The following is a 72,089-nucleotide window of genomic DNA, read 5'->3' as shown; positions in this document are numbered from 1 at the left end:
TCTCTCTCGCTCTGTCTCCCTCTTGTTGCCTTTCCTGCACTCTTTCTCCTTCTACTGCTTTAACTGCATCTCTCTCTCTCTCTTTCTCTATCTCTCTCCCTCTATTTCTCTCTCTCTCTCTCTCTCTCTGAACTTCAAATTCATTTTTTTCACACATTCTTTAAGCAAGTCTCTCCAATTTTCTTCTCTGTCTCTTCTTCTCATCTCTCTGCTCTTCTCCTCTCACCGTTTTTCTTCTCTTTCTAATCATCTCCGTCTTGTACTCTTCATTACTTTCTACTTGCGTCCTCTTCTTTCTCCACTCTTCTCCCCCTTCTACTCTTCTTCTCCATTCCACTTAACTCCTCTTCCACTCTTCTATCCTTTCTACTCTTCTCTCTCCACTCATCTCCTCTCTCCACTCTCTCTCCACAGAGGAGAATTTCTACTCTTCCCATTTCTTCTACTCTTCTCTTCTTTCCACTCTCCTCTTCTCTCCACTCCTCTCCTCTCTCCACTCATCTCCTCTCTCCACTCTTCTCCTCTCTCCACTCATCTCCTCTCTCCAGTCTTCTCCTCTTTCTACTCTTCTCCTCTTTCTACTCTTCCATTTCTTCTGCTTTTCTCTTCTTTCTACTCTCCTCTGTCTACTCCTCTTCTCTCTCCACTCTTCTCCTCTCTACACTCCTCTCCTCTCTCCACTCATCTCCTCTCTCCACTCTTCTCCTCTTTCTACTCTTCCATTTCTTCTACTCTCCTCCTCTTTCTACTCTCTTCTTCTCTCCACTCCTCTTCTCTCTCCACTCATCTCCTCTCTCCACTCCTCTCCTCTCTCCACTCATCTCCTCTCTCCAGTCTTCTCCTCTTTCTACTCTTCTCCTCTTTCTACTCTTCCATTTCTTCTACTCTCCTCCTCTTTCTACTCTCCTCTTCTCTCCACTCCTCTTCTCTCTCCATTCATCTCCTCTCTCCACTCCTCTTCTCTCTCCACTCTTCCCCTCTCTGCTCTTCTCTAGCTTTTCGTTAGGGCATTCGCACTGCAACTGCCTTCAATTCGAGGTTTTTCGTACGCTCAAGACTTTCCCATTTTGCAGCTGCCATTTTCTGGCTGTCTTTCATTTCAGACGCTGAGCTTTTCATTTGTCTGGCTATTGACTTTGTTGCCATTGGCGTGTCTGGCGGTGCTTTAGCTGAATGCCAGCCTCTGCCCTCGCCCCGCCTTGAAGGTGTCTGCCTGCCTCAGTATGAGCTGCCCTGGTTAATCGAAATCAGAAGCGGGAGTAAACGTCAGATTTGTTGCGTGTTTGTAGCGCATCGGTTTTCGGGCTCATTTCGTGCCGCCTTTGGCTGTCTTTGATTTTGTTGGAGCTCGGAAATTTTCCCACAGTTTGGGCCGAGCATTTCCGCTTATTAAACGGAAACTTTCGTTGCCTTATCACACAGCTGCGCTTTCCAGTTTTCCATTTCCACTTGCAAGTGCAACTACACACACACACACACACACACACACACACACACACACACAGACTTATATATCTATATAGTCATATATATTTGTACACGATTTCCTAAGTGGAGCCTCAAGTGCTTAATTTATGGCGTAAAATATGGAAAACGTCGCAAAACACAAATGCCGACAATGAGGCAACATTTCTCATTTGCTGCACTCAAATATTTTTATCCATTTTCATCTTGAACTTGGCTGCCGCATGATGCATGATGCGAGCGATCCATCTGATCTGCCGCACACGCGCGTTTTTATTGATTTTCATGTAGCAACAACACTCGAAAATCTGTGGCAACTAGTTGCCGTTGCCGTTGCCGTTGCCGTTGTTGTTGTTGTTGTTGTCGCTGCATTATGCATGTTCCGCTAATGGAAGGGCGCGGAGGGCGTATGTGTTGCAGTAGGCGCTACCGTTGCCCCGTTGCCAGCCACACGACGCTAATGGAAAGATGACGCGACGTCTTGCACTCCATCAGCTTCAGCTACAGATCTCTGGCTGCCAGCATCCATGCCGCCCCCTCCTCACAGCCTGCCACTGACTCTCTGTCTGCGACTATTTCCCTGTCTGTCTCCCTGCCTGTCACTCACTCTTCACTCTTTTGCTCTCAGCACTCTCTGATCACTTCCACTCTCTCTCTCTCTCATTCTCTTTCTTTCTCACTCTCTCCCTCTCTCCCCCTGCTAAGCTATTATACTTGATATCCATCATTTTATCACCATCCTTGAGCCCTGAGCATTTATCTGCCTGCCTTTTGCCCCTTTTAGAGTTTCTCTTGCTCTCTCTCTCTCTCTCTCTGTCTCTCTCTTACTCACACTCTTATTCCCTTCTTTCGTCTGTCTTTCAATCTCATTTTCTTCCACTTTCTATCATCCTTTTTCCTTACATCTCATTCGTCTCTCTCTCTCCATCTCTGACCCTCGACCGCCCTCTTTAGCTTTCTCTATGCATTTCTCTGCCTTTTCTCCTGGTTTCGCTGTGTTTCTCTCTCTTTTACTCTATTCCCTTCTATCTAATTATCTTTCTTTTTCAGTCTACTCTCTCTTCCTTTATTCCTGCCTGACTTTCGCAATATCCTCTATCTCTCTCTCCCCCTCATTTTCTTTCTCTTCGACTCTTCCTGTCTTTCTTCCCGGCTATCTCTCAATCTGTGTTTATCTTTTCTTTCCTTTATTTCTCATTTTCTAACTGATTTCCGCTCTCCCCCCTCTCTCTCTCTCTGTTTCTTTCTCTATCTATCTATCTATCTTTGACACTCTCTCTCATTCTTTTCTCTCTGCTCTCACCGTCTCACTCTCTCTCCCTCTCTCTCTCCCTCTCTCTCTCTCTCCCCCCCTCTCTCTCTCTCTCTCTCTCTCTCTCTCTCTCTCTCTCTCTCTCATGTCATCATTATCTGTGGCAACTGTTTGGCCTCACCTTGGGGCTGGGGCTGTGGCTGCGTCTGCGATCCGCCGCCTAATTTATGCCCCGACTGCGCCTTCGTCTCCTTTGAAGTTTCAATTATGCGCCTCATATGTCATTTTGTGCAACTCGCCGCTGCTGCTCTTGAGAGAGTGGCAGTGGCAGTGGCAGAGCCAGTCGCTGGCTGCTAAAAGCCGCGACATGTTAATTGTGCCGCTTGGCCCATAAACACGCCAACTTGATGGCGAGCGCCAGGCTCAGGAAAAAAAAAAAAAAACCCCGACAACCAGTTGCCAAGTTGCAAGTTGCTAGTTGCTAGTTGCTGGTTGCAAGTTGACATTGGACAAGGCAGACAAGCAGCAGAGGCAGCTGACGGCAACACTTGGCATTTGAAATGGATAATGGAATGCACAACTGACTCAGAGAGCGAGGGAGAACTACTTAAGAGCTGCTGCTGCAGCAGCCAAAAGGGGCAGACACCAGCGCCAGAATGAGAAGTTCTATTTAAAAATCCCCAGTAACTTAGGTCAGCATTGGGTTATACTTATTAGAAGTATTTGATATAAATATAAATAAAATATATATACAATTATATATATATAAGATTAAATTAAAATTTAATCAACAGAAAAATAAATAAATATTAAATATTTTAAGCTAATATAAAATAAAAAATAAATATAGAAAAAATCAATACAAAATAAATATTTTAATCTGTTAAATTTTTGTAAAATATAAACAATATATATAAAAAAAAAAAATAAAAAATATATTTTTAAAATAAATTAATTTCTTTATAGAATAAAAAAAATTTTATAAAATATTGTAAACATTTTAAGCAGCAAAAAAAAGTAATTGTTTCTCATTACGAAATTGTTTTGTGCTTTTCGAGCTGAGGTCAAGTGGCACGCACAGTGGAGTTGTGCCGCGTCTCTGGAGCTGGCCAGAGCACTTTAATCCAGGTCGTGTGCGCTGGACAGTTGATCGGGGGCGCTCAAGCGTAAAGAACAAAGGTGTGAAAATTAAACAGGCAGCGTTCAAGGATTACAAATTATGACACGCCGATGCCATCAGCCAAATGAGCCGAGCACAAGGTGGAGCAGGACGGACACTGGTCAGCTGGTCAAGTGTCAAAAGGGGATTTGCATTCAAAGCGCTGACAGCTGAAGAGCGGCTTCCGACTGGATTCCAGTTGGGTTTTCAGCTGGACGTTGCTTGGACATTTGAAATGCACCGCAAAATTGCGCGAGAAAGCAAATCGCTTAAGCCTCAACGTATAACTGATTAAAATGGCTTTGGCTTTGCTGCCCCAGCCAGGCGGCACGGCTTATGGGCCTACTATGTGTATGTGTGTGCATGTATGCATAAGTGTGTGTTTTTTTGTTTTCCAAATGGATTTGCTGTTGGCATTATTTATGCATTTCGCAGCTGCAACATCGTCAATTTTGTTACTCTGTGTGTTGCATATTTAATGTTAATGTTGCCCAAAAAACACACGGAAATGCAACAAAAGTAATGCATATATCAACTTATTGTTGTAATAATAGCTAAAAGCTGGCAACAAGGCCTAAAAGAAGTTGCCACAAAGAGAAGAAAGCAAAATGCGAATTTTGCAACCGCGAACTCTGCTGGCCAAACAATGATGCCGCCGCCGACGCCACTGCCGCCTGCTACCAACAATAATATAAATATAGTACTTTTGCCCATTTTCCGCAGCTTTTCCACAGTTTCCACTTCGGCCCACACACACACACACACACACACACTCAACGCTTCAGTTGGCCACAAAATGCAAATAGCCAACGCAACGCAATGCCACACGCCACACCACAGCGCCTACCCTTTTGGACAGCCACTGCCACGCCCACACCGCCAGCTCTACGCCATGGCCAATAACAATGCAAAATGCAAATATGCAATAAAAGCAAATGGCAACAGCAGAAAACAACAACAAAAGCAAAAACTGAGAAGTAAATTCTATGATTTTTTTGCTAGCTGACTTGGAAATGCTTTATGAATAAATATATAAAAAATAATAATATATTAAATAAAATTACTTTTTATAATCTATTTAATATGCAATATTTTATAATATATAAAAACATATATTCGTAAAGATTAACATTTTTTTAAATTACTTATAAACTAAATACACATAAACTTTTTCTGGAAGTGATTTTCTGTACTGTTTTATAAAAAATTAAATTAATCTTTAAAAGAATTGTGTTTATTATTAAAATAACAAATAGAAATAAAAATATATTTTGATAAAAAAAATTGGTATGTTTTCATTACATATTAAAATATAATTTGAAAATCTATATATGATTAAAGAAATATTAAATAAAAAAATTAAATCAGATAAATATAATTAAAGTAGAGAAAAAAATAAAATAAAAGAAAAATAAAATAAATAAAATTTATATATTTAAATTAATGAATAAATGTGAAATAAAATTTAATTTTTAACCAACATTTTTTATTTTTCAAAACTTGTCAAAAAAATATATAAAAAAAAATATTAAAAAAATAAATTAATAAATAATACGAAATAAAATTAAAATAGATAAAAAAAATTAATAAGAAAATAAATTGATGAAGCCATTTGCTAGTTTTTATAAATCATCAAATAAATATATGCAATAAATAAAAATATATGTAAAAGAAATAAAATTTAAAGATGTTAATGCAATGAAAATAGTTTTTATAAAAATATATTTCTCAAAATATCTATACATAAAAAATAAAAAGGAATGTTATACTAAATCAGTTTCGAATATATATATAATATAAGCCAATTTATTATCAAATAAATCATCTGGCTTGGATGGCATATAAAATGCTGAGGGCTTATCTAAAAATGTTTTGGGAAGAGCTGTAAGAAGTTTTCAAGCAACAAGCGAGGCTGCAGAAACTTCAAATTTTTATCAAATTAAAACACAACAAATAAAGCAACTAAATATTAGTTAAATATTTTACAACAAATTCAAATATTATATAACTTTTTTAAAAACCTTTTTAGCAGATTGTGACAGAGTCTTGACAAAGCGACATATACCCTATATTAAATAGTGTATGAAAAAGAACTGTGAAAATGCGAATGTGTATTCAAATGCAGCATGCGTTCGCGCTGCAAGCAGCAGCAGCAGCAGCAGCAGCAGCAGTAGCAGCAACAACAACAATGGACATCAACAATGCGGCAACATTGTAAAAGCCAAGTTTAATCAAAATATAGCCCGGACTTCGCTGTTTTGGCCATGTGGGCATGGGCGTGGCCTGGCCCGTGTACAGTCGAGAGCTATATATATATATCAATATACACACACACACATATATATATATATGATAGATATTTTTAAATTTTTTATAAACACGCAAATTCGTCGCAATTTGTCAGGACATGGAGAGAAATTGTGGTAAATCTGTTTGGCTGTCACACAAACAATTGCCGATGCCATGACTGATTATTCAAACTGTTTTTCGGTCAGCATATTTGATTAGCAGCCCGTCGAACTATCACCTGCATTTAACTGTATGTCAAATGGTTACCCTCGGCCTAATCAGCTGGCGCGCAACTGGCCTGAAATTAAATCAAAATCCAAATCAAAATCCAAATCGAAATATGCTGACAACGAACATGATAACTAATTGACAGAGCTGTTGTTGCTGTTGTAGTTGTTAGCAACAGCTGCAACTGTTGCCAGTCAATCGCTCAATATGATTATTGATGGCAGCTTTGGCCCACTTGCCCCACTTGGCCAACTTGGCCAACTTGGCCTGGCCCAGCCAGCTGATAAGCTCCATAATTGGCCTGACATCTGGAGCAGAAGCAATCGGACGAGCAATCTGTTTGACAAATCCACAAAAACTGTTGTTTGCACAATTAAATCAGTTGACATTCACATTTGACAGCAACATTTCCAAATTAAACCTCTGGCAGTTTGTATGACCAGAAATTCCAATTATTTCAGCATATTTCAAACTTTTTTAACAATATTAAGGCAAAACAAATATGAAATTTAATATAGTTTATATATGTATATATTTAGTATATATATATATGTATAGTATTAATTAAAGTTTAAATTTACACAACTCAAATTTAACTTGATTTTTTAAATAACATCTAATATAACATTTTTAATTCAAAGGAAATTAAATTTTAAGCCTGAGAAATGCCTAAAGTTTTAATAGGGAATCAGCTGTGGCTATTATCATTAAGATTTCTGAGTTTGTAAGAAATTTATGAGTGTTACGAATCAGGATTTTATATTAATCCTTTCTGCTATCATCTATCTAACTATCCATTAAGTCATGTATCTTCTAAGCTTTCTACTTATGGCTTCTGTATATCGAGCTATGGCCATTCAAATTTTCATAATTTTCTAACTTATCATCTTATCTATATATCACTTATTGTTATCAATATCAATTTATAGTTCTATATAACGATATCTTGTTATTATATATCTATCTATGCACCTTTCTATATATATATACATTCATACATAGATATCAATCTAGATTCTATATATTAATCTATCAATCCTAGGTTCTATGCATCTATCTTTCTTTTCTTCTACCAATCTATATTGTATATATCTTTTATCTATGTATTTATCTATTTATCTATCTATCTACATACCTATCTATCTATGCCTCTATTTATCGCTCTATTCCTCTAAATATCTATATACCTCTTTATCTATCTATCCTTTTATATATATATCAATCCCTTTATCTATCTATCTACATATATATTGTGATCTACCTTTAAGTCTATCCAACATCTTTTTATCTATCTATCTCTCATCTATTGTCTGTATATCTCTCATCTATTTAGCTGCCCGTCTTATCTATCTACATCTAGATCTATATCTTTATCTAAACAGCTAACTATGAATGCTTACATCTATGTTTCTATCTATTTAAATGTCTATCTTTCTCTCCCCAAACTTTCTATCTACTTATATATTAATCTACCTATATCTGCTTCTATCTATTTATAAAGCTATATTTTTAGCTCTCTTTCTAACTCTATTCATCAATATATTCCTCAATTTCAAGCTGAATCTGCAGTTCTTAAACAATGTTTTCATAGTGATATTAACAACTGCAAAAAATGCATTCAGCAAATGCATATGCTCAGCTTAAAGATACCCTTTAAATGCATATTTGCGTGTGCATGGCAGAAAAAATGGAGAAAAAATATAGATAAAGGAAAACTTGATGCAAATGCAAATAATGCCCCGACTGTGGTTGCTCTGGCGGAGGCGCGGCGGTAGGTGGGGCGGGACAACCACTGCGTGGGCGTGGCAGTGAAGCTTCTGCAACATTTTCGATGATTAAATGCAAACACGCAAATATGACGAGCGACGAACTCGCCTGCCAGTCGAGTATATCTATATCCTCCTCTGCCCGTCCTCCCTCCCTGCGTCCCTCCCTCTCTGCGTGTGTATTTGTATTTGTATTTGTCGACTGCCAACTGTCTTCAAAATATGTAAAAAAAATAAAAGTTGGCATTAATAATTTATGCAATATGCACACACACACACACACACACACCCGCACACTTGCAGAGAGCCAAGGAAAATATTTGCATGAGAGATACCGAAAAACTGTTCAGCAGACAAAAATGAAAATTGAATGCCTTAAAACGTGGATATAAGTAAGTAGATGATTTGAATATGTACTCACATATTCGCACGAGTACTCAAATAAATGCAAACGATTCTTATGGCTTTTCGCTCGTTTTCGTGAAATTGCGAACAAAAAGCTGTCAACGCTGTTTGCCCTTCGGCCAGAGAACATGAACGACTAGGGAGCTACCCTGTGCATAGTTTTTTCTAGAGTGAAACTAAATTTATTTTTAATATATTTTATTAAAATTAAAACTTGAGATGAAAAGAGTTTTTTATATTTTATTTTACCATTTTTTTAAATATTTTCTTTTTGCTATTTCATATAATTTTTAAACGAATCTACGCAGAAGAAGTTTTCTATAAGTTCAAAACACTTCTACAACTCTTACAAACCTTTTCCCAGTTCTAAACTACCCACTCAGCAAATGCTGTTAATTACAGGGTATGCAAGTACACAAAATAAATAAAAGAAAATGAAATGTTTAAAAATGAAAATGTTGAAATATATCTGTGTATGTGTTAGCCTTCTGCATATTTCATGATGCATTTGGCTGCAGAGCAGTCGAAATCGAACTGAATAACAAAATGCCCTTTGGCCAGGCAATGCTGCCGCAGAGATATCTTATCTTCGGGCGAGGCAAGCCAGCTGGGTGGAGTGAGGCGCTAGAACATATGCTATTATTTAGTATCTGGTTGGCAATGAGTTTAATTAACCACTTACATGGCTTTAATTCAACTGCAAATTTCATCGAGTGCATGATTCGGCGATAAATGCGACCAGAGACAACGTTCGCCTGGCTGCCACCGGGGGCTGTAGTCAGCGCTGTGACTGCCTCCGTTATCATCCTTATCGCGTCAGCAATTTGTCTGATAGATAAACAGCAGCGCGGACCAACTCCCATTGGCATTGATTTATGTGTAGAAAACCCCAAATACAGCGAATACGTATGCGGATCCCCGTGCCTTAGGCACCAGCCAGCTGTTTAGCTAGTTAGTCAGTTTCTTTTGGCTAACGCTTGCCCATAAATATTTTCCAGCTGAACATTATACCCTGTCTCAATAATCCAAGTGGGCATTTGGGCTGAGATCAGTCAATATGCATTTAGATGCTTAAAAGTAAGGAAGACACTCTAACTCTTTCTCTCTACTGTTGTTGAATGTCTATATAGCAAAATGTTATCGATATACGATAATTGGTTGGCAAGATGGATTTGTGGTTATCTTAACTATATATACATCATAAATATACAACTTGTAGTATATATATTGTGGATATTCAATAATCATATATATACGAAAATGTTATCGATATTCGATAATTGGTTGGCAAGATCGATTTATGGTTATCTTAACTATATATACATCATAAATATACAACTTGTATATTCAATATTCATATATATACGAAAATGTTATCGATATTCGATAATTGGTTGGAAAGATCGATTTATGGTTATCTTAACTATATATACATCATAAATATACAACTTGTAGAATATATATTGTGGATATTCAATAATCATATATATACGAAAATGTTATCGATATTCGATAATTGGTTGGCAAGATCGATTTATGGTTATCTTAACTATATATACATCATAAATATACAACTTGTATATTCAATATTCATATATATACGAAAATGTTATCGATATTCGATAATTGGTTGGAAAGATCGATTTATGGTTATCTTAACTATATATACATCATAAATATACAACTTGTAGTATATATATTGTGGATATTCAATAATCATATATATACAAAAATGTTATCGATATTCGATAATTGGTTGGCAAGATCGATTTATGGTTATCTTAACTATATATACATCATAAATATACAACTTGTAGTATATATATTGTGGATATTCAATAATCATATATATACAAAAATGTTATCGATATTCGATAATTGGTTTACAAGATCGATTTATGGTTATCTTAACTATATATACATCAGAAATATACAACTTGTATTATATATATTGTGAATATTAAATATTCATATACATACGAAAATGTTATCGATATTCGATAATTGGTTTACAAGATCGATTTATGGTTACTTATCAATATATACATCATAAATATACAACTTGTAGTATATATATTGTTGATATTCAATATTCATATATATACAAAAATGTTATCGATATTCGATAATTGGTTGGCAAGATCGATTTATGGCTGTCTTATCAATATATACATCATAAATATACAACTTGTAGTATATATAATATGGATATTCAATATTCATATATATACGAAAATGTTATCGATATTCGATAATCCTTAAATTACAGCGAATATTTTTGTATAGTATATCATATAACCTAGTTATAGCTGACATGCAAATATATAAACAAATTTACAGTGTGACATAGTTAAATAAGTCTTCAGCCGACATTACAGGGTATTTCACTATCGACCACATCATAGCTTGCTATGCTCCAAATACCATAACTAAGCCGAACGACAATGCTATGCAAATAAAAACTATTTACAATAGATAGGAAAGCTATCAGGTACAATTACAGGGTATCAGTTCATCTACTACTTAAGCACTGACTAGTTATTTATGCATATTTAATATCTTTGAAATGAACAAATGAAAGCTTTGGGGACCCGAACTGGCCGCTCTTTTTCGGCGCGACCCAGCTCAGGCTCTGAATAGTTATTATTAAAACAAAGAGCGTGCCCAAATTTATAGCCATATTATTTGTTATTTATTTAAGCTATAAATATGCATATGAAATAAAGAAATGGCAGCAGGTTTTTTACGACCCCAAATACCCTGCAGAAATTTTAGACTAGTTTCCTACACGATTAGTGTGTGCTAGGCGTTGTAATCTGAAAATTAGAGCTAGTTAATATATGTAAATAAATTTGTTTAGTAATATTAATTAGTGCTTAAAATAAATTCTGAAGGATACAATTTATGAATCTTTTTCTTTTTTATTTTTAATTAATTAAAATCGAAACTATTTGATTAAACTTATTTAAAAAAATTATTATAAATTTGTATGATATAAAAATATTTTATAAATTATAATATAAATATTATGCTTCAAAATAATTATTATGAAAAATACGAATTTTTTAAATATTATTTTAATTTGATAAATATTTATATATATTATTTTAATATCTAATATCTAATTAAAAGAATATTTTTAAAAAATGCAATAAATAAATTTAGTGTTATGTATGTAATGTAATTAATAAAAATAATTATAAAAGTGCATTTTTCATGTATAAAATATATTTCATAATTTTAATTTAAATTCATTTCTATTTTCTATAGAAGAATTTGTGGCAATCATACATATTCTATTTTTACTAACAAACAAAATAATTTTTTTAAGGAACAAAATTTTTTTATAATATTATTGTAATATACAAAAAATAGAATTTAAATATTAAATATTTATTATAAGTATATAAAAAAATATTGATTTAAAAATATACAAATATTTGTCAATTTAAATAACAAAACAAGACATAAGCATTATAACATTTTTAAAATTGTATAAACACCTTGTCCTTTTTTATTTCATACTAAAATAAAATATTTAAATAAAATTAAACATTTTAATGTTTTTAATTACACATATCTTTAGTTTATACCCTATAATAAACAAAAAAAAACTAATCAAAGGAAACTTTTTGATAACAACTTTAAAAAAAGCTCTAATCTCCTGAGTGCACCTCCTACATAGAGCATCACTGTATTCGTAGAGCTGCCTTATATTTTGCTGTTTTTTTTAACATTGACTTTGTTGTTTTTTTGGTGCTGCGGCTGCTGCCACTGGTTTACGCTGTTGCGTTATTTATGTGGCCATAAATTTGCAGCTGAAAGCAAAGCCCCGCGACTGCGCCTGGCCACAAATAGTTGCACATAGCTCGAACAGCCCTCGTAGTGCGTATGCCATTGTCCCATTGTCCCATAGTCCATAGTCCGTAGTCCATAAGCCTTGACGCTTCGCTGCAAATGAGCAGCAGCAGCAAAGGAATCGAGCCAAAGCCGCTTAAGGACTTCGACATGGACATGCCAGCGGCTTAGCCCAATGCGGTTCGCTGATTTTCAATGAGGCCAGTTTCAGTTCCAGTTCGAGTTCCAGTTCCAGTTGCAGTACCACTTCGAGTGGCCATTCGCTGCCTCGTGTGTTAGTTACATAATTTAACGTTTGCTGCGAAACATTTCCGCTGAATTTGCTGCTCGCACGCAAGCCCAAAGGATACGACTATTTCTCTATAATCAGCTGGGTGTCATCGTAAGGTCATCAGCGCCGGCCGCACGCAATGCCGAAGCCCATTTTTACAACGTCACAAAGTCACTTGCCCAAAATGCTGGAGTTGGAGTTGGAGTCGAAGTGTCCGGCCAACCCTCCAGAACTTGTGTCCAGCTGCTTATCAGAGGCCGTGCATCGCGCATAATGTGCGCCGAGCACGTCAACGGCCGTCGCTTGTAAACAAATTAGAAGCGTATCCTGGCCGGAAGTCCTGCGCACACACACACAGGACAATAAAGAATAGGACTTGCCCACACAGTTTTGGGCCAAGCGCAGCGCAGCAAACAAAACTGTAAAAAATGTGGCAAAGCAGCCAAATGAACCGTCAACTTTCCCTTTCGCAGTGTCCTGCCAATGAGCACATTCACTTTAACAGAGCCACATTAACTGGGCCTAAATCAGGGCTGCCAACAAGCTCTGACTTCCAATCAGATTTTCACTATGAACTGAACATAAAAAAGCTAAATTTGAGCTCAAAATAGATTTTTGATATTTTCGTATATCTAAAAAAATGCTATACAAAATCCAGCTATAAAACGGCTAAATTACGCGCTAACTTATCTAATGAAAGTTGTCAGGTAGCGCTTTGACTGAAGAGCAAATGAAGCTCTACTGGAACTGCAAAATATCTTAAAAAATACTTAACTTTGAGTTTATCAAGCTTAAAGCTGAAATAAAAAACTTTTCATTTAAGAAAGCAGTTGAAGCTTATTTTAATTATTATATTATTATATAATTATTATATTATTATATTATTATTTAAAAAAAATATACATATATATTTTTATTATTTATATGCATATAAATTCTATATAAAAATTTATGAAATTTATTAAAACGCAAAATACGCAACAAAAAATGTAACTCAAAGCAAATATGAAATTCGCAGTTTAATATCTCTATATATAATATATATATATATATATATATATATATATATATATATATATATATATATATATATATATATATATATATATATATATTATTTAATTTTTGACATATATTTTTTTAGGACAACCTTTCAAAGTTTCCCAACGGCAATTTTCAGTCAAGTTGTAAGTGTTAATATTTTTTTAAATTTTTATTATTTATATTGTTATTTTTATTAATATTGTCAAGCTGAGCTGTGGCTTTAGGCCTTAAGCTCGTCTTTTCATTTCTTAATTTTACAAATAGCTTAATAAAAACTTTGCAAATTGTATCCAAAGTAACTTGAAAGTAAATATAGAAAATTCATTTCAGGAAATATTTTTCAGCTGAAAACTGTTATAACATATACAGACTTAACTAACAGAAACTGTTATATAGTATAAGAAAGTGACTAAAGGAATTGGTTTGATATATGCTTAGAAGGGCTAAATATTTATTTTTAAATTTATTCTTAGGTATTTATTATATTGGTATTTATTATATTAGGTATTTATTCTATTTCACTCAAAGTATTATTAAGTAAAGTTAAATTTATGTGCGTAAGCCCAGAAAAGGGAGAAGAGTATTACCACAGTCGTCTTAGCCAAGAGCTAAGTGCGCTCTTCATTAATATCGACTTCAATGTTTTACTTTGCTTTGGTCAACATTTTCCTTAAATTTTTTTGTCGTTTTGTTTCGTTTTGCCTTCTGCGGAAAAGGCGCGAAATTTGTTTGTCTAACTGTTCCTCGACTTGTTTGGCTAGCACACCTTGAAATCAGTTTATTCTTTGCTCTGCGCCTTCAAGCTACAATTAACTTTTTGGCTTTAAGCCGAAAGACCAAGTTGACCCAACCCAGACCCAGACCCAGACCCAGACCCAGACCACGACTGCCATATAGTATAATTCTTGTAAAGCTGGATGCCTTATGTCCCACTTGCACGCAATGTCCTGAGGCCTGAGCACTTTTTCATTATAATTGGCATTCGCCTACGCTTAACTAATCTACACAAAACGCAGCTCCCCGGGGTATATTGCCGTTGTCTATTGTTGTATTGTCATAATTTTGATTGAGGAGCCAAATGCGGCCCCAAATTGGTATTTTGTGATATATTGACTTTGTCGCTGAACTGTCGCCTGCTTAGTCACTCCAGGCTTTTGTTTCTTTACACTCATTGTCGTTGTTGTTGTCGTTGGTCGACAATTAGTGCCCTCACAGCTCCCCCACAGTCGACCACATCTACATAGCAATTAGGGTTTTATGGATCAGCTCAGCAAAGGGTTGTTTTTCTTTTGACGCACTGTCATTTGTGTTGCCACTTCCCAACTACTCCTATAGAGCTCCATATACTATATATATACACACACACCTTACCCCGCCCCTTCTCCATGGCAGTCAAGCACTTGGCTTCTGCTAACACCAATTTGTTCATTGATTTTGCGCTACAAATTAAAAATAATGTTTCAACAAAAGAGCTTAGAATTCAGCTTATCGGAAAGACGACTATCAAGATGCTCTACAAATATTACAATTTCGAATTGTTCACAAATATATTTGTTAGACTTGAAGCACATTTTTGTGAAATTATTGAAATTGAAATTATTAGAATTTATAAATATAAAAGCTTAAAATATAAAAAATATTTTAAATGTAATTATTATGACTATATTTAGAAATTATAAATATTAAAACTGAATAATTTCATTTAAAATATTTTTTATATTTTTAGCTTTTATATTTATAATTTCTAATAATTTCAATTTTAAATGAAATTATAAATACAAAACCGGAATAATTTCTTTTCAAATATTTTTTTATATTTTAAGTGAAATTATTCAGCTTTTATATTTATAAATTCTCTATATCTATTTCTTTGCAAATCTCAGAGCAGAATAAAATATAATTAATTTAAGCCATTCAAACCAAAAAAATATATATTATATATTATATATATATATATATATATATATATATATATATTATCAAATTATTATTATTATTCAATTATTATTATTAAATGATTATTATTTTAAATTATTATTAAATTACTTTAATTTTTTCATTTATAATTTCTAATAATTTTTATTTTATAATTTCATTTATTTATTTATTAAATGATTATTATTTTAAATTATTATTATTATTATTAATTTATTTTCATTTTAAATTATTAAAAATGAAATTAGTCTTAGCTTTCAGCCTATTATATCATTTTGTTGGCCTGTGTAATTAATTTTTATTTTGCCTTTCTCAGCTGCGATCTCCCTTTCACTTGATCAGCGTCGCCAGGCGTCTCGCGTAGCTAATACACCCGAACAACCCGTTCGATTTGATGCTTGCGCAATGTTTGATTGTGCAACTGTTCGACGCTGTCGCATTTCGTTTCGAGTCGAGTGACTTCAATCTGTCACCAGAGAGTTTCTTGAGGTCTTTTATTATTATTATTATTGCGAGCCGCCTTTCAATTTCCAGTGCTTTTTTCAGCATTCGCCAACCCCTCGCCGGCAGGGGTTGTGCATATGGCAGCATTAAAAAACCCACACGTACAATGTCCAAAGAAATTAGATGTCGCCGTTCTCGCTGGCTCGACTCGGATCTTCTGCTCAGCCTCGCCTGCTGCTGCTGCTCATCGTGTGACATAATTCAGGCTAGGTGCAACGAGTTGGACAAAGGTACAATGGACAGCTCAACGCACACGCCCACCGCCCACACACACACGCACACGCTGAGCAAGGCCCAAAACAAAAGGCGCTCCACGTCGACAACTTTGTCGTCTGATGATGAGTTTCGCTCGCTTTGTTTACTTCTTTCTGTTTTCCTTTTTTATTTCTTGCTGCTTTGCCCTGCATCTCGACGAGGACACGCCCACAAATTGCTCGGCACGTTATTATTGTCGTTTTTAATTTGTGTGCCCCAAAAGAAATTGCAAACAGTGCCCGTCCATTGTCTGTAGCACTTCAAACGTGAAACGCTGCCTCCAAGCGCACAGGTTGGGCTACAAAATATTACATATTGTTTATCATCTAAATTTCGCATAAAGGTGGGCTCAGCCCAGTCTGCGAACAGATTATTTACGCTTTGTTAATCCCTCGAGAACGTGACTCTATATAGATATATTTGAATTATTTACCTCGAAGCTTGGCCACAAAATGAAACAGCTCCGTGGAAGAGAGAAGCTTTTGAGGCCAGGCTAAAGTAGAAACAAGCTCATGCTAAAACTTAACAAACTTAGTCGAGAGAGAGAGAGAAACTTATATGAAACAAATTTAATAATTAAAAGTTTTAATGGAATGGAATAATGGAACGAAAGAAGTGAGAAACTAATATTGAAAGAAATAAGAAGAAAGAAACTTCAAGGGGTTAGGAATAATAAAAGAAAGAATGAAAACACAAAACACAACAAGGTGAAAAAGCGAAACTTAATTTGATAAGAAATATAAAGAGAGAAACTTTAAAGAAAGAAAATATAAGAGAGCAACTCATAAAAAATTAGAAAAATAGAGAAAAGCTGGAGTAGAGAGAAACATATATTTAATATAATAATTAATAAGAAGGAAGCTTTAAAAGAAGTTGATAATAAAAGTGAAAATTAAAGATGAAAAATAGCAAAAAGCAAAAGATGAGAGAAGCTACTTTGATAAGAATAAGAAGAGTGAAACATTTAGTATTACGAAACATTAGAGAGAAACTTATGAGAACTAAAAAAAGTATAGAAAAAGAAGTTAAATAAGAGGCAAACTTACATTAGCAAGAACGGAAAACAGAGAGAAACTTTCAAAGCAAAGAAAGCTAAGAAAAGGACATAATGAAAACACAAATAAATATTGAAAAGAGGAAGAGTTTTTTCTACTGATTTGATCAAAAATAAAAATTATAATAGAAAGAAAACTTAATATATATAAAGTTAGATATATTTAAGAAACAAAGAGAGAGAAGCTTAAAAGTAAAGCAAAAATAAACGATTGACCTAAGTGAAAAATATAAAAGTAAATGCATATATAACTATCTAGAACTGTCTAGAACTATATAAAGCTGTGTTCATAAAAATAGTAGTGCGACTGAGCATAACAAACTTAGTGATAGAAACAACTTTGTATCAAAATAGATATATTTATACAGATAAGAAGTCTAGAAAAAAATATAGCAAATATGAATAAACTAAGCTAATATTACTTACTTCATGGAGGCAAATAGTGTTTTAAATAACAACAATTATTTAAAATCTGACGCTGACTGAATCAAGTTTTATCTGTAAAATCGAAAATTAAAGTAAGCCTTAAACTTTTTAATGCTGCCAAACATTTTTCAAAAATATTCGAAAAATCAAGTTAAAATAGTCCAAGGCGAAAAATGATTCCTCTTCACAATTAAATTTGCAGCAATAAAAAACATCGCTGGGCCTTCATGATTTTTGACAAATTTCTTTATTATATATGAATAATAAAATAGTGTTGAACAAAACTGAAGAAGAAGAAGAATGGAAGTACATTAGCTTGCGTTTCATAAATTATTGCAAAGGAAAAATTAACAGAAAATATTTGACGTTAATTACAAATAAATGCAAAAACTGAGAATTTGCAAAAGATGTGTGTGTGTGTGTGTCTGAGTGTGTGTAAATTAAGATGAATGTATTAATACTTCTTTTGTTTTTGTTTTAAAACTAACATAAATTAATTTACGAATTGTAATAAAACTATGCGAGTTGTTGTTGTTGTTTTGTGAATGTGAATTTGAATGTGAATGTGTGTGTGATATATGAGCGAGTGTGTGTGTGTGTCTGTGTGTGTTATATAACTAGCATACAATACATGTTGTATATATATATATATATATATGGAGATATCAATTGATTATAAATTATTGTAAAAATATGTGTAAATCCATTTGCATTTTCCAAGCAGTTTTTCCACTTGTTTCGAATGTTTCGAGTTGATTTCTTTGAAAATAATATCACTTGGCGGCAGACACACAGAGAGAGAGGGCTAGAGAGGGAGATGGCAGAGCTGGCTGTAGCTAAAGCCAGATAGAGACAGATGCTCTACTTTTGCTGGTTGTTATTGTTGTTGTTGTTCTTGTTGTTGCTGCTGCCGCTGCCGTTGCCGCTGCTGCCTTTGTCGTGCATCATTTGTATTAAGCGATTGCGCTTGGCCGCATCCGATCTGCTGTATTCATCGAGAAACTGCAAGAAGCGATCGTTAAGAGGTTTATAAAGTTAACAGGGCTTAGTCTTTTGTTATATAGACTATGGAGAGAGAGAGGGGGCAGAGGTATTATCTATTTACTCACCCCTAGATCAAAGTCGCGTGATATGAGCTGCCGGGCCGGGGCATTGTTGTAGCACATGGTCACCAAAAATGGATAAATGACCGGATTAAACTGTGTCGACAGCTTGGACAAATTCTTGAAGATCACCGCAAACGGCTCCGTTATCAATAGCTCCTGGTGCCGTCTATTGTTCACACTGAAGAACGCCAATGATGCTATCAAATCGATGAGCATCGTGGAGCTCTCGGCACTGGAATTGGCAGTTGTCTGATTCACGCTGTGCTTAAGTATCAGGCTCATCACGTCCAGCAGCTTCACCGACAAAGGACCCTCCACGGACAGCACCTCCTGCACAGTGGTAAAAAAGGAGTAGAGAACGATTTAATTGGCAACAACTTGAATAAAAATAAAATAAAATAAATTGTGGAATCACTGAGCAAATGTTTTAATTAAGTCAAAGCAAATATCAAAGAGTGGCACTTGTTTATAGCAGCAACTGAAGTGCTCAATTGTTTGCTGTGCGTGTGCGTGTGTGTGTGTGTGTGGTAGACATCTATTTGCATAGCGGAACGCAGCAGGACGAACGGACAATGAGGTCTCGCTTCTAATTTGTTTGTTTTGGCAGCCGTGCGACCAACTGCGAAGGCCGAGCCACAAACAAAAAAAAAAAAAAAAACAGGAAAAAAATAAATGAAAGCAAGCATTTATGCTATGACAGACTACAAGATACCCTATGCTATGCAAAAAGATTAAAATGTATAGTCAAAAAGTCCATGTCAAGCATCAAACAAAGCTCTACAACTATAATTTAAGGTTTATTTTTGGTTTATCGATAGTTGTTATCGATAGTATTTTGAGGCTGGCGTGCCAGCTGCACAATAGTGCAATTTAAGTCTCAAGTATACTTAGATTTAAAGAATTTGTATAAGGAATACACAGAAGAAAGCTTAGCAATCGATAAGTTATCGATATTGTTTTATGACAAATCGGTCTGCATACGCATTACCATTAAAATGTCTGACTTGTGGCTATCGCTCGAGAATTGTTTAATTAAAAGATATTTATTAAAAGTCGATCAATAAATATCGATAGTTTTGCAGTCATGAAAATAATAATTAAAATTAGTTAATAAATTAATAAATTAAATAAGAGTTATTAAAATAAATATTCAACAACAATTTTATAATTAAATGAAATACATTTTATAAAACACTAGCTATCAGAGCTAATGACTAAATGTACGTTAAAAACTATCGATAATATCGATGTCATGTAGTATATTGATTATTCGGTTTCTAAATTAAATAAGCAATAATTAGAATTGAATAACTAAATGGAACAATTTCAAACTAGCAGTTAATCGATAAATATTTATCGATCAGTCAGAAGACAGCTTATATTATTTTATTATTTTATTTTATTATTATTTAGAACCCATCTGATTGCAATTGAAATGCAACCCTTTTGCAGTGGGCATTAGCAGCGATAGCAACCCCTAGTCTGAGCTGCATTTTAAGTTAAGTAGCCTTTAATTTATGCTAATCACACGTACTTGAATATTGTGCCTAAAGTAATGAACGAGACGGCGAGAACAACTAAAACAACCCTCGCTGCTGCGTACAGTGAGCAATAAAAAAACACCCAGAACCAAAACCAAAACCAAAACTGAAACTGGCAACTTGTACGAGCATTGAGCAAATATTTAGCCAAACAATTGACGTGCCTGGCTGGTTGGTTGACTAGCAGCAGGCTAGGGGCATGGGCGGGGGCAGGATGTAGTAGGCAGGATATGAGCGAGGATTTGTGCATGGCTCAGAGAGCAAACGATGCGCGATGCGAAGCGAAGCGGCGGCATCCTTCAAAAAACAATCAGCCAGGCGAGGCAGGCAGCAGTAGCTGCCCCTGTGTGTGTGTGTTGTGCGTGTGTGTTTGTGTGTGTATGCCTTGTGCTTGGGTTAAACTTGAAAATTTCATTTTACAAAGTCAATATTTGCCTGGCAGACGCAGCAGCAGCAGCAGCACTTGAAAATTGAGCTGCTCTGTGGTTGTGCGTGTGTTTGTGTCTGTGTGTGTGTGTGTTGTGCGTCTCTCGCTGATTAAAACCAAATCAAATTATTTGCCAGCCAAGAGTTATATATACATAATTCTTTTTTCCAGCCAGCACAAACAACACAAACAGCAAAGATGAGTGCCTGAGTTTATCTATTTCTGTGGTAATTTAAAGCAAATAAATGGGCTGGCAAGTTTTTGCACAAACTTTGGCCTAATCCGCTAGCCAAATGCCTGCTTGCGCCTGCATTCATTTCATTTTGACTGTTTGCGCAACAAATTAGTTTGTCAAGTGCGTTTCGTTTCGCCAAGGAATACACTGGCAGCCGCAAGAGTGAGCTGCATGGAGGGCAGGCGGAGGCGGAGAGGAGGTCCACAAATATTGACACAACGCAGCAGGAAATGAAATGTAGACAAGCGAATGCGCAGCAGACACACAGTCAGTTCGTCAGTCAGCCAAGCTTTCAAATGCCGTTTCATCTGTTAGACTAACTCTGCCAACTCGCACAGAGACAATGAGTCAATCAATCACTCCGTCAATCAAGCAATCTGTCATTCTGTTTATCAATCAATCATACTTTTCAACAGTCAATCAGAAAATGAATCAAGTAATCAATCATTCAATCAATCAATCTGCAAGTAGTCAAATGAGTAGAAGTTTAGATATGCTCAATCAGGAAATCAACTTGCAAATCTTACATCAAGCAGTCAATCAAACTGTTTTGATGCTATCAATCATTGTCAACCAATTAATCAGCAACTTATATTTAAGTAAAATCAAAATCGCAGCTGTTGCCATTGCGAAGAAAGTCAATCAGGCATGCTGTCAAACGGGGAATCAATCATTCAATCAATCAATCGGACAGTGTGCCAATCAGTCGATGCTTAGATATGTTTAATCAGGAAATCAACTTGCAAATAAACTCAATCAGACATGCAGTCAAAAAGGGAATCAATCATTCAATCAATCAATCATGCCAATTCTACCCACAATCACTCAGTCATACAATCAATCACTCATACACTTAATTTATACTAAATTTCATTTAGCAACTTGCAACCTGTCACTAAGCAGTCAGTCAATCATAAGCAATACAGCAAGTTGTTAGTCAATCAATCAGTCAATCACTCTTTTCTCAACCTGACGCTAATGCAATAATTGTGTGCTTATTGTAATTATGTTTTTATTGTATGCAGCTCTATTAGAAAGTCAATCAATCAATCAATCAGTCAGTCAATCAATCAATTGTCAATTGTCTGTCAATTAGTCTATGCTTTAAGTAAGTAGTTTTATCTCTCATAGGGTGCATAAATCGGTCTGCCTGGTAGTCAGTCAATATAACAATCAATCAGTCAGTCAATCAATCAATCGTCTGTCAATTATTCATTGCTTTAAGTAAATAGTTTTATCTCTCATAGAGTCGGTCTGCCTGGCAGTCAGTCAATCCATCAATCAATCAGTCAGTCAATCAATCAATCGTCTGTCAATTATTCATTGCTTTAAGTAAGTAGTTTTATCTCTCATAGAGTGCATAAGTCGGTCTGCCTGGCAGTCAGTCAATCATGCGCTATGCCTACAGACAGTCAATGTAGACACTCAATAGACAGACAGTCAAGCAGTCAAGTATTCAGGCAGTCAGTCAATCAATCATTAGCTATTTCCATATGCCGTTTCATTTGGCATTCAACTTGCAGCTCACCTGCGCCGTCTTGCAGGCGCGCGCATATCGAATGCATTGCATGTTGCTGCCCATCCACGTCTAAGTAAAGTGTCGAAATATTTGCGCAGTCACCCCACCGCAACCACCCGGCAGGTGCTCAGAAGTCGAAGTCGCGCACCACCCAGGCTAAGCAAATGTCAGCTGGGGCCGCCATTGCGGTTCAATGGCGCTGATGTTGTTTGTCATTTGGCGCTGCCAGTTAAGCAAATGTCATGCAGGCAGCAACGCCTCCGCCTCCAACTCCGCCCCCTAAGCCATGCCCATGCCCAACTGTTGACAACTAAATGTCACCTGACAAGGCGGCAGTCATGACATTTTGCCAATATGCAAATTTCGCTGCCACTCAATGACAGAAAAACTGCGAAAACGGCGACAACTTTTTATGCCCGCTCACAAAGTGCCAAATGGGTATATTCGCTTTTCTGATACATACAGCTGAGCAGAGCAGAGTGAAATGTCTGTCAAGCTGAGTGGACTCCATGTTACAATCACGTTCGCCTCTATTTGATATTTCAGATATTAAGTCCCTCTTCATATCAAGCTCCAATATATCGATAACGATAACGATATCAATATCGATTATTTAGCTCGCTTTGAGCTTGGCAAAATGCGAATATATCTCACTCTTTTAGTGAGCTTACTAAGCTTTCTAGTTGCATCTCTAAGGATTTATAATAAGCCTTGGCATATTGTTAAATTTAAAGCCATTTTTTCCAAGCTGAACGCGCATTAGGCAGTCGCATATGCACAGCCATTTGTTGCTTCTGTTGTTGCCTAAACTAAATTCTAACTTTTAGCCAGAATTTGTTGTTGTTGTTGTTGCTTTTGCTGTTGGGGCTTTGCTCAATTTTCTCAGGCGATTTCACGTGCGACAAACTTCTCAAGTGTAAAGCAAAGAAAAGCAACAAAAATCTTAAAACAAAAAAAAATAAAAGCGAAAAAATGGTTAGACAAAAAAGTTAACTTCTTTTAGACGAAAATAAAATACTCTGCAAAGCATATGATAAATAAATTATATAAAATATATAAATATTATAAAAATAGATAAGTTATGTTTGTTTCTTGAAATCTTGAAATTTAGAATCGATTTCTAAATAATATCAAGTAATAATATATAATATCAAGTAATAATATATAAGCGTAGTTATTTCGAGCATCACACTGGAGTCTAGATCTCAGCAAGCAAATCAGAAATATATAACAATTTGTAATTCCTATAATTGAAATATATTAACTAGATATTGTAGTTGTATTAGAGATTATTGAGCTAAATGTTTGAGACTAAGAAAACTTTTCTTTTCAACTTGTAAAGCAAGAAACAGCTAAAGCAGCTAAATTTAAATCGAAATTTCATTAATTTAGTTTATAGTTTTAACTAAAGAACAGTTAAGCAATGGATGCACTGTCTTTTGCTAGTCTTAAATAACTGATTAAAATATATCTTATGCAATTTGACAAGACTCTAAAAGGCGTTTGCATTGTTATTATAATTATTTATATATAATTCTACATATATTTTTATATTTTATATTTTATATTTATTTACATAGATTATGATTATTATATTATATTATATATTATATTATATATTATATTATATTATATAGAATTATATATATATCAGATGACAAAACTACAACTGCAAGGACATTGCAAATGAGTTAAAATACAACTGATTTCTGTATAATAAATGTAATATATATATGTTATATATATATTAATATGATATATGAATAATAAACATTTTCTTTAATCTATCTCCCTCTCTCTTTAATATACCAGGACACAAATGATATGATATAGATAATATATAATGCATAATAATATATATAATAATATAATGATAATGATATATGATATGATATAATATATATTTTATATAAGTAAAAATCTCTAAGCTTAAGTATTTATAAATATAAGCAAGCTAATGATATATTCTAATACTATATAAAGTAAAAGAAAATATTTCCAAAGACACTTAATAGTTAAGGAAATCTTGCACATGTCGCCCGATATAATAATATACCCTATGCTAGAGTATCGAGTGTAAAAACTCAACACATAATGAAATTTTCAACGGCTGACTTTGTGATTTGTTTAAGCGGCATTTGTCCACTTGAGAGAGAGAGAGAGAGTGGGAGCGGAAGCTAGCTAGAAAAGCTGACTGGCTGGACAGGCAGGTGGACAGGTGTAACAAGGGCGCTTTGGGGACTGAGCAACTTACCTGAAAACTGTTCGCATCCACCGAAGCCAGCGAGACGAAAAGATTAAAAGTCGATGCCGCCAACGCGGTCGTGCGCGGCGGAATGCACTCACCTGCAAAAAGCAACAGAAAGAAGTGCAAGATGAATAGTAAGTAGAAGAAGCAGCAGCACTATATAGTAAGCGGATATTGCCAGTTGCATAGACAGCCATAAATAACAACAACAACGACTTAAGAATTTCACAAAATCAAAATTAATTTCCGCCAGCGCACGAAACTCACGTAACCCGCACACAAATCCAATTAGCACCCCCATACGACTCCTACTACAGCTACTGTTGGCACCTTTTCTTTAAGATTTAAGATCCGTTACGCACTCACCTATGGGCACCATGCAGCCGGAGAGCATGGCAATGGTGCCGAAGAGCTCGGTGGACTTGGCTGCGCTCAGCAGACGTGTCGGATCGCCAGGACCTGCGAAAGGGCAAAGACAGGAAGCGGCGCAGGTTGGTTAATTGGCTTGTCCTGTTTACCTTGGCCAAGGTGCGACTTCTTCTTCGCTTACTCACCGGGCGGACAAACATCAATGAAGCGCGTGAGGAAGCCCAACGTGGTCAACAGGCTCAACATGACGCTCTGATTCTGCTCAATGGACTCGCGCACCTTCATGCAACGGCGCGACAGCATCCCAATTAGTCCAGTGATTACGGCATAGCTGTAAAAGAGCGAGAGGTGAGACGGTGAGTGAGAGAGGTATATTTGACAATTAATGACTAAACAAGACATTCATCATATTTGTTAATTGAGAGAGAGAAAGAGAGATGGACACGCAGTTGGGGACAGAGACAGCAAACGAGAAACGAGGAGAGAAAAGGATAGATCTAGAACAAGTCTAGATATTGAGAAGACAAAGCTAGGGAGACATAGAATGTGATAGATGGGAGAAAGAGAGTGGGAGAGAGAGAAGAGGAGATAAGAGGAAGTAAGAGTTAGATTAAGAGTGAGAAGGAGAGTAAGCTAGAAAAAGAAGCAGTAAGAGAGGGACTGTAAGAGAGAGAGAGAGAGAGAGAGAGAGAGAGAGAGAGAGAGAGAGAGAGAGAGAGAGAGAGAGAGAGAGAGAGAGAGAGAGAGAGAGAGAGAGAGGATAGAGAGAGAAGAGAGAGAGAGAGATCGAATAGAGCGAACGCTCTAGAGCAGAAGAGAGCTCTAAACTCGCCCCATATCCGAAGCGAGAGGAGCTCTCTCTCTCTCTCCTCTCTCTCGAGGAATACCTCTCTCTCCTCCCTCTCCTCTCCCTCTCTCTCCCTCTCTCTCTCTCTCTCTCCTCTCTCTCTCATCTCTCTCTCTCCTCTCTCTCGCCTCTCCTCCTCCTCTCTCGCTCTCCCCCCCCCTCCCCCCCTCCCTGTCGCCTCCCCCTTCCCTCAGCTCACTCCCCACCCTCCGCCCGAATAAAGAATAAAAACGAGCGAGAAGTTAGAAAGAAAGAGAGAGAGAATGCGCCCGCGAGAGCGTGAAAAAGAGCGAAAGAGCGAGAGAGCAATAGTGAGAGAAAGCGATAGAAAGCGAAATACCAAAAAAAAAAAAATAGAAAAAGAAACAGATTCAGAATATAACAAGAAGAAGATAAAGGGAGAGAGTTCAATTATGAGAGAGCACGCTTAAACAGATTTAGATAAACTAAAAAAGATACTAAAGAAAATTAGACATAAGGAAAGATATTAAAGAGAATGAAGGAAATACGAAATTCCCCGAAATAGTGAAAAATGTTGGAAGATAAAATATAGACTAAAAATATTGCTGAAATATCAATAAAAACTTGAGGGGACGTGAGACAAAGCGAAGGAAGGATGAAAAGTAAAGAGAGAATGAGACACTTCCGTAAGAAATAGAAGTAGTCTAAAGAGTTAAAAGAGATTGAAATTTAATGTAATATTTAGTTAAGTTAATATATTCCAATATTCAAATTTCAAGAAAATAAAATGCTCAAAAAATTCCTCGTAATTCAAGAAGTGAAGCCATATAACAATCCTATATATATATTCCATATACTCAATATTTATTTGCACTTTTAAAAAATAACTGCAGACGATATTCCACCACCTAATTTACAGTATTATTGAGCCACACACACACACGCACACTCGCTCACTTTTTATGTTCAATTTGTGAGTTCAATTGCTGATGCAGGAGCAGGAGCAGGAGCAGCAGTAGCTAATATCCTTCATATGGTAATCAGGGACACGCGTTTGGCATTAAGTGTGCTTGAAAATGCAAAAACGATTAGCAGGAGGCATTCGCATAAAATTTTGTTGCTGCTAAATGTTTGTAAGCAAATAAGGACTTAGCCAGGACAATTCGCACAGCTAAATGTGATGCTGCATGCATTGAGCAGCTCAGCTGAACGTCGAGGGAGAGAGCAGCACAGCATCCAAGCTGAGCAAGAAACTTTGCTCTCACTCTGCGACTTGTACTCTCTCTCTCTCTCTCTGTCTCTCTTTCTGTCTCTGTCTCTGATTTATTTTAATTTATTTCTCACTTATTGTGCAGAGCTGTGGCTACGTCTCCAGCTCTGGCTCTGATTACAAACAATAAAAATATCACTCCTTTCACTCGTGATTTATCATAATAATTGATACGACTATAAACACAAATCATCATCAATTACGAGAGACGACTGAAGAGGAGTGAATCTATGTAAAGGGCAATCGTTTGATTTGCCACTCGACAACCCTCTCCCCCTCACTCCCACTCTCCACTCTCCATCGTCTCTTTGTGTACCATCTAAATGAATGGCATACAAATTTTGTACTATTTAAGTGCAGAATTCATCAAGCAATCGACTAAACCCCAAACAAATAACAACTGATGCAACTGATGAAATAAACTCTTTATATATAAACACCCATGGCCAGGAGAATAGGTACAAGGAGTTAAGCTGTGCTGGCGAGAGAGGCAATATTTTAGGTGTATTAAAAAAACTATGAACGAGTTTTATAAAGGAGTTTAAATGGCGCAATTATATTAGATATATCATAAATAGATATATGAATGATATAAAAAGATATATAGCTATATAATATATAGAAATTGCTTAATATCATCAAACGTAGCTCTTACTATACATTCATATATTTAATATCCTGCATAGTTTTAATAATTCCATTTACACAATTATTATAGGAAAATTCAAAATACTGAAACAATGAGAATTTCATTATATTCAACAAAAATTTGTTCAAAATATTGAGAAACTATTCACTGAAAACGGATCGCTAGACATGAGTTTTAACAAACATCATTTTGGTATATCTAATATTATTAAGTTAAATTAAAACTTCACTAATTAGATTAATATTAACTAATATGCTCACAATAGCTTAACTTATATCAAAATATCCAATGTTTACTAACAAAAAAAAATTCTAAAAGTAAAAAAATTATAGAAAATTACTACAAAAAAACTTTTTACTTTCTTTTATAAGATATATAGAAAAAAATTGAAAGCTTGTAAAAAAATGCAATCTCAAATCATTAAAAATAAATTTCTGCTGCTGTTTCAACTCGAAGAAATCTTTAAAGTTATATTATTTAAAGTAGTCGAAGGAAGGGTGATGAGGTAGGATAGAGATGATGAGAGAGAGATAGAGAAGGGAGAGAGGGTGAGAGAGAGGGAGGAGAGGAGGAGAGAGAAGAAGCGGGAAAGGGAGAGGAGGGGAAAGGAGGCGAAGGAAGGAGGAGGAGGGAGGAGAGAGAGAGAGAGAGAGAGAGAGAAGGGAGAGAGGGGGAGAGAGAGGGAGGAGAGGAGGAGAGAGAAGAAAGCGGGAAAGGGAGAGGAGGGGAAAGGAGGCGAAGGAATAGGAGGAGGGAGGAGAGAGAGGAGAGAGAGAGATAGATAAGGAGAGAGGGGGAGAGAGAGGGAGGAGAGAGTAGAGAGAAGAAATCGGGAAAGGGAGAGGAGGGAAGGAGGCTAAGGAAGGATTATGGAGGATGAGAGAGAGGAGAGAGAGAGAGATAGAAGGGAGAGATTTTTAGATATAGGGAGGAGAGGAGGAGAGAGAAGAAATCGGGAAAGGGAGAGGAGGTTAAAGTATTCTAATTAATTTTTATTATTTATTATATATATTATATATATATATATATAATTTATATATTTTTATATATATTTATTATATTATTATATATAAGAAATCTTTAAAGTTATATTATTTTAAATTATTCTAATTAATTTTTATTATTTATTATATATATAAATATATAATTTATATATTTTTATATATATTTATTATATGATTATATATTTATTATATTATTATATATAAGAAATCTTTAAAGTTATATTATTTTAAATTATTCTAAATAATTTTTATTATTTATTATATATATTATATATATATATAAATTATATATTTTTATATATATTTATTATACTATTATACATATCCAAATTATAAATATTTCTGAATTACTTGAGTAAAAGTTGCTAAATATAACTATAACATGTGCTTGACGTTAAGCTTAACTTATAATCATACTGATATACACACCGAAACAGAAAGAAAATGATTAAAATATAAACCAAAGATATTTATAGAATATCAATCAAACCTCTGCAAAAGCATGCCTATTATTTTGGCCACGAGTGTATTTAGTCAATATACATTCTATAATATGAGTGATTGATACGCCATGACAATGTGCGGATAGAACGAAATAATATTGATGCCAAATGCTGGCCAAAGCAAATAACAACAACAACAACAATGCTGCAGAGGCAGGGCGGGATGGGGTTGCCTAACCATTTGACCCCTTTTGACACACAGAGCCTTGACTGCAAGTGTGTGCGTGTGTGGCGCTCAAATAAAAGCGTCCATTACTCAAACTCACACAGGACATCGTCGCCCCCCACTCTCTGGCAAACAAAAGCGTCAGCCAGCTACGTGTCCTGTATGCGACCAGGACTAGGAATCCTTGTGAATGGGAATACAGCGACTGCGATTCAAGAGGCTGGAGGGTTTTTGGCTGCCAGAGAGCACTCCTCTGGCGTTGTCAACTGTAAACATACTTGAGCTTCCTGTTTTGCTATTTGTGCGAGCGCTGCACACTTAACCAACACACACACGCGCGCACCCACACACACACTCGTCGCACACAAGCTGTTTGCTTGTTGGTTGGTCAATGTCCTGGCCGAAAAGAAAAAAGTACTCGGCAAACTCATCAGCACCACAAAAATATCCTTAATAATTTTCTTAAACCAACAAGCACAAAGCTGCATGAAGGATGCTTTTACCCAGTCAACAGCAGCAGAGGAACAACGTTCGCCGCACCCTACCCCTCCCCCACCCCTTCGTCTTCTTCTTCCTTTTTGGCCTGTCATCGTTTGTCATGTGTCCTTCGCTTGTGCAAAGTATTTAGTTCGCCTCGCCGGGGAGAGCATCAATCCAAACACAAAATGGCCAACTGGCCAACGAGTATCGGATGTGGCTGAGGTTTCCTTTAGATCCCATCCCCCACCGGCCCACCACAGTCCGCAGCTCGTTCCCGCGCCGGGTGCCACATAATCGTCACTGCCCGTAAAATAAACAGCAACAGAAGCGGCAGTGTGGCAGCAGCAAGGACATCAAGAATGGCGTCAAAATAAAAATAAAATACGAGCGCCACAAATTATTTGCTTCACGACTAGCTGAATACACTAACTAAGGCAGGTAAGTTTAGCAAAACAAATAAAGATAATAAATTAATGAATGCCAGTTCACAGTGAGTAATTCTGTTCGAACTTATCTGACTTCTCAAGGAATAAACAGAAAACTTCATTTAAAAAAAATTATATCATGCTGAAACTATTAAGCTTATGCTTATTAGGGGTATTCCAGCTGGACATTTTAATTCAATTTAATAATATATATATATTTATGTTAAGACTGTGACTGTAGACTGTGACTGTGACTGTGACTGTGACTGTGACTGTGGCACTTTGAAAAAGTTTAGTTAATGTTTAAGGGTATTCCTGCATTTTATAGCTGTAAAATATATGCTTTTTAGGAAAAATGGCATTTCTCCTACTAGTTTAATCAAACTTACACATAATTAATTAATTTAATAAATAAATTTATTTTTGCCTAAGTAAGTAATACAGCAATACGTTCATAAAGGGGTATTCCTACTATCAAATTAATCTGAAATACTGGACTGTATATAAAAAAGTCTTAAGTGTCTAAAAAACCTTTTCATATAAAGTTAGAGTAATGTTAAATGATTATTTTTCCTAATTTAGTAGCCGCTACTATTTTTATGAACAGCTAAATTTTATAAATTTTTCTTTATCAAGCCCTGAACTGCTTATGTTACCAAGTTTTAAACAAAAAAAAATCTTAATAAATAAAAAAATTAATTAAGCTTAATATTCGCCTCAAAAATATTTTGTTTATTATCGACTTTTGTTGCACAACATTTAGTGCTCAGGCGCACTACTATTTTTATGAACAAAACCGTATATATAAACTATTTGAACTATTTAAAATTTGAATTTATAATGAAAATATTAATTCATTTATATATAACATGAATTGAAGTATTTTAAATTTTAGAAAATCTTTTTCACATTTTTTTTGTATATCTACTCACAATGCCGTGATACCCGCTCGCGGTAAGCGTATTTTGTATGTATATATAATAAAATACGAGACCCTCGACGCTGGACATGAGCATTTTTAGCTGGGTGTGAAAAGGCATTTGGTGCAAAGCTCGAAATAAAATAAAAATAGTGCCGCAAAAGGACGACGTGCAACAGCAACAAAATTAACATCCTTGTTAGTTGTGAAAACACGTTCGCTAAATACGCGACAGGCGACGCTGGCGTTGAGCAACCCCCGCAAAGGGCCGAAGCAGCAGCAGCAGCAGCAGCCACAGCTCAAGTGTGTGTGTGTTTGAGACAGCCGCAAATATTTTAACAAGTGTCAAATGCACACGCTACTTAACTAAGTTTTATTTTCACTCCATTTTTATTTACTCTCTGCAACTTTTTTCACGTGCAGCTTTTCACACAAAAAAACGCAATTGATTAATAAACAAAATAGCAACGCTTTGCCACGCCCAGTTGCCACTGCTGCTGCAGCATGTAATTTGGGCATTGGTGTGCATTGATTTCGGGCACTTAAGGCACATAATCAGCAGCAGCAGCAGCAACAGCAGGACATCAGCGCGGATTTGTGTTCAAACAACAAGCTGCATGGCTCGCTGCACAACAATGAAAGGAGACCAGAAACAGAAGAGATACAGAGGTAGACGGAGGTAGCGAGTCGGCTTCACAGTCAGCGGCATAAGCTGGATTAAAATCAAAACAGATTTGCGTTGACAACGAGGCTGCGCCGTCCGACAGGACATGTTAATGTGCCTGGGCGAGAACAAGTTGTTGCTGTTTTGATATGTGAAACGAAACACCTTGCCACAAGGATCTATTTGACATGTACAAGTACTCGCAGCGCACGTCATTTCAACTTGATTGCCAGCAGAAGGTCTGAGGAGGGGATGCAGGACGCTTAAATCGTTTTCAAATGAGTTGCAGTCGAGTTGATTTTAGCCCCGGGCGCTGCTTAACAAGTGCGCCGAGGCCAGGCGCTGAATCCTTTGCCAACATATGTCAACACAGCAACTGCAGAAAATGGCTGACCGATTAAGCTCAGGCGACTAAGGGTAGGGGTAAGTTATTGAGATAAAGGGTAGAAGGTAACTTAATCAATTTTGCAATTTCAGCTAAGCGAAATATATTATAATATATGATGTATGCATTCTATATAATTAATATACAAAATTTATATTAAAACAGATTAAAGCTTAAACTTATCTTAAATGTAAGTTTAGCCTGCAATCAAAGCTCACCTAAATGCAACATTAATAAAGTCCATCATTCTCTATAAGCCTAATGACAGATTTGTAACTCTGCAGCGAAATTTAAATGCTATCGATTTTTATCGATTTTATAAAAACAATCAAATTACATACAATAATTTATGACACAAACTGGAGCTAAATATAGCCCGAAATTTCAACTTTTTAATTTGTGAGAATTGTTTAAGTTAAGCCTTATAATGCAGCAGAATTAGTTATCGATTACTTATAAAGAGTACACAATCTATAGATTAATTTATTAATAGAATTCGTTAATTTTCATTATTTTATTTATTATCTATACTAGAAGCAGGAGTAAAGACTAATTTCAAGTGCTTGGCTTATCTTAAATTAACTTGTTATCGATTTCTTATCGATTTTAATATCAAACGAACAAAAATTCGAAAATAGAATTGGAAAGACATAAAGAGATAGAAGTTCCTTCCAAGACTGGAGCACAGAAAGCGTTAGATTTTCTTTCTGTTATCATATGTCTAACCGACAGAGAAATATCTTAATCGCCTTGTTTGTTAATGCTCTCCTGTATGATCTATAATCTACAACATATATGCTCAACTAGACCATATAATTACCTAGCTTATTCTACCAGACATTGGCAGGTTTTACTGGCTTCGAAATTAAAAAATCATTCACTCAGACAAAGTCAACAATGGCTCAGGCCAGAGCAAACGGCAGCTGGGATCTCGACCCCGAAACGAAAACTCAAAACCCGAAAAGAGCAACAAAAATAAAAATAGAAACGAAAATAGAAATTGTAATAGAAATTAAAATAGATTTAGATACAGTTGCAGAAGTAGCTGAACCGCAGCCTCACAAATACCTAAAACAACAAGCGACGAAAATTGTGACAAACGCAAAAAAAAGGTGTTAAATGAAAAGTAAACCAGCAGCAGGCAAATACACGCTGACTACTCTAGGAGCGTTAGGGGTAGTCCCGCAGCAGTTTATTAAAATGCAATTGTTGTTGTTGCTGCTTTGGTTGTCAGCACTTGATTAAGAGCAGCCGCTGCGACACAGTTGACACACGGACAAACAGAATCGGAATCGGAATCGGAATCGGAGTCGGAATGTTTGTAGGGGTTGCAATGAGCACTGTCCCTACCCCCACCCCTACCCCGAGCACGCCTCCTTTTTCCACTGAAAAAATCTGTAACTGACGCGTTCCGCTTCTGGGTGTCATGTCAAAACAATGCAACTCGAGTCGCATTTTTTTTGGGGTTGAGAGCGAAAGGACAACACAGCAAATGCGATTTGAATAAGCGACATGGAAATGAAATAAATTTAATTGAAAGTGAAAGCCAGTCAAGTCAGCAGCTGATGATAATTATAAAGCTGATGATGATGATGTGGATGATGCTACCTGATCACACCTGGCACACAGCTGACGCTAGTCGAAGCAAAAAACTTTTGGCCATGTTTATGCATTAGACGTGTCAAACACATTTTTTTGCTGTTGTTGCTGCAAGTCGCGTGGCTTTTGCGCTTAGCTGCCCTTTAGGGCCATTAAGTTGCCTGCCGGCCCAGTGGCAGTGGCAGTGGCAAGGTGGGGGCGACGGTGGTGCTAGGTAGCCATATACGACGTAGCTGCATAAAAGGTTTATAACATTTTGCAGCCAAGCAGATGGTGCTAACCATGGCTAAAGCAACTTGTGTAAGGACTCAGCTCATAGTCCTCTGATAATATTTTGAGGAAATGTTTCCTTTTAGGGCTAAGCTATGCGGCATAAAAGTAGCTAATATAATAAAAAGTCTGCATATTATGTGGTAAAATGTAATATGATAATATATATTTTAAAGAATATATAAATCTAAGAGTTCAGCATACTTTGGTACTCAAAAGCAGACAACTTCGTGTCTTAACAAGCTAAACAACGCTCAGGTGCAGCCAACTTAACAGGCCGACTTAACCTACAAATCAAATCAAATCAAGAGACGCAACCAACTTAACAAGACCATTTAACGGGTTTAGAAATTAATTTAAAATTCAATTTAAGTAAAATAAAATAAAAATATATAAATAGGAAAATTAATATAAAATATATATTTTTTTAATATAATTTATAATTGTAAATAAAACAACTTTAGTTTTAATAAAAAATTAAAGTATAAATTATATTAGCTTAATAGTTTAGTATGAAATACATTTTACAAAAAAAAAAAAACAATTAAATTAAAAAATTATATATTAAAACGATTTTTAAATGTTTTAAAAAAAATAACCTTGCGAATTTCTCATTATGACTCGCTGTTTTGCTCGAGTGCTCAAATTTGTTGAGCAAATATTTAACATAAATAAACAAATAAATTGGCAATAAGGAAATTCAAGTTTGTAGATACATAAATAAACAAATAAATAAGTTAGATAACTTGTTTATTATGAAGATACAGCTCTCTAAATGCGTCGAAAGCTCCATTTCTCTCCTTCGCTTTTACTGCCCAACAGGGTATCACTCAGTCGCTCCAGCCCGCACTTTTGCTGCTCAGTTTCTGCCCGCTTTGCAGGCCACTTTTAATGGGCATTCGGTTGACGCAGACAACACAAACCAAAAATGTTAGCATGTGCAGTTAAGTAACGGCAACAATGCGCATAAACATTATCAGAAGGAGATAGAGAAAGGGAGAGAGAGCGCGCGGGAAACAGAAACAGCAACAACGAGGCGTCGTTATCATTAAGAGGCGCGACAGCAACAACCACAGCAACATCATCATTTTATCATCATAATTATTGGGCTTATTAGCGCGTGTAGAGAAAGACGAAGAAGAAAGAGGAAGAGAAGGAGAGAGAGAGAGCGCGCGCAACTCTACAGAGACTATAAAGCAGCAAACACGCTCTCTCTGGCAGTCACGTATTTGGCAAATCCGTTAAAAAGAAGGTTAAAGCTGTCACATGCAAGTAGCATAAATATCATATATAATGTATATATTATATATAATATATATATGTGAGTGTATCTAAGCAGATTTCAGACAAAGTCACAATGCGGCTTAGACAATTCGTCATGTCATAAGGCTCAGAGCTAGAGGGAGAGACTGAGGAGAGGCAACAGCTTCGTTTGAGATCTCAATTCTGACTAATGGAGGTTTCAGCAACAACAACAACTACAACAACATTAACATTGCCTTCTTATGAATTTCAATTGGCTCACAAAATGTCCACAAACACAAAAAGGGGAACTCGGACACGGAACTCGGGACTGCAATTGCGAACTGGCTTCGTGAATACCCTGTAAAGCAGCCATAGAAACGGGCATACTAAACGTAAAGAAACATTCGTTTGACTACTCCAACTAAAATATTATCTGCAGAATTAAAAGACTAAGATTTGCCATAATTAAGACTCAGTTCAGTTTTTGGGTATTTTATAGTCAAGAAAAGTCTAGATTTGTCATCATATTCCATATCTTGAAAATTGTAATCCCGTTGAGCAGTTGCTTTTGCAGGATATTTTATAGTCTAGCATGCATAAGGTCTAAGCCTGTGCTGCTGACTTGTGTAACTATGTGTATGTGTGTTTGCATTACTAATATGAAACGCCCACCACAGCAACAACAACAATTGCCGCCTGCCACTTACAACAACCATAATAATAACAAAGGACATGCAACGAAACGTGCGTCTCCCTAATTCACAGCAAGGCGCTTCTGTATGTCCTGCATTGAGCCGCAGGCGGTCGATCCTTGAGCATCCTGCGGCGCTAATAACCCACTTACTTATAGTTATCCCTTTGTCCTCTACTGCCGCTGAAGCTCTGACAGGCCATCAATTATGAGTATTAAGCGAGTATTATTTATATAAAGTGGAACGGGAAGCGAAACGAGCAACAATTCCAATCAGAGCTGACCACAAGCGAATTTCGCAAATGCAATTTGGGCAAATAAAAAAACACCCAAATACAAAACAAGCAATTAAAGCATTGCACAGCGATTACAATTTATTTTTAATAGTTTTTTTTATTATTTTTTAAAAACACATAAAAATAAAGATTGGCTACGCAGTTGCAGCTGTCAACGTTGATCGAAATGTGTCCAATTGGAATTGTAAAAAAAACTCAAATTGAAGAGCGTAACGAAAGATGGAAAAAATGGCACATGTGAATGTAACGGCAATATGAGACACAATTGACAAGAGAGCCAAAGAGCTAAAGCTTAAGCAGTAGTAGAGAGCAAGAAAGGAAGAAAGTGAGAGCGTGAATGCCCGCGATGAGCCAATTGATGAATGCAAATGAAATTTTAACAAACCAAAAATAAATTTTTGTGCTTTTGTTTTTGTTTAATGCCGTTAAAGCGCGTAATGATACAGATGACGTAAATTGAGCAGACGGCAAGCCAGCTTGGAGAATGGAGAATGAGAAGCAGAGAGCAAGAGTATGAGGAGACAGGCGCCACAGCAGCCGCAGCAGTTGACCGCAAACCGCAAGCAGCAGAGCAGAGACGCTAGCAGTGCAGCAGTCAACGGAAGGATTGTGTGTGAAAGAGTGGGATACACTCATACATATATGTATATATGTGTGTGAGTGTGTGTGAATGTTTGCTGCTCTTTTGGACGCATCATAAATAATGCGCCCAGGTGACACGAATCCCCAGCGCTTATCAAACGAAGCGCCATGAATTTAAGCAAAAGGAATGCGAATAAATGAACGTGCGTAAGAAAACAAATGGTTGAAGAAGACAAAAAGTGAAGTGAAGATGAGTGCAGAAGAAGCCCGAGATAGAGCGAGATGGCAGACATAATGGACTTGAGCAATAAGTGATAAGGGTTGAGCACACTTAAGAGCTAAGAACTATGCTTGCAATATGGCCACACTTAAAAGTGGAGAGTTATAGTCGTCTTATGAGTATAATCCTTTTTTATATGTTTTTTGAAGTAAATCTTTGAGTCTCTTATGCTCAAATAGTTGTACTATGGAGAAAAAAGGTAGAATGTGGAGTTAGCTATATATTAGGCAGAATGATTAAGGTGAATCTTATTTGCTTTAGATACAATTGAAATATTAAATAACATGGAATGGAAAATTGATGAAGAGTTAAACTATTATCTTCTAGTCAATCACTCCCTCATAGAGATATATAACAGATGTATTATACATCATATAGTTTTAATCTCTCTCTATAAAATATCATATTGTATTGATGATATAAATCACATGAAACAGATAAATTGGAAAAACATGATATATGATCTAAGTATATAGGACAAAGGGGAAATTGAAGATAATAGACATATAAAAAAAGTAAAAGTAAAAGTAATATATAGTTATAATTATATATAGTTATATGATATATGATATAACTCAGGGGTAAATTTCACTTAGTCAAATGAATATTGGAATATTGCTTCTACAATAGCTAAGTCTCTGGTTACCTACCAATTTATTAGCAAAAACCAAAGACAACCCTTTCCTTCCACACACACACACACACCCTTTACACACACGCCCATACTAATAGATTAACTTTAAGCCTCCCTTTAATACACATATGCTGTGGAAAATTAATGAAGGGTTATATATTTATTTTATGTGACAATTATTTGATTATTGACTTACGGCCCAGTGCCGCGCCCACAATTCAAGTGAAATGCAAATCGGAAGAAATTTTGCAACAGTTGCAAGGGAACGTATTAAGCATTTTAAAGCGTTGCGCCTCATTGAACTCCAAAAAGGAGAGAGGGAGAGAGACAAGGGAGGGAGATAGAGAGAAAGAGGAGAGGGAGAGAAACTCTGGTGAACTTGTGCCCGGGCCAAGGCCGAGGCCAAAGCCATTGCGGCTGTCATTACCACGCCCATTAATGCAAATTAAAGAGCAATACGGACATATGCCCGGAAAAATAGCTGAATGGGTATGCTCGACTGACTGCCTTCAGTCTGCCTGGGCGAATGTCACAGCGCATTATCATTCATAAATCAAAACATGGAAATTGCAATATATCTCAATCTGTGTGAAGCGAGGGTTGTTTTCACTTTTTCAATTTTCAAATACCCTACCCCTACCCCTACCCCAAACCCCTCTCGGGCACACTCTAATAAACATATACAAAAAACGAAGCGAGAGTTATGAATAAATTAAGACATTTGCTCATTTTTTCCTGTTTATGTTGCCATTTATTAAATTGACATTAGAGCGGGCTAGAGCTAGGGGTAGGAGTTAGGGGTAGCGCACTGCTGCCGCCAAATGGCTGTTGCACAGGCCTAAAATTAAGTTGTCAGCAGCGAAATTTTCTATAGAAATTTGCGCAAAATATCGAGCAACCAAATATGAAATTGGAGAATTGCTAGGCAAATATTCTCCATGTCAGAGTCACATATGATATTTATATATGATATATATGGGCAGATGCGGTAGGTTGAACTGAACAAAAAGTCAACGGAAAATTAAACGGAAAAGATACTTGAAGACCAAACAGCAAGTGATAACAACGACTATTAAATACCCAAACTCCAAAACTGTGCAAGATATATGATATCCTAAGCCTATTCAGGACATCATTTTATTCGCTTCACCACGCCTCCTAGATACGTCTTCTATATATTCTTCTAATCAAAAGACCTATTCACGAGCTTCTATTTGAAGCTCCAAGATTCTAGCCATAAGACTCTACTATAATATATTAATGCTTATGCTTAAAAAGGTATATGTAGATTAAACACGCCTCTAGTGGATATAGACCAAAAACATTCTATAAGCCTAGTTTACCAACGAGCATGCGTTCCAAATTTTGAGTTTCTAGACTCAACAGAAGCGCAGTGATTTGCGTTCGTACAGAGAAGGCGGAGGGACAGACAGACGGTCGGACAGACAGTCGGATAAATGGGTGAATGGATGATGGATTGATGGATTGATGGATGGGGATGGACGGATGGATTGATGAATGGATAGACGGATGGATGGATGGATAGACGGATGGATGGATGGATGGATGGATGGATGGATGGATGGATGGATGGATGGATGAATGAATGAAAGGATACATGGCCTGACGGAGGAATGGCCGGTTAGCCGGATGAACAGGCGCACGGAGGTTCGTACAGACGGAGGTAAGACCAACATGGACATAGAATTTACTTCAAAAACGAGTAAAAAATCTCCGTAAATTAGCCTTGCAATATTAGAATAGAGTTTAGTACAAACACTTCCAATTGCTGCCTCCCTCCCGCCCAGTTTAGTGCCCCACATTGCTGTTTCCCCTAATGCATAACACACACTTGATGACGCCAACGAAAATACCCCATTCCAACAATCGAAAGTGTATATGAAAACAGAAAGCAGAAGACAGAAAATGAAAATGAAAATGAAAAAGAAAGAAAAATACGGATGTGGCAATCAGAAATCCTGTCGAGCGATTTTCAATGAAAATTCATCAGCATGTCAGCCAAAGCATCGTCTGGAAGACAGGCACCAAATATATATGCCGTCTCCTCCTCCTCCTCTTCTTCTTCTTACTCTTCTGCTTCATCATCCCAGCTACATCTACTGCTTAGCTGTGCTGCTTCTTAAGTCTGGGCTGCGTTGTTTTCTTAGTAACGCGCACGCCCACCCAAAGCGTTTTCCATTTGCTCAACGGGGTAAACGTTTATGTCGTTCGATTTATATATGTTTATACAAATATATATATATATATATATATTTTTTTTTTTTGACAGACAGTTGGCAGCGGTTTCTGGGCTAGGGTAGAACCGCGGGGAGCTGCGTCTTCAATTACGACACGAGCGTTGAAAATAAAATTTCAGCAGTCGTCATTTTGCCATATGGGAAATGTCACAAGCCGAAAGAAAATCGGCGTGAAGCTGTGGGCAATGGGGGCGTGGAGGGGGTTGGGGCACTGCGTGTAGGTAAATCAGAGTTGGGCCTACCGCAGCTAAAGCAAGCGATGTTTGGCTAAAGAAATATCAACAACGTCAGACAAATGGACAACACACGAAGTGAATGCTCATGATGAAGCTCATAATGATGATGACGATGATGTGGATACGGATGCTGCTGCTGATGATGACGCTGTGGTTGCTGCTGATGGCTGTTGATGATGGCGCTGAGGGCCGTTAAAAAGCCAACGTCAAATAGCTGCGAAAAGTAAAGCCGCTCGTAAAACTCAAACGAGGCGAGCAAAGCAAAAACATGGCGCCAAATAACCGCAAAACATAACGGCAGCAGCAGCAACAACAACAATAACAACTGGAGCAATAACAACAGCAGCAGCAGCAGCAAGGAGCAGCCCCTGGCCTGAAGCAGGGATCAGCACGTTGTTGGCGACGTTCGACGCCATTTTGTAAAAGAAAAGTGCATATAATAATATAAAACAACAACAACAACAAGTGCCACACACACACACACACACACACACTCAAATACATAGCAAGTCAACGCAAACAAAACAAACATTAAAAGATTTGCTTAGATTGCAATACGAATATTTGATACGCTATCAAAAAGATATATGAAATAGATAAAAATGGATTAAAATTGAGGAAGCTAGGTATATGATGTATGAGGATATATCTTACTATATATATACAAATATATATAAATATAACTATATATTTATGTGCACCGGTACAAGATGTGGAAGAGCGCTTAAAGTATATAACATATAAATGTACTATATCAGAAGCAACTGAATCCAGAAGGCATACCCAACTGCTATCTGTATGTTCTCACTCTCACTTATCGATAACTCATTCCCCAGCGATTAATAGCGATATTTTAACTTACTTCATGAATCATTAATTACTATTAAACCACTTTAAGCCAGTGTTACCTAAAGGAATAGCCAAATTCTCTAAATAACTGCAACGAATTTTGGGTTACCTTTTGCCATTTATATTTGTAACTAGGTGGCAACACTGTCATTGATTTTTATGCTGGCAGCTGTATCAAACTTGCGTTAAATGGCAACACTACACAACAACAAAAAATATCAAAAGCAAAAGCTATCTAGAGCCCATACAAGAATTAAAGCTGGCTGTTAACTTTGACACAAGCATTAACAAGCACATTAAAATAACAAACATAACTATTAGTTTAAAAGGAAGCCAAAAGTTAATACAGCTTGACAGACAAATTTGAAGTGAATGTCAACTTTGACAAGCACTTTGACATTCAGCTGCAAAAATTAGCACAAATAAAATAGTTGAAAAATAAATACATCTTGATAAATTAGGCTGCCATAACTTTGACAGCAACTTTAGCAGTCAGATGAAAGCTATATAGTATGAAACTGAATATAGCATAAATATGTTAACTGACTTTATGTTAGACAAACTCAATCAGTAAGTCAATATACTCTCACTCTTGGAAAAGGTGGCAAAGAAGACCTAGGAACACAACATCCATAAGGTGGGGAATGGAAAACCTAGCGCTCTGGGTTGGGCCACGAAATGGGCGCCTGTGATTTGGCTTTTGTGAAAAGTGGAAAGTGGAAAATGGCGAATATGTCGCCGAGCATCGTAAAAATTTATGCCGACCGTAAGGCCAGCAAAATGGCCTTCAGATCAAGAGCAGCGCCAGCGGAATGGGGGCTCGAATCTCGTGGAGTCAGGCAAGCATATATATATATATATATATTGAGATAGAATGGGTGCTGGTCAAATTGCGTTCTTATGGCACTTTAGTGGCGAAATCAAATTAGAATTTATGTTAAGTTGGCAATCATAAATGGAATGGCGCCCATGGCCCGTGGACCCCCAAAGAATCGCATGAACCTAACGAGAAATGAGCATTAAAAATGCTTATGGACTGGAACTGCAAATGTCGTTCTGAAATGGCGAATGGCGATTGGCATGCCAAAGATTTTTCTAGTTTTCATCATCAATTTTTATGCCCATTTTTACAGTTATGCGGCGCCCAAGCGGGAGGAGTAAAAAGTTTTACATTTTAGGCGCATTCCAATTGGTGGCTGTTGAGCTGCGCCATCTGTCGGCCATCGTAGGCATTACACAAACCATATTGAGCGCTTGAAATGAATATGAAAGTCGGAGACGTTCCAACTGAAGACGCTACACTGAGAGAAATAGTCGACACAGTAGGTTTTATAGAAATTAATTTTATGCTTGAGCTCAAAGTATATAGTAAAAAAGGTGAGAAAACCCTTTTGCAATGCATATGTACAAGGTATGCATTAGGGTGACCGTATTTTAAGACAGTACGTATAATAAACTTGATATAAAATACAAGAAGCATTTTTAACACAGATGCTTGCGCTTCCAAAACGCATGAAATGCAATAAGATGACCATATTTAAGCTCATACTACGCTATAAGATGACCATACTTAGCGCAATAAATAAATATATATGAACAAATAAATATATATGTAAATATAAATATATCGGTATCGGATTTTTAGTATTTTGTGCTAATAAAGTATAAAACATGCATTAGGATGACCATATTTTAGGTATTGAAAACAAGGAATTAAATGAAAATCTCTTAACCATTGGCTACTCCCATACTTTTTGCATTTTTCTATTAATTATGTCACTGTTCCGCTTTTAAAAAGCATTATATATATTAGAGTGACCATATTTTGCGCGCTTAACTGTTTTTTTTTAATATTTTAAGTGATACGTCAAAATATTATTCTTGAATATAATTATCAATGATTTGTGGCATAACCAGAATAATATTGATTAAGGTGACCATATTTGAGAAGCAAAAAGTTCAAAATGAAACAAAAAAATTGATCTGCTGGTTTTGCCTAGTTTATTTCAATCACAGACTCAAGCTGAGAGGCAATTTATTTAATAGAGTGACCATATCTTATGAGCTACTAGCTGTGGCTTGTAATGCACGCCATCTGTTGTCCACTTGAGGCATTACTCACGCCACATTTGGCGCATTCAAGTGCTTAGCGTGTTAATTTGCACCAGTTTCTAGTTTTAACTTAACTCAACGGGGGTTGCTCGACTCGGGAGGGTTGCCCTCGCCCAGGGGCAACATTTTTGTGTGTCTGTTAAGCCCCTTCACAATTGCCATTTGATTGAGTGATGCGCTGGTCTCTCTTTCTCTCTCGCTATCTCTAGATGATGTTGAGGGGGTGCAATGACAACATCATCATTATCATCATTTTGATGAGCATTAAATTAACTGTAGCTGCACTTTACACATTTTACATATGTCGCCTAAGTTTTAGGTCTAGCTGGGTGGTTGGTTGGTTGATTTGCTTTGCTTTCGGTTTGGTTAATATTCCCTCGAGTGTAAAAAACTAGAAAGCAAGAGTCGAAAATCAAAGCGCATGCACTCAAAAGATCTGAAACTACGGACTCTACGTAATTCAATAGCCCAAAAGCCGACACACTGCCTCCTGCTCCTGCCAACCGCCTCCTGCCTCCTGCTGCCTGCCTGCTCCTTCCCATCCTCTTCATCCATTGCCTTTGACATGCAGACTCTGGACAGGCACTCATCAAACTTTTGACATGCAACTCAACATTGGCAGCGGGCGGGGCAGGTTAAAGAGAGCATTCGAGGTTGCTGCTGCTGCTGCTGCTGCGCCTTTTTGCATGCAAAATGTCAGCGCATATGTCAGAGTTTTGCATACGACTAGCCCATGGCCTAGAGCCCTACCAAAACTCGCTCGAGGGGTGTTTGTTGCATTTCAAGTGTAATTCATGCAGCATATTTTCAACTTTATTTGAATACCCAAACACATTGTGGCTAGTAATCAAATATGTATATTGGCTTAGTATGATATATAATAATCGAGGTGTGCTTGAAAAGTATGTTGGGATGTTGCCATGGTCTCTGACTGGAACATTTTGACAGCCACGCTTCAAGTCGACTGCGACTTAAAGTAAGCTAAAAATCTGTATACAATTTTTGACCCTTGAGACTGAAGCTGTGAAGACGCTTGAGAAGCAGAAGAAGCTGAACAAGTTTATAAAAATTAATGCCTTGAAATGGGGATTACTTTGAGAGGAAACAAACTAAACATTCAAGACGAAAACTTAATGATTAAAACTGACTTTGCAATAGTTTTTAAACACACCTCGTATATGTAATAATAAACAATGAAGCTCCCTTCTCACACTTCTATAAGTAACATAAACTTTGATAACAATCTTAAGCAACTGAAGCACCAAAGAGCCAAAGTCTTCAAAAGACTCTCTCGCTCTAATGCTATCTCTCTTTCTCTCTCTCTCTCTCTCTCTCTCTCTCTCTCTATCCAAGTCTCTGGGATCCTCAACTACTTCAAAGAACTCTCGCATTTTCTGCTATGAATTTCCCGCCTGTTTTTCCTTTTTCAAATGCATTTTGATGCAAAACCGAAGCGAAGTTTGAACCGCACTTCTTTGACCCATGCCCTAACTACAACTACCCCCACCCCTGACCTGCCCCCTCCACACTCCCTCTCTAGCCAGACTGCCCTATCGCATTCTCTGTGTGTTTGCTATGATGTCTCTGTAACTGTAATTGATGCTGACTTTTTGACAGTTTGAATGCTGAAAAGCGAACAGATGAGCAGTGCCGGAAAAAAAAGGATGGGCGTGGCAAAGGCCACGTCTACAGTTACAAAAAATGACAATTTTGATTAGTTTTGTGACAGTTTTTCGTGATTTGAATTCAATTATGATTAGCGAGCTCGCACAAGGGACGAAAAGCTGACTGCTACGACACAGCGCGGTTCAGTCTCTATTCAAACTGGATCAATAAATGCGCCATTTAGAGTAAATATTTTGATTTCGAGCGCAGCAAGAGGGAAAACAAAGGAACGTGGAAAATAAAGGAGCGCAGCGCACTAAATAAATAGAAAAACTTTTACAACGACAATGGAAAGCGGGGGCGATCAGGGTAGCCACAATGATGATGACGATGACGATGATGATGATGATGTAGAAGAAGAAGAAGTGTTCAATGCCTGCGCCCATTGTCAAAAAGAATCAACAAAAAACTGAAATCGGATATTAAATGCACAACAAACAGCAACAACAACAACAAACAGCTAGAAAGAGCGAACAAAGGCGAATGTTTGAAATGAATACGCCAGAAGGAGACATTGCAGCCGTAGCAGCTACACTGAGAGAAACAAGTTGAACAATATTTTAAATTTAGAAAATATAAAACAAATGCAATGCATATCTAGAAAAAAAAAATAGCCACAAGCTGTACTTGATCAAGACAAATTTAAAACTAAAATCAGACATTAGGGTTACCATATTCTTGCACATTCGCTGAGCATACATTGTAACAGTAACTTGTCAAATACTTAGGCACATTTCTGTCATTTGCGTAGCTATTATTTGCTAATACATCGCATAAAAGGCAGTGGGGTGACCATATTTTAAGCAACAGCATTATTACATATAATACAAATACTCGCAGCGATAATTAGTCTGCTTACCCCGTTCTGTCTCTAATTTCCCATTTTTCGTTTATATAAAAAATCACTTAAGGTGACCATATTCTGCGCACAAAAACTAATTAATTGCATAAATATGTTTGAGAAACATATCTTTGAGTTAATTTGACATAATTTGTTCAATGATTTGGCTACTGACAGTTTAGGGTGACCATGCCAGAAATTATTAAAGGTATGCAAACATTTAATAAATACATAGTTACATATTTAAGACTTATTTTGCAGCACAGAGTCTTTCTAAATATTACTTTTACTTTAAGGTGACCATATAATTGGTATTAAAATCACATATGCAAGGCAATTTCTGCAAAATATAAAAATAATTGGATCTACAGTTTATTTAACGCTTATGCACATTAGAAATAGAACTAACAATCAATCGAATACCCAATTTGGTGCAGTGTATAGTGTTAACTAGCACAGCAGGCAGGCGGGCGAGGCAGACGACTCTGGTGGCAACTAAATAGTTGCACTAATATGTCCATGACGATGGCAAAAATGGTAAAATAAAACCCACAGCACGTGTGTGTGTGTGTGCGAGTGTGCGTGTGTGTGTGTGTGCTTGAAAAGCCAGCTGTGCCCCTCTTTCAGTTTTGGCTAGGAGCTGCCTCGTAATTGAGGCAAAAGTTAAGGACCAGTATCGCAGGACAATGCGAGAAAAGGCTGCGCAAAGTGCAGGCAGGACAACAGCAGCAACAGGAGCTGGAGCAGGAGCTGGAGCAGGAGCACAAGTACGAAATGGAGGCATAACTCGAAATGGCCATTCGATATGGTTACTTAAAGGGTAATTAAATTAAACGTGCAGCAGCAACAGCAGTCGGCGCAGCATGTTGTCCCTGTTGACATCCAAAACAAAAGGACACGCGGCGAATATCCTTTCTGCTAGCTGAATCACAGCACTAACTGCTCCGCACCCTTTCGACAGAGCGAAAACATCTACTCGTATATGCATATTTCATTATGACAGCAGGAGGCGGCGTGGCAGGGGCAAGCTGAGCGAGGGTTGCTAGGCGAGAGCCAGCGGATGCTCATAAAGGATGCTTCCTATCGCGTGTCAAATCATCGTTATGATTGCAATGTTACCTGCCAACCCCTCCCCATCTATCCACCTCCCCCTCTGCAGCTACCTAACACATTATTTTTTTAACATTTGTTTAGCCAGACAACGCCTCGAAATTGATGATCAAATGATGATTAAAATGTATTTATGAAGGCTTTTTTATTAGCCAGGGGATGGGGTGGGAGCTGTGCGTGTCCTGCCGAATCTGCCTAATGATTGCGTTGATTAATTATGAATCAATTACATTGTAAAAAAGAGAGAACATTCATTTCGTTGCTTTTTAGCATAGAATTTGTATTGAAAATGAAATTTCATTTTCTATGGTTAGGCATATGGGAGTTATGAATGGGCTATAGGGTGGGAGTCTTATAGAAGGAGGTTTGAGCTTAGAGTTTATTGAGTTTGGCTGGCAGTTTGAAGAACACTTTAAAGGAGCTTTAAATAATTAAATTTTATTTTTATATAAATTTATCAAAATTAACTGTACTAAATTCAATTTAGCAATCCTTTTACATAGAGTTACAAAAATGCAAAAATATTCTAGAAAATTCGAGGAAAAATCAAATAAAAAAAACTTTATGCAAACGAGAACTTTGTTAACCCCGACAGAGTTCTATGCGGCTAAAGAAAATAATGATGAAGATGATGATGATGACTTAGTTAACCATAGAAAGAGGATTGAGTCAGTGGATGTGCGCTTGATGTAACCACATTTACAGACATCTATACATATACACATCTATATGCTGTATGTTGCCTTATAAGGGCACAAATTCTAAGCTTAAATCAACAGAAATTTATTTACAGCATAATTCATTCAAAATGTCGAAACTCAAAGCAATCAAAAAATAACTGAAAAGTTTCTTAATTAAAATCAAATTTGTGTTACAATTCGACATGAAAAAGTATTGCGGCTGTCCCTCTCTCTCTCTCTTTCTGTCGCTCTCCCACTCTCGACCAATTAAAAGTAGACAAAAATTAAATTATGCAGTTAGAAAACAGCTGCACGTAGCGCAGGCCAAAAAAAAAAGATTGGCTACAGCAGTTGGTCGCCCAAAAGCTACAATTGAATTAGAAAGCAGAAGAAGTAAATGATGAGGAAGAAGAAGAAGCAGCAGCAAGAGGAAGAGCAGCAGCAGCAGCAGCAAAATGTTTGCCTGCTACAAGCGAAGGTGGCATCCCATTCAAGTGCGGCGAATTGAATTTCTCTTGCTCAGTTTTGTATTTTTCTATACCCATTAAAATTATGAATTTCAGGCATATTGGTTTTGTGGAAATATTTGTAACAAGCAGAAGGAGATAAGGCAGAACTCATATGACGAGGAGTTGAGCTAATCTAGCCATGTTATTCTGACCCTTTGTAAGTCATTCTCCCCTTCCTAAGCTTAATCTTCACTCATATATGCATAAAAAAGCATTAAATAATTTAAAAAAGCTATCTTCTAGTCGTTCACTCCCGACTAGAGCACTCTTAGTTGTATTTTTTATCCCACTCTTCGCTTTTGGCATTTTATTCAAGTTTTTGGCAAAATGGCGCAGCGCATTGTGTAGCAGGGCAGTGTGTGTATGAGAGGGAGAGAGGGAGACAAATTATAGTCAAAAGAAAATGTGATTTTGCAGCAAATGGTGGACGCGCAGCTATAGAAAACAAGACGGCAACGCTTTGTAATTGAATTGAGCGCCGAAAAGCACAAAAAAAAAAAGAAAAGCGAAAAAACGAAAAAAAAAAAATAAATAAAATTTGAAGCAAATAAAAAGAAAGGCAAACACAACCACAAAAGAAAAGTGTAAGCGAGCGAGCGAGCAAGAGGGAGAACAATGGCGGCGGCTGCTAATAAAATAAACGAAAAGCTTTTGTAAGCAAATTGAAAACATAAACAAGCGAAAATTGATCAACACAAAAAACAAGAAAATGTAAAAAAAATGAACTAGAGTAAAAGGACGCAGCACACAAAGGATAAACCAAATGTTTTTACTAGCAAAACAAAAGCCAAAGCGAAACACTGACTAAAGCAAAAACAACAAAAGTCACAGCGACAAAAAATGCATAACAAAAGTTTTTTCTCAACAAAAACACAATAAGCAAATGTATATGAAATTCAATTTGTGCGAAAATAAACAAAATGGCGCCTGTGTGAGTCTATGTGTGTGTATGTGTGTAACAACAGCAGAAATTCGATTAAAACTTTTGTACTGCCCAAAATACACATACACACAGGCATATGCACGCACGCACACAGAAATAAGCGCAAATTAAAGAAAAACAAGCAGCGACGCCGGCTGCGAGCGGGCAGCATTAAAGTTTTGCCCAAAAATAAAAACAAAATCAAACTTTAAGCAGCAACAGCAACAGCAACTGTAAATGCGAAGCAGTCATAAAAACATGCAGGCAAAAAGTTAGCGGCGAGTGTTGAAAAGGCCGCAGCAGCAACAACAACGGGAACAGGAACCGTAACAATGGCTGCACTTGCTCATAAACTGCAGTTGTGCATGCACTGCTCAATTGTAAACACGGCCTGTACAGTTTGGCAGCCACTGCATGTGCAGCGTACATATATAAAAACATAAATATGTAACGGCAATAGCAACACACACTAGTTGTCACGCTCGCACACAACATAGACACGCCCCTGAACACACACACATACAAGCGTAGCCGCTCGCACACACACGCTCACGCAGTTTTCGAAGTTAAGCATTTTTCGAACTTGCGCCATTTCCCCTCCTAATGCGCGTGTGTGTGTTTCTGCCTATACTGTTAACTTTGTGCATTTCTTTTATTTTCTTTGTTTTCTTTACTTTTTTTTGCTTTTGTACTCACTTTATCATGTCCGGTAGGCGTTCCGGTACTTTAGGGTGGGTGTTTTTCTTCACATAGCTCGATGATAGCGCCTCGGTGCATGCCAGCATTAGCTCCGTGGATAACTCGACCGGATGTTGTGGTGATTTTTCTTCGGGTAACTGCAAATGGCGAATGAACGAAACGAGAAAGAAAATATGAAACGCAAATAAAAAACAAAGTCAAGAAGTGTCAATGTACCGTTGTTGTTGTCGTCTTGTTGCTGTTGTAGCTGCACAATTGTTGCATGCTTTGCGGCGTTAAGCGACATTTTTCGTGTGTGTTCAAATTAATTACAAAAGTTAACAGCTACAACAACAACAGCAGCAACAGCAGCGGCGAACACTCACATCAATCAAAATGTTAATTGATGTTTTTTAACGCGACGCGTTTTATCTTTTTCTCCTCTCTCTCTGCTTCTGCTTCTTCTTCATTACATGACAATCGGCGTGCGCGCTGATCCATCAGCAAAGGCAGCAGGAAGAGTGGAGTGGAGAGGAGTGTAGAGTAGGAGAGCCGTGAAGTGGAGTGGGCAACTAGGTGACAAAGCACAACAATAAACACGAGCCAACGCAACAACAACGCAGTAAAAAAATATTTTTTTTTGGAAAGCAACAACAATAACAATGGATAAATAAAAGTGGCTTTTTACGCGCTTTAACGATTGATTTAACAGCAGGCCGCAAAAATACATACATACATACATATATATAAACACATATGCATATACATAAAGAAAAACAATAACAGAAAATACGCACGCAAAACTTGACGGCCAAATGCTGACAAATTGTGTGAAAGGCAGAAAGAGAGAGAAGGAGAGAGAGAGGAGAGGGTAACAGGGGAGTTTGACATTTGCGGCTAGTGCGTTGCGAATTTATAGGCCACAACAACAACAGTGCGTTGCCGCGGCCAGTAAATAAAATTCAAATAAAAATGCCACACAAAATAAAAACAAAAACAAAAACAAAGGCAACGACAAAGCCAAAGGCAGCCAGCGCCAAATAAAAGCGTCAAAAGAAATGGCAAATAAACAAGCGCATGAAATAAGAAAACAATAAACTGTAAACTTGGCAAAGTTTGTGAGATTTGTAATTGATTCAGTCAGGTCGAATTGCGAATGCGCTATAGTTGAATATTATATTCTTCGTATGTATGTAACATAATTATAATAAATTCCTTAGTATAAAAAAGTATTATAAGAAATATTTTATTTATTTTTAATTTTTTTGAAAATATATATTATATATTATATATATATATATATATATATACATATATATATATATATATATATATATATATAATATATATTATATATATATTTACATATTATAGTTTGAGATTTTGAGAACCTATAAACTTGAATATAAAAAAGTATTTATATTGTTACAAAGCACACATAAAAACAAGAATGCCCTACAATCAAAATATATTTTATGCTCAAGCGTATAGAGAAGAAGCAAATCAGCGCAGCCAAGTGTTAAGTGGCCAAGTCAGGGACCAGAGCCGACAAGGAGACAAAAAAGGAGCGTAGATCAAAGAGAGAAAGAGAGGGAACGAGGGAGAACGCGAGCCAAGTTTAAAGCATGCGACGCAGTTGAGGGAATTACGATTCTAGATGTAATTTCATGGCGACAATTTGGCGACAGTTTTATAGCAATGATTCTTCTTCTTCTTCTTCTACTTTTTACTCACCTGAAAACTTCTACTGATGGCATCGAAGAGCGTGGCTATGGAGTTGCCTAGCAGCGCATGACGCGCTATCTGTGGACAAACGGAGCACGCATTCCGATAGAGCTGGACGGCAAGTGTAACAGATCTGCCAAGGATGTGGATGAAAGTGAAACTCTCGACTCTCGATAAACTATCTCTACTTACTTCTTAGAGATCTCAGCATTGTCCTCCAGACCCTTGCTAATCACATAGTTGGTCAACACTCCAAGTCCGTCCAGGTTGAGGAACGCCTGGAAGTCGAAAGTCTGCGCCTTGGGTATCACACGCAACAGGTTGCCCAGCGTACGATCCAGGCCCTGCGACCCACCGCCCTTCATGACCAGATTCAAGAGCTTGGGCACACAGCTGTCCCGCTTCACATGGGCGGGCACAGCCTCTAAGGTGGCGAGATACTCAGCGGCACTAAGAGGGGAGAGATAAAAGGTTTTTTTTGAGATTTATGGAATATGTACAATCGATATTTATAAAAAGATCGATAACAAGACATTTATGAGAACTTAATATAGGAGTAAAAAGCTTGCGAGATCTTAACATGCTAGACTAGATTATAGCTATACTATTGCCCTAATAGAGGGCTATCGATATTTTGACTGGATTTCCCTGATAGTTCTTAGTACTCTATGTAGGGTAGAGCATGTGTTTGTCCAACTCACCATTGATTCATGCGCTGCTTCAGCTTCTTCATTTTCTTTTTGTAGCTGCGCGAATGCTCGCGACTGCCCGCCACGCCGCCGATGTCGGAAAATGTGGACGACAGATCGCAGTCCTCGTTGGTGGTGCTGGTGGTGTTGCCATTGAGCAGCTCCGCATCGTCGTCGCCCCGCGCATCGTCCTGCTGCCGTGTGCTGGGCATGGTCAACTCGAGAGCTCGTTGTCGAATGTGTTCGATGTTCTCCTCGTGCCGGCGTGCAGACTCGAGCTGCTTTTGTAGGATCTTGCGCTGCAGCTCCTCTGTAGTTTGCTGCTGTTGCACCTGGAGAGCGAGCAGGCGCTCCTCGCGATCGCGTGCCTTCTCACGGGCCAACGCTTGACGTTGTCGTTCCTTTTGCTCCTGCATTTTGCCGATGCGTTGCTCCTTCTCCAGCCGCGTCTCGTTCATCTTCTCCAGCTTGAGCAGACGCTCCTTTTCCAATGCCTGGCGACGCCGCTCGACAGCTGCCTCCTTGGCGGCCTTTTCTTCGACGCGCTTCTGACGCTCCTGCTCGAGATCCTGGAGCCGTCCCTCGGTTTCCTTGAAGGCTTCGAGTAAATCGAGGCGCTTATTCTGCGCTTCGATATTCTTGATGAAGTTAATCTCCTTCAGCTTTTTGTCCTCGTCGTGCGCCTTCTCAATGATCTGCCTTAGATATAGCTCCCGATTCTCGGCAGCGCGTTGCAGTCTGCCCTCCATCTTCTGGCGCTTATCCTCAATGAGCTGCTTCTTAGCTGCTTTGACATCCTCGACCCTCACGAAGAGCTGCTGCAGCTTCGCTGCCTTCTCTTGCTGCAGCAAAGCGCGCTTTTGCTGTGCCCTGGCCTGCTTGGCCTGATACTTCTTCAGAGTCTCCTGCAGCGAGCGACGACGCGATGGCGACGACAGCTTCTGATGCAGTTCCTGTGCGCGCCCAGGATGGCGTGCAACATAAGCCTGGAGTGTGGCCAGCGCTTCGGCACGTTCGTTCCAGGACATATCGGAGAGCAAGGCTTGATAGCGCAGCTCCAAGCTCGCGTTCTCATCATCGCTCATCGTGACAAAGACGACGGCATCGTCAAGCGCTTGATCCGTGCTGTCGTCCTGCTCCTCCAACTGCACTTCGCCATCTGTCTCATCCGTTTCGGTATCCACGTCGATCTCTGTGCTCTCCAGCTCGCGTATTTGACGCTCCAGCGACTCTTGCACTTCCACAAGGATACGTTCGTTGCGCTCCTCCTCAACATCCTCGGCTGTTTGCTCCTCGATCTCATCGCAAGCTGCCAGCAGGCTGGCATCGGGTTTCACACATCCGTTGGGCAGCTTACAACGGGCGATGCTCTCGTACAGCTCTCCTATGGTCTTGGAGAACTCACAGTTCGTCTGGATCTTGATGTCGATCTTGTTGTGGTCATCGTTATTAGCTGAAAAGGGGAAGAACAAACTGAGAATGAGAAGTTCAGCCAAGTTTCTCTCTCTGCTTACACTCATTATCAGTGGCTGTGGCATTGTTGCCCAAGCTCTGCTCCTGTTGCTCCTTTTGCTGCTTGCGCAGCGCATTCTTCTCGCTGCGCATGTACTCCTTGTGCAGCGAGGTCATCTTAAGTCCCGTGAGATCCGATTTCTGTCGCTTGATAATGGTGGTGCGAGCATTGACGGAGGCAGCAGCTTTATTCTGAATGAAATTGCTGCTGCTGCGCATTAAGGCAGTTGCTGGCTTTAGCTTTTCCTTTTCCTTTTCCTTCTCCTTTTCCTTCTCCCTCTCCTTCTCCCTCTCCCTCTCCCTTTCCTTATCTTTGTCTTTGTCTTTTTCTTTGTTTTTTTCTAGCTCCTTATCCTTGTGTTTCTCCTGCTCCTTGTCTTGTTTCTTGATATGGTTTGCTGCCCGCTGAGCTGGGAAAGAGTTGACCTTGGCTTTGGCATTCTTTATCTCTGGCCTGGGCGCTGGTGGCGCCACCACTTTGGCTGCCTTCGCGGCTTTAGCTTTGGTGTCAGCTGCTGTGGCTTTCGACTTGCTGCTGGCTTGGCCAGCTTTGCTGGCAGCTGCTGCTGCTGCTGCTGCTGCGGCTGCTGCGGCTGCTGCCGCTTTCTCCCGCTGCTGTTTGTCCTTTTCCTCCTTCTGCTCGTTCAGCAGCGCTAAGGTAGGCAGACTGGCATAGCCTGTGGGTTGGTTGAAACGATTCGACCAGTGCATGCTTGTGCGTCTACGATTCTTGACCGTGTGCCAACCATCATTCGCATCCAGCATCTGCTTCGGCTCTGAATGCCTTTCCTCCAGCTTCAGTGTGCTCCTCGAGCTGCTCAGCTGCTCATTGCTGGCCTTCAGAGTCGACGTCGAGCTGGCTATGTCCTCGCGAGAGCTCAGACGTACACTGGGCGCACTTGCTCGCTTGCCCAGATTGGGATTCGATGCACCAGTCGTGGATATGCTTAGCTGCGAGCTGCCCACGCGCTTCGACAGACTTGGCCTAGGCATCACAGCTGCTGCTGCAGCTACCGCATTGCCATTCATGTCCAGCATGGTGCGCGATCGAGCCGACAGTCGAGTAGCCACATTGTTCGGCGGCCCATAGCACTCCGTTTTGCTGGCAGGACGCGGCGGTGGCTGAGCCGCAGCCAAACGCCCGCTGCGCGCAGCAAAGGGCTTAGCATTATTGTTCGTGTTGTTGTTGCTGCGACGCAGTCCATTGATTGGCGCCGCTGCCTTAGTTAGAGCTGCTGCCTTGCTGTTAGCCAATTTGCTGTTTGCTGCTGCTACGTTTGGCTGCACATTTACCTTTGGATTGCTGCCACGCATGGCAACGGGACGATTCAGCACACTGGAGTATTTTAAAGGACTATTCTGCACGGTTTGCGCACTGCTGAGCTGCTGCATTGGCTGCTTCTTCTCGGGAATGGCAGCGACAGGCTTTAGCAATGTGTTTGGCGGTGTTGGCTGTTTGTTGGACTGCGCATTCAGCAAGGCATTCTCCATGGCATCCAAGCGACAGACTGTCAGCTGCAATGCTGTGGGCTCTTCGGCAGCCAGGAGTGGTGCAGTTGATAGCTGCTGCGGCTGCTGTTGCACGGTTTCGATTAATACCTGCTGCTTTGCCTGTTGAGCATTGAACTCAGCTGCTGCTGCTGCTGGCTGAGCTGCTGGCTGAGCAGCTGGCTGAACTGCTGGCAAATCTAAAAAAGAAACGTATTAGACATTCGCACTTTAAACTGAGTAGCAGCAATACAAACTTGGGAGGAACTTGTCCCTCAACATAAATGAGTTACATGGACTTACCTGAGAGCTCCTCTGCAGCGGTTTCCTCTCCAGCTACTTTTCGCTGCGCTGCCTCCTGCTCAGCCGCCTCTTTCTGAGCCTTTTCTCTGACAGCTGCGTCTCTTGCAGCTAATTCCCTCTCTGCTTTCTCCCTTTCCGCCGCCTCAAGCTGAGCTGCCTCTCTAGCCGCCGCCGCTGCCGCTGCTGCCTCCCTTTCGGCCATCTCCCTGGCCATCTTCTCGCGCACATCCGCAAGTGTCAAATGCGGATCTTCCAAATCCGTTTGCGAGTATTGTGTGTTGAGCTGCACGTACGGCTTGTCCTCAGGCAAATCCAGTTGTGGAGTCGTCACCTCCTGCACATCCGAATTGGGCGAGCCGCGTGCATTGCGTTGCTTATTCGCTGCAAACAATTCCCGCACGTTCACGCGCATTGCACCGCGTGGCAATTGATCGTAGGCGCGCAGCAGCTTCTTGGGCGTCACATGGCCATCGCAACAGGGCGACGTTTTGCCCGAATTGCAAGGAAAGAGCGCCGGACTCGATTTACCCGACGTAGTGGGACTGCAGAGGCTCTTAGTGCGTACTCGAGGTGTGGGATTGCTTTTGCGCACCTCCCAGGCAAGACTTTGGGGACGCTGCTGCAGTGGTCGCGAGTCATAGTCCCAGCTAACTTTGAACCATTCGCTGAGTGCCTTAAAGTCACGCACATAGTTCTCCAGCACAAGGATCGCCTCCTGGCAACTGGATATGTTCTCATAGCATTCGACTGTCTGATAGATCTCGTTGACCGCACGCTGCAAATTGCCAAAGAGCAGCGCCCAGTAGCGTGCCTGCAGCTCCGACTTCTTATCCCGACCGGTCGAGGCGCTGCGGACGCGCGGTCCAGTCGAGCCAGCTAGACCGGCGTTGCCCGGCTTGGATCGTGTCACATTGGTCGTCGTAGCCGTCGTCGTCGGCGATTGGCAGTGTTTGGGTGTTTGGATGCCACTTGGAGATTTCGGCGGCGCCATCGGCGGCTTGCGGCATGTGGGCGTTGGATAGCCTAAAACAAATAAGACTTTAGTTTCAAAAGCAACAAGAGTTGTAGAGTAGTGAGGGATCGACTCGCAGTTACCCTGTATATATTGACTTCTTTTAATCGCAAAAGAAATACATAATAAATAGCTGGGAAACAATATATATCGTTCTTTGAGGAAATGATTGGAAATTTATATACCGCATATAAATCACAAATTGCAAGTCTAGTCAAGTCAGTCCAGTCAGTGCACTTCATGTAGACGAGCAATTTATATGGCTTATATGAAGGAAAGCGTCATAGTCTATCCTTACACCAAGCGCAATATATACAGGGTATGCAGAAATGTTATAACAAGACCTTAACTTACAGTCACCATTGACTACAACGCCGCCGTCTCTGCCCGCGCCGCTGCCTGCGCCGACGCCACTTGCGGTTGTCTCATCGCAAAACTGGTAGACAAGCAAGTTCTTTGCTTCGCGTCCCTCGCGACTCAAAACCTCTCGCATCTCCATAGCCTTTCTTGATACGTTTGTTTATGCTTTTGATATATATGTATATATATATATATATATATATAATATATATGTGCGCGCTGCGCCGCTGCCTACGCCAACGTCAACGCCTACGCCAGTCACCCAAAAAACGCAGCTGTTCGCGCACCTTTCTGTTTGTTCGTCTTTCAACAGTTAAATTTGATTGCGATTCGCAGCTGTTGTTGCTCCATGCACAAAATGTTGAATATTTGTTTCAATATCAATTGATTGCTATGCTATTTGCTGCACACTTATGTGATTTTTATAATTTACTGTCTTTTAACGGCCGCTGTTGTTGTTCCTGTTGATGTTGTTGTTGTTGCTGCTGCCGTTGTGTCTGCTGCTGCCGCTGCTGCTGAGAATTTCGCAATGACAGCTTCTAACATTTTTGCGCAATACACACGCTTTTGCTTTTTTGTCTAGACAAGCGCAGGCTACTTGAGCTACAAATTTGTTTTGAAAGTTCAGCTGTTACTGTTACGCAGGTGTCTTTATTATAAACTAAAAATAATTTTAAATCGCAGCACAGACCCCGAACTGCATGCTACACGAAATCAGCTGTCCACTGACTTTGTATCGAACAGTGTGTACACACTTCATTATTGTAGCCTATCGATAACGACAAGCGATATATTGAATATTGTATGTATTAAACCTACTATCTATATACGCCAAAAGTCATTATTTCTTTTTATAATTATAGTTATCAATACACGTTCAATAAGTAAGCTTATGAATAGTTGTGTGAAAGTTATCGCCAGTGTGAAAATTATCGTAATCAAATCTAAGCGATATATCGATAAGATGGTTTGTCCCTTGTTTTACACATTTTTATGCTAATAAACATAATATTATGTTGCTAAATCATGTGTTTGGCAATTTAAATAATCACATATCTGTTTACTTTTATTATGTATTCAAAATATATCTGTAACTATCGCAACGGCTGCCATTGCTCGCCGCACCAACATCTTATTGACATCACTAATTCGCATTCCGTCACAAACAGTGTGTGTGTGCAAAGAAGAAGATAGGCACGCACGGACCGTGATTGCGGAGTTTTTGTTTTTGCATTCGAAGAACTTGTCGATTTTAACTTCTTTAATTAGCAATTTCACCAAATTGCTCCAAATAAATTCCGTCTCAAGTGCAACGAAAATACGTACTAAAACAACAAAACAAAGTTTTTTTGACTACTACGGCTAGTCTGGACAGCAACAATTAATAAAATGAAAGTGGAAATCGTGTGATGTCATGTCGACGACGACGACGACGGCAGCAGCGACGTCGACCGTTCTGTGAATTGAAACTTCCTGTTCTCGCTCTCTCTTTCTCTGTTAAACCCACTCTGTCCTCCCACTGTTTGCCGTATGATAGATCCTCTTGAAGGTAGCCAAAAGTGCGACAAGTGACGGTGAATAAATTTTTGGCAAAGCAGAAGAGAAAAATAAAATAAAAAAGAAAAAATTCCAATTTTCATTCCACCGCTCAGCTGCAAATGTGCCAGTGTGAATAACAGCACAAAAGAGAAAAGGTGAAACGAGCCAAACACACACGCACGCACGCACACACACAGCAGCTTGCGTGTAGGTGTGAGTTGGACAGCAACAGCGGCCAAAGCACTCAAAAAAAAAAACAGCAACAAAAACAATAAAAACATTTTTTTATTGATTTCCCTCCAAAAAAAATAACAAAAACAATTTGACGACGATTCCGCCCAAGCAACAGGAGCAGCTGCATTTGCCACGCCTGTATATAGACCGTGGTACCGTCCTTAAACTACACACGCACACAAACAGACACATTCCCACTCCCTTTTTCGTCCCCCTTACCACCTCCGCCCACTCATCATGTCCAGCCCCAGCGCCAACAATGGCGCCCAACCAGTTGTGGAACAGTTGCGCATGGAAGTGGAGCGACTGACACGCGAACTCGATCAGGTGTCCAGCGCCAGCGCTCAATCCGCACAATATGGCCTCTCGCTGCTGGAGGAGAAGTCGGCACTGGAGCAAAAGTGCGAGGAGCTGGAAACCCTCTACGATAACACACGCCATGAACTGGACATTACGCAGGAGGTAAGCACAAAAGAAACAGTTGAACAGCTGTGTCTGTGTTTGTATGTGTGTGTGTGTGCACAGTGGATTAAATTGCCGCTATCAACTACACACTCAAACACACGCATACACACGCTTGACTAGCCTACGCATACACTCACAAACATATGACTGCATAGCCTACACACATAGACTTATTCTCTGCTAGACCAAAAGTTTTGCAATTGGTTTGCAATTTGCCTTGTTGGCAGAAAACAGTTAGAACTCGCTAAAGCGTACGCTTAGATTAGCAAACATTAAGGGAATGTTCTTTAAGCACATGTTTTCTATAAGAGAACCAACAGATATAAAATAAAAAAGAATTTGATTTTATTGTTATGCAAATAAGACAAGGCAACTACAGTGAAAGCTCAGCTATGGTGGTCTTTTGAGCATATACCAAAACTTTTCTTTTAAATTTGTTACGAATGAATACAGTTATACTATGTGTGTATAAATATTCTATATTTATATTTTTAAAATATTCTTTTATATTATCGTCCTACTATGTTATATATTCCGTATAGCTTTGTCCAATTAGATTTTCCCTGCAAATATTTACTATATATGTTAATTATAAATATTTGATTTTCATCACTAACAAATAGTGGTGATTGTATCGGCTAGACCATTCGCCATATCGAATCTGCACTTTATATGCTATAAGCACACTCCCTTGCTCTCCCGTTCTCGTACTCTCCAATTCGTATTCTCTCTCTTGGCGCCTTTGTTTGTCCAGCTCTGATAATCACAAATCGTTTAAGCTGGTCACATGTAGATTTTCTTTCGTTCTACAAACTGGGCTTGCGGTACTTGGCGCCGCCTCAGTGAACGCCTACGCTCAGCAGCTCTCCACGCAACAACTGTCTACACTCTTTATTATCCAACTCTGTTGCTCTCCCGCCTCTCACTCTCTCGCTCTGAACGCTTGATCGTGGTCAATTTGGCATGCGCTTTATTATCGCCATTTAGTTCAGTTGGTTTTGTTGTTGTCTGACTTGGTTTATATGAATGTAGATATGTTTTTTCTCATTCCATTTTACACCTGTGTTCGTTCGCTAACTGTCAGACTGGCAATTAGCCACGGCAATTGTTTTTGGCATTTCCGTTGGAATTTTTCGAACGTGCTTTGCGGAAAAGCCCAGCAATAACAACAAAAAAGTTTGTCCTTCGCCCAAAGGGCTTCGTCGTTTCTATAAATAACTTTTACCTGTCGACTCATTATCATTTTGTTTTGCACCTTTTATTTATGTTGGCTTTATTCGCTCTTAGTTGTTGCCCCTGGCGTTAATTACGCGATTCGTTGCCAAAACAATGAATCGATTGGTCGTATTTCAAGTTAACAATGTTTTTCACAGCGGAACTATTTCGAAGTGGATCTATAAAAATCACAAGAGTGAATATTATATATTATTATTATTACTATTATGTATTATATATTAATATATTATATTATATATTGGATTTATGCAGTAATCAGACTGACTAAGCGAAATTAATTAAAATATACATATATAAATATATATAAAATATATTGCCTTCCAATTTTATATGAAAATAAGCAACGATTTTATGATCTTTGATTTCCATCTATCCATCTCCATATTGTCCATTCTATACATCCTTTTCTTAAGCTTAAGCAAATCTGTAAGATCTATTCGTTTTTAGCTTCTTCTTATAGAGAAGAAGCTACACAGATGCCAGCAGAAGTCGCCAGAGTTGATTAAAGTAGAAAGCAGATGTGAAAGAGAATTGGTATAAATTTGAAATCTGAAAAAGAAACCTACAGAGATGAGAGATGTTATAAATAAATATAAATATCCTGTTTTTATATTTTTTCAAAAAGTATCTTAAACTTCTTCTAATTTGATTTATTATGGAATAATTTCCCATATATTTTACAACTCAATTAATTATATTTTTCAATCACACGCTTCTCTAGTTTTCCAAACTCAATTCCACATTCCATTTTCGTATCACCTGCACAGTTTGATTAATTGTACGACAGGTGGCGCCCAGTAGGCCGTTTGCTTGATAGTTTCCAGCTTGTTAGCTTTGAACTCAACTGAACTTTTAACGAGAGCTGCTGCGAGCAAAACACGCCCACACCCACACACTCATTTACACGCGCATTAATGCATGCTTAAAATTAAAAAAAAAGGAAAGAGAAAATTATTTGCAACGTCGACGACAACGCTGCGGGCATTTGGTCTCCGCCTCGTGGAGAGCTGAAGAAGGGGGCGTGGGTCTGGTTGGGCGACATATTTCCCACTTGTAATCAAGATATCAGCCCGTGGGCGAGCTTACCCTCTAAATGAACATAAATCAGAGTCGCTCTGAACAGAGACAGAGTTTTGAGAGTTGAGCAGCAGCAGCAGCCAAATGGCTGCATCCAAATTAGCTGGGCCAAAATTAATAGAATATTTGCTCATATACCTAGCATATAGAGCTGGCGGCGATAATTTTCTCGCCGACTAGGCTTAATGTGCAGGCATTTTGATTGCGCGATTAAATGAGGTAAAGGGAAAATTTGGAAAATTGGAAAATTTGAAAATTGGCTAAAATTCAACTGCAGTTGTATGCAAATATTTAGCCGGAATGTTAAGCTCTGCGGCAAAGTGAAGTTAAGAATTTATGTAGTTGACTTTGTTAGATGGGTGAGTGTGTGTGTGTGGGAGGGCCGTAACGAGGCGTGGCACGTTACACATGTTGTTTGGACGTTTGTGTAACTGCGGCAATTAAGAGGCGGCCAAAACAACAGCCATAAAACCGAAGCCAACTTTGAGTCACTGTGTGCGTGCTTGTGTGTGTGTGTGTGTGTGTGTGTGTGTGTGTGTGTGTGTGTGTGTGTGTGTGTGTGTGTGGGTGTGTGTGTGTGTGTGTGTGTGTGTGTGTGTGTGTGTGTGTGTGTGTCTGTCTGTCTGTCTGTCTGTGTGTTGTTTGACCATATTTTATGCCTCGCCTGATGGCAGCCAAGGACATTTCGCCCAGGGACCTCATCGTCGTTCGCATAGTTTTTGCGGTCTGTGTGAGTTGTTAACTTGACAAAGGCCAAAAAGTTTTTAATACCAACTTTAATAATTAATGCCATTATTTACACGGCAACTGGTAGATAGATAGAGCAAGAGATAGAGAGCATGCAAGAGGGCGAACTACGAACTATGCAAATTGAAGAATTTTTAAGTAGAGCACATAAAGTGAATGGAAAACTGATGACAAATTTCTGTGGGGAATATTTGCAGGTGTTTGTAAAGGTAGCTTACAGTGGAAAAACAAATTCTTAAGCTTTATAAAAAGTTACTAAATATTAGAAAAATATGAACAGGTTAAATTGAGGAAACATGAAGAAATTAACAAATTTAAAAGAAAAATTATATAAAAAGGCAATTAGTAAAATATATAGATTGGTAGAGATAATGTTCAAAGAAACACAAAAATGATCGAAATATATCTCTATATTATAAAAATGAAAATTGACATCAGTTCAAGAACATATGAAACTTGATGTTTTGATACTACTTGAAATATATATATTTATATAAAAAGTTGAAGTCAAAAAGATGTCAGAAAAATAAATGAAAAATTGTGTATATAAGTAAGAAATAATTTCATTCAAGACAAGATCAGAGATATGCACAGCTATAATCAAAAAGCCTAAAAATTACATAATATTCTCTACCTAGACCGCCCCGAGAGCCTCTGCCAAGTCGGTATTTTCTGCAATCCACCTTTCGTAGTAGAAGCCTAAAGGCTGAGCTTAATTATCCTAACTGATTTAGTAAAATCTAAGCCTAAATTTCCGCAAATATTCAGCTGACAAAAAACCGCAGCCAAAAGTCGTTAGGCTAAAGCCTCGCCAAGCACTAAAAAAACATCAAAAGCGCGCAGGACGCAGCCGAGTTGGGGCAGGACGTCGCGGCAGCAGAATAAAAAATAAAATCCCGACGAAGAAATTATAATGATTTGACGCTGATGCTCTGTTCTGTTGGCGCAAATTGCAATTCTACGGCAATCAAATCCGGCAACAACAAGGACAACAGACAATTGCAGGGGCCAAGCGTGGGGTTAAGGGTAGGCGAGCAAGGGTTAACTGCTGCAGCAATGACAAAACATGTTTCCGAGTTGGCTGCAGTCGCAGTTGTCATTTGTTGCTGCTGCTGGTGCTAGAGCTGCTAGTGCTGCAAGGGAAATGAGCAGGAAAAATGTTGTTCCCAAACCATTTGGCGGTGTCTGCAATGAAAATGTAAAAGCAGCTGTCAAGTGGAGCCAGAGAGAGAGAAAGAGAGGGCAGGGGTTGGAGAGTTGGGACTGACTAGGAAATCTCATAGCAACTCGCAGTTGGAGAGACTGCGGCAACGCGACAAACAGTTGCAACAGTTTTGTACTCTATACCACTTGCAAATGCGTCCAATGAGGGTAGACACAAGTTACAGACAGAACCAAGTTATCGATAGCTATCGGTCTCCAATATATATAATAATATGTTTGTATATATAGAAGATTTTAGTACTGTAAATCTGAGACATAGACAGTCCTGCATCATAGTCCATAATATCTTACATCTAACCAAATATCGATAAATATCGATTTTGAATTAAAAAATTAGAATGCGCAGGTATGACAGTTACAGCTAAGAATAGTATATATCGGTAGTACACAGATATTCAAAGCATAGCAAAGTAATATAGGCATGTCGGTATCTTGAATTTAACACAAATCGATAAATATCGGTAATCAAACTTTGTAGTTGGAATGTATATGAAAGATGATCATAGCTCAATTAGTGAATATAAGTTTTCCTATACAAGAAATCAAACTGTTGTATCGATACTAATTTTTATTTATTAAAAATCGATAAGAATCGATGTACTTCTCAAGCATATCTTCAAGACTGTAAGAGTTTAGAACAGAAGTTATAGTATTTAATTCAATATAAACGAAATCCTAAGCAGCAGCTGTTTACAGGGTATGTGTCGGTCGTGCAGAGTCACTCCTAAAGGTTTTTTTCCATGGACCAGCCTTGTCCACAATGGCAATGCAATTTATTTGCACCCAACTTATTTGGTAACTGATTGGCTTCCGTCTCGGCTCATAGACACATTTTATGACCCTAACACAGCGGCGGTTCCTGCTCCTCTTGCGAAATCTCGAGCATCTCTTTTGGAGTGCTGCCAATTTGGGTGCCACAAACAGTCGCAGCATCCGCACAAACAGACACATTTTGCCCCAGTTATATGCAAATGGTCGAATCGGACACATGATTACGACCTCAGCTGATTGGCTGTTAAGTACAAATGATTTTTACTGCTTTTGCACTTTGATGATGATGACGACGATGATGATGGTAATGATGATGAGGCAACCAGCATGCAGCGAGGCAGCATTATCCTTGCATTCGGTGCGCGCGTCAGCAGCATTTATTGTCCCGCAGCTGAAAAGGATTTGCATATGCATCCCGCTGCATTCTTACAATTCGCATATCCATTTAGTTAAGAGCACAATTTAAGTATATTCACATGTCCTTATGCCAAAAAGCGGGTATTACAGCTATCGCAGAGCTTTAACAGATTGTTATGCATAGGAATTTTAAGCGATAAATATCGATAAACGATTTTTTAGTACAAATGTTAACTAAGAGCGGTTTTTTTTTAAGAATTGCAATTTGAATTAGCATTATAATTATTATTATAATATTAAGCAATACTGAATATATTCCACAGTTACCCATCGATTGATAGTTTGAGTCTATACTTATCGATTATAATAGTTTTTTAAGACTTAAAGAATATTTGTGACTTGAAATTCATAACTATTTGCCGTTTAAATGTAATCGATAATTATCGATTGATGGTATCGAAATCGTATTGGTGTGTTTAGCACATATTGTAATAGATATTTATCGATTTATATGCCATCTTTTTATAAATGGAATCGAATAAAAATATTCAAATGATATAATCGATTAATATCTATTTTTTTTGTAATATTTATAATCGATAACTATCGACTTATGCTTTTTATGCTTCAAAATGATGAATTCAGTATATATCGGTTACTATTATAAATATCTCTTGATGCAACTTCATTCGATAAATATCGATTTTAATTAGTTTATATTCTTTGCTAAAAAGTAAGCCTATTTTAAGTTCTTATTTCTATTCTAGCTATACTTCGTATATTCATATTTTTCACTTGATTTTCATGGCTATTTCTAAAGAGCATTTAAGCTTTCGACTTGACTTAGCTAGTTTCTCATTCTATTTCTTTTTTTAGTTCCTTTGCTAGTTTCCATTTAGTTGAGAGCGTAATTTGCATTGCTTTTGTGTTCGCGCATAGTTTCCATGCTGAATATTATACAGTTTTGTGCCTCTTCTTTTTCAGCTTTTGCTTCACTCGCTTCGCTTTGCTTATTTTCATTTTGGCGACATTTCAAATTCAGAGAGTGTCAAACGCGTGCATTGACATGGAGGCCACAAGTGCGTCCGCATCCCCCAGCTTATGGTGTTTGTAATCTCAGTTTGTGTGTGTGCGTGCGCGTGTGTGTGCGCGTGTGTGTGTGTGCGGGTTAAGAAATTACACGACAGCCTACAGCGGAGCATCAAGAGCAGTAGCAGCAGTTGTTCTTGTTTGTTTGCATTGCCACTGATTGTTATTTCCATGTTAGGGTGATGAGCCACAATACCCTGTAATTTGACTATATATAAGGGGTTGAATGCAGTGATAAACAGACAAGGATATATGGATATATGTGTGATATGTAGAATCGCTTCTAGCTGCAAATATATCTTTATGTAGATTTCATTATTTTCTAGAGGAAGTTAACAAAGCGATAAAAAATCGATCATTGTAAACAGATACAAATAACTATTACTACCACACAATTTGTTTACAGGGTAGACTTTTACAGAAAACCAATATTTATCGTTAGATATTTTTCATAAGCCACATATTTAAAGGGATACTGAGTGTTACCTCGACATCGAGATCGCTCTGACTTTATCTTTATAAATGCATATATATATATATATATATATATATATATATATATATGTGTGTTTACAGGGCATCTGCTAGTCGAGCACAGGTCTCTAACTAGCTTCACTCATTCGTTGGTGTTGCTGCTGCGGCCGTCATTGTCGCTTTGCCTATGCCCCAAACAAACTGCTCAGTCATTCATGGCATACTTTATCAGCACAGGTGATGTGGGGGACGAAGCGGGGAGGTCCAACGACCACCGCCCACGCCGGCTGTGGTAGGAAATTGTTACAGCTCGCTCGTTTGCCAACGCTGCTGCCCGTTGTCATAATGTGGGCAATCTGCTCTCTATTTTTAGTAGCCAGGCAATTGTGAAGCAGTGCAACGGGCAGACGGCAGCCGGCAGCCGGCAGTCGGCAGCTGTTGCCACATCAATGCGGACCTGGTCGAAACTTCATTTTGGGCCATTTAGGTGCTGCCACACACACACATACACACACAAATCCAAACCGCAAACAGACAATGCCTGTGCGTTGCAATCGACCAGGTGGTGGCTGGGGGCAGTGAGTCAGAGAGTTGGTTAAACGTTGCACAGGACACACCTCTATAGCCACATCTAGTCCTCTCTTCCTGCCTCGCCTGTGTTAATATTTGCTCGACTTAATTAAAAATCTTTTCTAATTTGCATAAAGTTCATGTCAGGGTGTCATTTAATGCGGTTTTTGCGGCTAGCTGTTGACGCTGCCAGTGCATAGATGGCGCTAGTGATTATGAATTTGAGGAGGAATTTATGTAGAAGGCACTAGAAGAATAGAGTGACAGAAGGAGAATGATTGAGAGAGTGGCAGATAGAGGGAGAGATAGAGATGGAGATAGTACGAGATGGAGATAGTACGGTTGGAGATAGTACGACAGTGAGTGATAAAAGTAAAGAGAGAGAGCGAGCGAGAAAACGATCCATTTAGAAAAAAACAGAGATATTTTTAATGGAACTTATACCTAAATGCAATATTAAAAAAAGCTCTTTAGGCGCTTTGTGTTTATACATTTTACAGATACGGATTTTATAGCTGAGTCAATGTTATTCACACTTCAAAGTTTGTTTTCATAAGCCTAAAGCCAAGAAGTTATCCAATTTTAATGCATTTACTGAACTGAACTTGGACTTGAGTTTAGTAAATTTGATCTTTAGATTATGTCACTATACAAAAACGTATTTCTAATTATAAATCCGGAAGTACGCACTATTGTTTAACTCTAAGACTCAGTTATATACATATAAAGCTGATAAAGTTCGAAAGTCCAGAACTGAACAATTTTTAACTCGGTTGATCTAACTAACTTTTGGTAAATCGATGTTGTTCCATCTATACTAAAGTCGTAAGCGTAACACGTAACGTAAAAATCTCTTAAACCTACTACACAAGCTAAATTGAAATCATTTAGAAGAAGAAAGAATTGAAATCAAATAGTTACAAGGCTGAGATTGGGTCTATAGGAAGAAATATTAAATAATAATTTCTTAATTTTTATATAGATTAGTACGTGATTTGATAGAGATAGATGAGTCAACTTCAGATTAAACATAAATTAGCTATAAATAGTTTTGAGCTCTAGCTTATATAGAGCTTAACTAAAGCGAACTATAGATGGCGCTACTTGATCCTTTACGAACTAGCCCTTTGAGACTAAAGAGTTATGTAAGCATAGAGCAGCTGCTCCAATTACATTTGAAACGTGTCGACGCTTTTCTTATTTGAGTAATATATATATGTATATATATATATATATATATATATATATATATATATATAAACATTTCAAGTACAGTATATATACGGCTAGGTGGCGCCACTGTTTGGCGTCATCTTTTGAGTTCTCAAATTTCGAGCTTAACTGCCACTCGGCATGGCCTTTTGTTTGCTTCCACAGCCAGCCACACTAATTAACGAAATGCACTTGCCGCCAGCTCAAATTGAAAAAGAAAATACAAATATAACCGAAGAAAACGAAAAGAGAAAAATGAAGAATATAAACTAAATGAAATAAAGGCGTTGACGTCGCCCACAGCCATTGACAATAATTACAAAGCGAGCTCAGGCAGCCGGAGGAGACTGGCGAAGTGGCCAAAAGGGTTTACAGTTGTGGGCTATTTCCTTTCACAGCTTTAGGCTGCTGTTGTTTTGCTTGTGTTCTTTTGTTACGAAAAAGCTTACTAATTGCAGCAGCATTTCAAGAATCTCTTCCAACTGTAATCCACCAAATCTCGTGGTCAGCTCTTCAGTTACCGGCCCGTGTGCGTTGTGCACGTACTTCAAATGTGCCCAGCTAACGACTGTCCCGGCGAGATTTCAATTAAAGTCCACAAAACACGATTACAGCTTAGCCACGCCCCCGCCAACACCCAAGCCAACCAACCCACCCACCCACTCGCTGCGCCTGGGCATATATGGGCACGTCGCATGCCTTCAATCAGGCGGACTTTTATGACTGCACAGGCACTGGGCCAGGGCTTGGCTGGCGCATGCTTTAATATACGTTTAGTGTGTGTACACTGAAAACAAAAAGGGGCAAGTGTTAGAAAGAGAAAATCAAAGATGCATACTTATATTGTCTCTATATATAATGGATATATATTTATATATATATATAGTATAGAGCATAAAATTAACGGTAAATATATAGATAACATCCATCAGCAAATATTTGACACCAAATTTTCGGAGGGTTCTTCCTCAATCAGCCTCAATCATATAAATATTAATGCAGACTTCGCACAACTAAATTCCTTCAAGTGTATCCAAATATATTTACCTTTTTGCCACGTCCTGGGCGTGTCCTGCGCCTATTAAGCTTAACGAGCACGTGCGCCTGTTACGCGTTTCCCAACACTGTCCGGCGCAATTAAGCAACAACAACAGCAACAATACATGACGACGATGAAAAAAATCCAATAAATGCGAGCAAGAGCAAATCCAACTCTGAGATGCACTTGCTCCATCTACTCCTCCACTGGGAGATCTGTAATAAAGGAAAAATGCCAAAAAAAAAGAAAAAAGAAAAGGATGGAAAATATCTGCGCCATTTAATGAAAAATGTAACAAAGTGAAACGAGGGGCGTTTCGTCAGCAGCAGAGCAACGCACAAGCACAGCTCCCCAGTGACTGACGCCCCCAGCCCCGCTCTCACCTACACAACTTACACATGCAAATGACTGCAATAAAAATGGGAGGCTGGCAACTTTTATGATTGCAATACCCCTGATACAAGAGCGAGTTGGCTAGAGTGAAAGAAGCAGAAATAGCCTGGGAGAGAGGGAGAGGAAATCAGGCAAAAATCAAATGGGTAATGGCAGGTGGAAACACAATGGCTATAAGTCCACCACTTTGATTAATACATTTCTATTGATATACTCATATATAGAATACCAAACGATTTGTTATCAAATTTACAATCAAGCGATTCCAAACCAAGATCTAAGACGGCTTAAAAAAGTAGAAGGACGTAAAATCTTTCTGTGTTTGAATAAGATTTTGTTTTTGACTATAAAAACTATTTTATATCTATTATGAAAAGATAAAATATGATATACAATAAAGGAGCTGATGGGGATCTTCTAAAGATAAACTTGAAGTTGAAGTTGAAATTTGTATAGGAAATTATTTGTACTACAATTTCACACAAATACTAATATATAATAGAAGCTTTAAGCCAAGGCTCATAAATATTGGCTTAAAAATAGAAATTAGATGACCATAAATTTATATATAATATACTAATACAATCATCCAGATTGTATTTGTGTATTGAAGCAACTGAAAATGGGGGGAATTTTGCTTAGAGTGATCTTTTGAAAATGTATGTAACAGGTCAAATTAGGCGTGGTAGAACCTATCCAGTATATATATATTCTTGATGAGGACGACGAGCTTAAACGATCTAGCCATGTTCGTCTACTCATCCGTATGAACGCACCCATCTCGTAAGCCACAAAAGCTAGAGCCTTGACATTTTAAATGTATATTTCTGTATATCGATAACTCATCACGTTTCGCTATTATCGATTATTTGGTTGAAAGCTTTAAACTTACTGCGGAGAGTTCAGTTTGTCTTCTTTTATCTAACTTGTTTACTATATAATTTAAGAGTTATTAGGCTCAACTTTAATTTTGCATTACTTGGTATTTCTGCCGTCATCCAATGGAATTTTTATTGCTTTCCCTTGCTAAACTGAAATTTCCCTTCTCCCACACTCTTTACAGGCGCTCACAAAATTCCAAACGTCACAGAAGGTCACAAACAAGACCGGCATCGAGCAGGAGGAGACGCTGCTCAATGAGTCAGCCGCTCGTGAAACTTCGCTCAATTTGCAAATACTCGATCTGGAGAATGAGAGCAAGCAGCTGCGTCATGAGCTGGAACGTGTGCGCAACGAGCGAGATCGCATGCTGCAGGAGAACTCGGACATTGGACGCGATAAAAGCGACAATGAGGCGGAACGATTGAGACTCAAATCTGAACTGAAGGATTTGAAATTTCGTGAGACGCGCATGCTCAGCGAATACTCAGAACTGGAGGAGGAGAACATATCGTTGCAGAAGCAGGTGTCCAGCTTAAGAAGCTCGCAGGTGAGTGACTTAATTGAAAATCCTCTTAGCTTTGATTAACAGTTGTTATACGTTGCCCTTAAGGTGGAATTCGAGGGAGCCAAACATGAGATACGTCGCTTAACCGAGGAGGTGGAGCTGCTCAATCAGCAGGTCGATGAGCTGGCGAATCTCAAAAAGATTGCCGAGAAGCAAATGGAGGAAGCGCTCGAAGCCCTGCAGGTGTGTAGTTAAATTACCTATACAAATCTTAAGTTTCCCTTGATTAACTATTTCAAACTTTCTCTCAGGGCGAGCGCGAGGCCAAATATGCGCTGAAAAAAGAGCTGGATGGTCATCTGAATCGCGAGTCCATGTTTCACATTAGCAATTTGGCTTATAGCATACGCAGCAATATGGAGGACAATGCCAGCAATAATTCCGATGGCGAGGAGGAGAATCTGGCGCTCAAACGTCTCGAGGCGGACTTGAGCACAGAACTCAAATCGCCCGATGGCACTAAATGTGATCTCTTCTCCGAGATTCATCTTAACGAGCTAAAGAAACTGGAGAAACAGCTGGAGAGCATGGAGAATGAGAAAACGCATCTGACGACGAATTTGCGTGAGGCGCAGAGCAGTCTGGACAAATCGCAAAATGAGTTGCAAAACTTTATGTCACGCCTCGCATTGCTGGCCGCCCATGTGGATGCGCTGGTGCAGCTAAAGAAACAAATCGATGTCAAGGATCAGATCAGACAGACAAAGGAGGATGAGGAGCAGCTGCAGCAGCAGCTGCGTACCTTAATCTCTCAATATGCCAATTGGTTTACGCTCTCGGCCAAGGAAATAGACGGCCTCAAGACTGATATAGCTGAGCTGCAGAAGGGTCTGAATTACACAGATGCCACCACCACGTTGCGCAACGAGGTGACCAATCTGAAGAACAAACTGCTATCCACCGAGCAAAAGTCGCTGGATCTGCAGAGCGATGTGCAGACTCTGACGCACATCTCGCAGAATGCTGGACAGAGCTTGGGTTCGGCTCGCAGCACTTTGGTCGCACTCAGCGATGATTTGGCTCAGCTTTATCATCTGGTCT

At 38.4% G+C, this 72,089-nt stretch overlaps 2 protein-coding genes across 2 annotated transcripts in view; one reads left to right on the top strand and one right to left on the bottom strand.

Annotated features, from left to right (window-relative positions):
* Positions 1-18,564: 18,564 nt before the first annotated feature.
* On the bottom strand, positions 18,565-57,358 carry LOC111601885 (S phase cyclin A-associated protein in the endoplasmic reticulum). The gene is made up of 13 exons (XM_030223318.1): positions 57,169-57,358; positions 55,803-56,825; positions 54,411-55,699; positions 54,014-54,293; positions 52,512-53,952; positions 52,003-52,260; positions 51,820-51,943; positions 50,104-50,243; positions 25,541-25,686; positions 25,353-25,445; positions 24,993-25,084; positions 19,020-19,346; positions 18,565-18,912 (listed from the first exon to the last, which is right to left on the bottom strand). The coding sequence occupies exons 1-13, from the start codon at positions 57,311-57,313 to the stop codon at positions 18,772-18,774; spliced, it is 5,499 nt and encodes a 1,832-aa protein (XP_030079178.1). The 5' UTR covers positions 57,314-57,358; the 3' UTR covers positions 18,565-18,771.
* A 960-nt stretch (positions 57,359-58,318) lies between these two features.
* The window catches only part of LOC111601889 (protein bicaudal D), a 15,374-nt gene continuing 1,603 nt past the window's right edge, over positions 58,319-72,089 (top strand). Inside the window, exons 1-4 of the mRNA XM_023318731.2 lie at positions 58,319-59,409; positions 70,665-71,030; positions 71,094-71,231; positions 71,300-72,089. The exon at positions 71,300-72,089 is cut by the window's right edge and continues 61 nt beyond it. Coding sequence (XP_023174499.2) covers positions 59,185-59,409; positions 70,665-71,030; positions 71,094-71,231; positions 71,300-72,089 — 1,519 coding nt within the window. The 5' untranslated portion in view covers positions 58,319-59,184. The remainder of the gene's footprint in view (positions 59,410-70,664; positions 71,031-71,093; positions 71,232-71,299) is intronic.

Source organism: Drosophila hydei, unplaced genomic scaffold (assembly GCF_003285905.1).
Source record: "Drosophila hydei strain 15085-1641.00,03,60 unplaced genomic scaffold, DhydRS2 tig00000172-arrow-pilon, whole genome shotgun sequence".
Classification (NCBI taxonomy): domain Eukaryota; kingdom Metazoa; phylum Arthropoda; class Insecta; order Diptera; family Drosophilidae; genus Drosophila; species Drosophila hydei.
Note: the sequence above shows the minus strand (reverse complement) of the source record. Positions and strands in the feature narration are given on the sequence as shown.

Bases quoted from the DNA above. Each gene is read 5' to 3' on its own strand.
- LOC111601885 (XM_030223318.1), bottom strand. From the start codon at position 57,313: ATGGAGATGCGAGAGGTTTTGAGTCGCGAGGGACGCGAAGCAAAGAAC. The intron at 53,953-54,013 runs GTAAGCAGAGAG...TCCCCTTTTCAG, and splicing joins CACAGCCACTGATAATGAGT to CTAATAACGATGACCACAAC. The intron at 18,913-19,019 runs GTGAGTAAATAG...CGCTTCTTGCAG, and splicing joins CACGCGACTTTGATCTAGGG to TTTCTCGATGAATACAGCAG.